General features: G+C 32.9%; 3 protein-coding genes across 13 annotated transcripts; all 3 read right to left on the bottom strand.

Moving 5' to 3' along the window:
- Positions 1 to 20,453: 20,453 nt before the first annotated feature.
- Positions 20,454 to 24,298, bottom strand: LOC107939627 (sugar transporter ERD6-like 5). 4 transcript variants are annotated; one of them, XM_016872979.2, is made up of 18 exons: positions 23,999 to 24,294; positions 23,714 to 23,776; positions 23,400 to 23,489; positions 23,241 to 23,300; positions 23,078 to 23,143; positions 22,931 to 22,996; positions 22,781 to 22,856; positions 22,640 to 22,704; positions 22,373 to 22,465; positions 22,151 to 22,231; positions 21,984 to 22,068; positions 21,845 to 21,888; positions 21,697 to 21,759; positions 21,553 to 21,612; positions 21,424 to 21,477; positions 21,281 to 21,340; positions 21,080 to 21,194; positions 20,454 to 20,915 (listed from the first exon to the last, which is right to left on the bottom strand). In XM_016872979.2, exons 1-18 carry the CDS (start codon positions 24,185 to 24,187, stop codon positions 20,836 to 20,838), a joined length of 1,410 nt encoding a protein of 469 aa, XP_016728468.2. In that variant the 5' UTR covers positions 24,188 to 24,294; the 3' UTR covers positions 20,454 to 20,835. The 4 variants fall into 4 exon arrangements, with proteins under 4 accessions (XP_016728468.2, XP_016728467.2, XP_040960579.1 ...); XM_016872978.2 differs by having other exon boundaries at positions 20,454 to 20,966; positions 23,999 to 24,290; XM_041104645.1 differs by lacking the exon at positions 21,424 to 21,477 and having other exon boundaries at positions 23,999 to 24,298.
- A 9,801-nt stretch (positions 24,299 to 34,099) lies between these two features.
- On the bottom strand, positions 34,100 to 37,869 carry LOC107939626 (sugar transporter ERD6-like 5). The gene is made up of 18 exons (XM_016872976.2): positions 37,530 to 37,869; positions 37,256 to 37,318; positions 36,943 to 37,032; positions 36,745 to 36,804; positions 36,583 to 36,648; positions 36,406 to 36,471; positions 36,249 to 36,324; positions 36,101 to 36,165; positions 35,914 to 36,006; positions 35,734 to 35,814; positions 35,560 to 35,644; positions 35,431 to 35,474; positions 35,267 to 35,329; positions 35,116 to 35,175; positions 34,949 to 35,002; positions 34,788 to 34,847; positions 34,559 to 34,673; positions 34,100 to 34,471 (listed from the first exon to the last, which is right to left on the bottom strand). The coding sequence occupies exons 1-18, from the start codon at positions 37,737 to 37,739 to the stop codon at positions 34,341 to 34,343; spliced, it is 1,482 nt and encodes a 493-aa protein (XP_016728465.1). The 5' UTR covers positions 37,740 to 37,869; the 3' UTR covers positions 34,100 to 34,340.
- Positions 37,870 to 49,682: 11,813 nt separating this feature from the next.
- LOC107939623 (sugar transporter ERD6-like 5) lies at positions 49,683 to 55,379 on the bottom strand. Of its 8 annotated transcripts, XR_001695200.2 has the most exons (21): positions 54,928 to 55,349; positions 54,670 to 54,732; positions 54,488 to 54,577; positions 54,345 to 54,404; positions 54,189 to 54,254; positions 54,036 to 54,101; positions 53,893 to 53,968; positions 53,734 to 53,798; positions 53,551 to 53,643; positions 53,379 to 53,459; positions 53,216 to 53,300; positions 53,065 to 53,108; positions 52,924 to 52,986; positions 52,786 to 52,845; positions 52,639 to 52,692; positions 52,444 to 52,503; positions 52,087 to 52,201; positions 51,872 to 52,005; positions 50,405 to 50,447; positions 50,160 to 50,324; positions 49,790 to 49,965 (listed from the first exon to the last, which is right to left on the bottom strand). XR_001695200.2 is itself a non-coding variant. In XM_016872968.2 (19 exons), the coding sequence occupies exons 1-18, from the start codon at positions 55,267 to 55,269 to the stop codon at positions 51,884 to 51,886; spliced, it is 1,605 nt and encodes a 534-aa protein (XP_016728457.2). In that variant the 5' UTR covers positions 55,270 to 55,349; the 3' UTR covers positions 50,043 to 50,324; positions 51,872 to 51,883. The 8 variants fall into 8 exon arrangements, 4 of the variants coding, with proteins under 4 accessions (XP_016728457.2, XP_016728458.2, XP_016728456.2 ...); XR_005920700.1 differs by lacking the exon at positions 50,405 to 50,447 and having other exon boundaries at positions 49,683 to 49,965; XR_001695199.2 differs by lacking the exon at positions 49,790 to 49,965 and having other exon boundaries at positions 50,043 to 50,324.
- Between the last annotated feature and the right edge of the window lie 16,710 nt (positions 55,380 to 72,089).

Here is a 72,089-nt window from a genome sequence, read left to right as displayed (position 1 = left end):
ACTACCACATGCCCTATCTTTAATCAAAATTTGAGTTGCCCTTTCCCGGGTTTTTAACTCAAAACCCTTTTGGTCTCAAGGCTCTCTTTTGTGAGTTTTTGCCTTAGCCTTCCCCCTTTTTTTGGGTGAAGTATTTCTTGACTGAATTCAAATTCATAGGATTAGGCAGGTTTTTTCCATCCATCTCGGTCAAAATCAGCGCTCCTCCAGAAAAGGCTTTCTTTACCACATAAGGTCTTTCTCAATTTGGCATCCATTTTCCTCTGAAGTCTTTTTGTATGGGCAGGATCTTTTTCAATACTAGGTCCCCCTCATGGAATTCCTTAGGGCGAACCTTTTTGTTGTTTGCTCACATCATTCGTTTTTGGTACATCTGACCATGACGGATAGCTTTTAGCCTCTTCTTTTCGATCAAGTTCAACTAATCATATTGAGATTCGATCCATTCTGCTTCATCTAACTTCAAATCTGACAAAACTCAAAGAGAAGGAATCTCGACTTCAATGGGCAAAACTGCCTCCATTCTAAAAACCAAAGAGAAAGGCGCTGCTTCGGTGGAGGTTCTGACAGACGTTCGATAAGCATAAAGGGGAAATGGTAACTTCTCATACAAATCTTTATAAGTCTCTATCATTTTCCCCACGACCTTCTTAATGTTCTTATTGGCTACTTTCACTGCACCATTCATTTTTGGGTGATATGGTGATGAGTTGTGATGTTTGATCTTGAATTGAATACAAACTTTCGTTATCGTGCTGTTGTTCAAATTCAATGCATTGCCAGATATAATATTTTTTGGCATTCCATACCGACATATGATCTCTTTCTTCAAGAATTTGCTAACTGCCAACTTTGTGACATTGGCATAAGAAGCGGCCTCTACCTACTTGGTGAAGTAATCGATGACCACAAAGATGAATTGATGCCCATTAGAAGCTTTTGGCAAGATCGGCCCAATGACATCCATGCCCCATATAGAGAAAGGCTATGGAGAAGTCATAACATGAAGAGGTGAATGAGGCACATGAATTTTGTCTTCGTAAATTTGGCATTTATGACATCTCTTGGCATAACTAATACAATCCCCTTCCATGGTGGAGTAATAATATCTAAATCTCATTATTTGTCTGGCCATTGTAAAACCATTAGCATGTGTTCCGCAAACACCTTTATAGACTTCTAACAAGATTTTCTTGGCTTCAACAGCGTCCACACTTCTTAGTAGCACTTGATCCTTTCCTTCTTTTATATAAGACCTCCCCGTTTAAGACATAGTCATTAGTTAGTCTCTTTAGCGTCCTTTTATCATTCTCGGTTGCTTGGTCTAGGTATTCACGATTCTTTACATATCGCAGTATATCGTGGTACCAAGGGTGATCATTCTTTTCTTCTTCCTTGATGTTGTAGCAATGTGCTGGAGCCTCATAAATACTCAGCTGGATAGGTTTACATCCTCTTGTTTATTCATTTTGGCCATGGAAGCTAAGGTGGCCAGGGTGTCAGCCATCTGATTTTCATCTCACGGGAGGTAATAGAAAGTGATGTCATCAAAATCTTTAATTAACTCTAGGACCAGCCTTCTATACTCAATTAACTTGGGATCTCTTGTCTCCAATTCACCTTTGAGTTGATAGATCACTAATGCAGAATCCCCATACACCTCCAGTACTTTGATTTTGAATTCTATGGCTGCACGGATACACATGATGCATGCTTTGTATTCTGCCATATTATTCATGCAATCAAAATCCAATTTTAGTAAAGGGATAATGATCTCTGTTTTGGGGATACCAGAACTGCCCAAATTTTGTTACCCATAGTGTTTGAGGCCCCATCAAAATTTAATTGCCAGAGATGTTCTTTTTTAGCACCTTCTTAAATAGTCGTAAGATACATAAGATCTTCATTTGGGAAATCAAAATTTAAAGGCTCGCAATTATCTAGAGCTCTGCTGGCTAGGAAGCCCGCTTTTGCACTCCCTTTTACTGTCTTTTGGTTTACATAGATTATATAAAATTCAAAGAGAAAAATTTGTCACTAGGTCATTCTTCATTTAAAACAGTTGACTCCATCATGTACTTTAGAAGGTCTATTTTTTAGATGAGCCAAGTTGTGTGGTACAACATGTACTGTCTCAGTCTTCTAGTTGTCTAGATTAAAACACAACACAACTTCTCAATTGGTGAGTATCTTGTCTCACATTTAGTAAACTTCTTACTGATGTAATATATCGTTCTTTCTTTCCTCCCCGATTCATCATTTTAGCCAAGCACGCATCTCATAAAATTCTCAAATACTGCCAAATACAGTATCAGTGGCTTATCTAGGCTAGGTGGCTTATCTAGGCTAGGTGGCGTTAGTACTTGGGCATTATACAGGTAGTGTTTGACCTTGTCAAAGGTCTTCTGGCATTCCTCATCTCACACACCTGGATTATGTTTCTTAAGGAGACAAAATATAGGGTCACATTTCTCGGTTAGTTGTGAAATGAACCGGGTGATGTAATTTAATCTTTCTAAGAAACCCTGGACCTCTTTTTGAGTGCGCGGCGGAGGAAATTCTTGTATAGCCTTGACTTTATTCGGGTCAATCTCAATCCCTTTCTTGCTGATTACAAATCTTAGCAACTTTCCCGACTTAGCCCCGAAGGTACATTTTATTGGATTGAGCTTTAGCTGGAATTTTCTCAACCTTAAAAATAGTTTCCTCGAGACTTGTACATACTTCTTTTCTGTTAAGGATTTTACGATCATATCATCGACATAAACCTTAATTTATTTGTGCATCATATCATGAAACAAAGTTACCATGGCTCTTTGATACGTCTCTCTCGCATTTTTTAATCTGAATGGCATCACTTTACAACAAAATGCTCCCCACATGGTTACGAATGTGTTCTTTTCCATATCTTCAGGATGCATCTTTATTTGGTTGTATCCAAAGAAGCCATCCATGAAGGAGAACAGTGAATAACCTGCCATGTTGTCTACTAAGGTGCCGATGTGAGGCAACGGGGAATTGTCTTTTGGGCTGGCTTTGTTTAAATCCCTGTAGTCTACTCAAAATTTCTACTAACTCTTTGTAGCGTAGGATTTGTTTCTCATCTTATTCTACCATCCTTAGCAAATCAGGAGATAGGTTACAATCTTGATCATCTTCATAATCGTAAGGTTCCTCTGGACACATATCCTGCTCAAAAGGAGACTTTGAGTCAGCAGCAACGTCACTTGTGTCATTGATATCTGGAGACCTGATATAGGAATAAAGGAATACCCAAAGAACAAATGAATCTAAAAATAATCATCTGTGTGGTATGAGTATGAATGAAATGAAAAAATAGAAAAATATTTTCCAAATAAGACACAAAGATGTATTTTATTGAAATAACAAATAGTGGACATATTCCTTTTTCACAAAATGATTCTTATTACTTTCAGGCTTAGAGCAATAAGTGTGTTTTGAACATTACTCTGAATTAGTTCTCAAAATTACAGGGATCTCTTCTGTAGTTCAATTGTTCAGAACATTTCTGGGGATATAAGGACAAATGTTTGATAGGTTCTCCCCAGTTCCTTCTTCAGATATAACATTAATGCTCAAGTTTCCCAACATTTCTTTTAGGATTTCTTTTTCTAACATCTTTTTTAGGATAAATGAGTTCTCTTGACACGAACATTTTAGATATATAGGGAAAGATCATCAGTTCCCATTTGACCTCTCCCCCACTTAGTCGAGCTCTTCTCCTTTCTTGCTTCTTCTCCAGCTCCTTCTTCTTTTGCCTCCCATCTGGCTTGTACCCTAAGCTAAAGCAGTCTTGTTTATCCATTAGCATTAGTGCCTCGACTCTTCCTTGAAGGTATTTTCCGAGCCCTCTTCTAGGTAAGGCTCCTTTTCCAATCGTCAACTGCAAGCCCATCCTTGTGGTTTTGGATATTTTTGGTACTGGGATCTTGTTTCCTTTAACAATGAAAGTTGCATTAACAAATTCCAGTGATTAAAAGGAACATTCTATTGCCTCCTCATCCGCTCTTATGTATGGTGCATCGCTATTTACGGATGCAATGATATCCTCTTCAATATTTATTGTTACCAGCTAACCTTTTGTTACCAATTTTAGTTTTTGGTGCAATGAAGATGGTATTGCCCCAGCTGAATGAATCCAAGGACTACCTAACAAGCAATTATAAGAGGGTTTGATATCCATTACCAAAAAATCTACTTCCTATGTGTTCGAACCAATTAATAGATGTATTTTAATCCTCACCATCACCCTCATTTCTGTACCATCGAATGCTCTCACTATATTTTGCCACATCTTCATGTGAAAGCTATCTATTGGTAATCTATTCAGTGTGGATAGAGGCAAGATGTTTAACGCAGATCCATTGTCAATTAACACTCCTGGCACTGTATATCTTTTGCAGCGAGTAGTGATGTGCAGAACCTTCATGGATCCCATTCCTCCTGAAGGTATTTCGTCATCATTGAAAGAGATAAAATTGCCGGCACTCAAATTGTTAACCAAACGGTCTAGCTTGTTTACACACAGTCATCAATACGCTACAATGTGTCTTTGAGTTTAAGAGCAAAGCTAGTACTTATATATGAGCTAGTTGTTTATGTAGTTGTTCTACAAAACTATACTCGCTATGCTTCAAGAACTTCAAAAATTCTTCAACCTCATTCTCAGTTACTAGCTCATTAATGGGTGATTCATGTCTAGCTGTTTTTTCTTTCTTATGCTCAATTGCCAAGGTTTTTCCTTAATGGACTCAGTTCTCACACTTGCAGGGTCATAGCGTCACCCACTGCGCATGAAGAAACCAATATGCTGGCCCTCTTTTGAAGTGCCAACCGAGTTCTCCTATCTTGGGATCATCACATTACAATCATAATTCCATGGAACCCTTTTGTTATCCTTGTAAAGAAAGCCACAGGTTTCTGAATTATGACTCTTGGCGCAGCTTGTGTTCCCGTTTCATTATTTCTTGGCCGTGAAATAATCACCACTAGGTGGTTGACCTTGTAGACCTTCTCCGTTGAACCTTCTTCCGAGGCATAAAAATTTCCTCCTTCCAAGCCTTTGACATATTTAAAGAATTCCAATTCTTTGTTATCCATCAGACTTTGCACTAGAGCTCTGAACTCAGCGCACTCTTGGATTTCATTACCTTCTTTAACGTGGAACTCACAGTAGCTCCTCATTCCTTTGGGCATCCTTTTTGAATCTTGAATGTTTAATCTCACGTCTATCATTTTTTCCAAACCCAGTTTAATTGGGTTTTCACTTCCGCAATATCGATTTTGGTCCTCTTTCCTCCACTCTCAATTATCGCGTTTACCCTTTAGTCAGAATGACTGGGTAATGGATGTCCTGCCACATTAGGTCCCGAAGGATCATCGAACCTTATAATCCCCATATTAATGAACCTCTTAATCAACTTCTTGAATGCAGTGCAGTTCTCAATTGAGTGTCTCGTTATTCCTATGTGGTACTCGTATTGAGCATTCATATCATACCATTTTGGGAATGGAGGTTGCATGGGTTTTAAGTAAAATGGGGATACCAAATACGCGTCAAACCAATTCTGATATAACTCTCTATATGTCATCAGAATGGGTGTGAATTGAAGTTTTTTCGTGTTTGGCCTGATTTAGATTTTTGCCTCGAAGGGTCTTGATGACTGGTTGTTACAGTTCTTGGTTGGCCTACAGTAACCGATTTTGAATAGATCTTATTATACACACTTGCGGTGTTTACTTCATTTTCTTTCTTTCTCGGAGCAAATCTTTTAGCGTATTCCCCAACGTCTATTTTCCCACTCCTTACTACATTTTCAATCATTTCTCTGGAATTATTATATCTGAGAAGCTCTTGGTAGCACTTCCAAATATATGGTTAATAAATGGGGCTTTCAAAGTGTTTATGAAAAGCATAATTGTATCCTCCAGAAGAGGTGGCTGAACTTGCATTGCCACCTTCCTCCACCTCTGAGCGTATTGCCTAAAGCATTCACTTTGCTTCTTCTCCATGTTTTGCAGCGTAATTCTATCGGGTATCATGTCGGTCACATGACTGTATTATTTCATGAAAGCCTGTGTCAAGTCTTTTCATGAGTTGATTTTGGCACAGCTTAGCTGATTGTACCATTTGGCAGCTGACTCAATCAAACTATCTTGGAAGCAATGGACTAACAATTGGTCATTATTGACGTATCCCATCATTCTTTGGCAAAACATTGTGATATAGGCTTTAGGACAACTAGTCCCATTATATTTTTTGAATTCTAGAGTTTTGAATTTTGGTGGGAGCATTAGATCTAGGACTAAACTCAATTCCTTAGCATCGCCCCCGCAAAAGTAGTCAACACTCTCCATAACTCTGAATTTCTCCTCCAACTAGTTACACCAATCTTCTAGTTGTTTTGGCAATTCTACTCTTGCTCTATCCATTTTTACCACGTCTTCTAGATCTAGAACAACGGGATTGATCAGATTATCTCCTGGATTGGAGCTTGAACCCATTGGGTAATTCACCGGCGCTGAAATGCTAGCCTAATATTGTTGAGGTCTTATGGCAACGGGTACCCTTCATGGATATGTATCTGGTTGGGCTTGGACATTCACCGGGGTAAAGCCTGGGGGGGTATGTAGGGTCTTCATTATTATCCCTAGAGTTAATCACAGTACTTTTCCCTTTTTCAATCCCTCCGGCTAGTAATTGGGTCAACTAGCTTATCATACTTCGTTGGGATTCTTGTATTTGATCGATCATGTTTTGCTGTACCTTAGCTAATTGCTCCTGCAGCTGTGCTTGCAACTGATCTTGCATGTTTTTTTGAATTTTTTCCAGTCTCTCTAACCTTTGATCCATGGCTTTGGTTTTATCGCGGGTACCGTAACGATATTCAGTTGGCAAATTCTTGTTGGTTTCTAGGGTAACTATCATAATTTGGATTAATTAGGGCCTTTTATGAAATTTAATGCATATGATGAAATGTAATGCTAATGAATGAAAAATGAATGCAAAAAGAGGCATTGGTTTTGATTCAATTCTATTAGAACAACTTTTCAAGAAAACAAATCTCTTTACATAAAACAGATACATTTTACTTATACGGCTTGCCCTAATACTCAAATCCTTGACTTTCCTAAGAAGCCAAGCTAATTCTCAGCCCCGATCTTATTCTAATTTGTATCTTAAGCTCAGCATGTCAGCTTAAATCGCTAGGGTTTGCAAATGGTCGGCTACTTCCCGTACTTGAGTCACAGCTTTGCCTATGATGTGATCTCTATCCCTAATCTGACCTTGACAGCATTGGAGTTGCTCTTTTCAATGTTCATTGTTCGATTCAAGAAGCTCAATTCGAAGTTCACAATTTTGTAGTGAGGCTTCAAGCTCTTCTATCTTTCCCTTCAACTCTTCAATCTTAATCAGGCTTGCCTTCAACTCAATCACAGAGTTGTGACTACGATATTGATGCAGTGACCTTTCTAATTCTGCTACCCAAGCTCTCAACCCAACATTTTCATTTTGTTTCTCTAGTAAATCCCTTTTTAGAGCATTTTCTAGGACTCGAGCATCTTGGAATTTCCTTTCCCATTGATCAGCTCTAATCTTTTCTTCTTGGATTTCTTAATGCCATTGTTCCGATGTTCTACCCAACCCGGCAGTCCTCATCGACAAACGCAACTTCTTATAATCTATTTTTAGACTGTTTAAGTTTTCCTCAGCCTTGTTCTTTCTTTTTCCCATTTTCTCAGCTTCTAACTTTTGGACATCAGCATCTAATCCTAGCTGAATTTTTCCTCTTCCAACTTTTCTATCTTTTTTCCCAACTCCGAACTCCACTTTTTAAAGTCTTGCTTTACGATCTCTAGCTCAGATGGGATCACTTGTAAGTGTTCTTGTATCGGTCGAGTGTTTTCTTGACTTAACATAGGGATATTGTCATTGATTCGTTTACCTCACCACTAATCATATCCGAGGGTCGTCATGGGATTTGCAACAAATCTTTTTATATTGTGAGTTTGGTTCCAAGCGTTTGATATTTCACGAACGTTCTTTTTGTAATTATCACCTTTGTACATAAACTTACATTGAGCCAACCCTTGTGTTGCCGGTATAAACTATCTTGACCTATACTGGCTCAATACAAGTAGACGGGCATATTCAATAGCTCTCCATATCCCGAACAGAAGGACCGAGTCGAAGTCTTCACATCGATACAAAATTTTATCTGAGATCATCCAAGGGGCCCTCCATTCAATGTCTTCGTCTTGGAGACTTTGGAGAATTGCCATCCACTTTTCCACTGAAATGTTGTCTTGCCTTAGGGTAGCCACGAATTCTTTCAATGGAGAATAGTTCTCGGAGAATACTGGACAATAAACCTTTTTCTACCTTCCAAAAGTGGCTATAGAACCAAGCTAACAAGAGTTGTGCACACTTGATAAATCTTCCTTCACTTGCTCTCCAGCATTCACTTAAAGATCTGAAAGTTTCAGCCAAAATTGCTGGGACAGGTGTGACCCTTTTGTCAAGCCGGTCAAATAGATCTGAAACTGCATCATCTATGTACCCTAATGCTTTAGGGAAGATGACTCAAGGTGAAGACGTCGACCCTTTTCTTTACATCCGGATGTGCCAAGATCAAATCCTACAAACTCTTCCAATGGATACATTTACTATCTCCCTTTTGTTTAATTCGAGCCACGACCCATTGCTCGCTCATCCCAGCTATGCTCATTAGTCTCTTCAAGAAAGTCGGGATGTTGGTAGCTCTAGAATAAGCTTTGTTGGCTTGGATTCTTAGGCAACAGAGTAGAGTTGTGTACTCTTCTACGGTGGGAACCAAATCTACCTTTCCAAAAGTGAAGCAGCTATAGGCGGGATTCCAATATTACGCAAGAGCTCGAAATAAATGTTTATCTACTTTGACATCGAGTAAATAAGGCAAATCATCATATTCACGGTAGAATAACTGCTTGATTTCGTCATCCCATTGGTTCCATATTTCTTTCAACTCTTGAAGATTATTTTGAGTTACACTGATGCGAGTGAAATCCCATAGTTCTGACATATATCCCTCCGTTAGGCTGTTGCCCTTCTCTTGTTGTGTTTTCCCGGACCATATTCATACAGTCGCATTGTCTTCCACTTTATCAAGAAATCCCTTTTCCATGACAAGCTCTCTATTTAGCAATTGAACGTGAATCAACACCCTTTTTCTTTGATGAAAATGCAATGCAATGCAATTACAGGCAAAATAAAACGAAACAAGTCAGTACATTTCATACAAAGCTAGAATACAAAGTAAGAAATAGAACATCTATTCGGGTGACCACTAAAAGTTTGGTATGGTTCTACCTAGGGTAAATTCTTAGGGCTCATTATATGCAGTTCGATTCTAAAGTAAGGGTACCTAAACCAGTAGATTCCTCAATCCTCACCCATCATAGGCTCATACGAACCGAGTTCAATTTAATGGAATACATTTCCCCATGGCTATACGGAGATGAAGACCTCACGAAGACATAGGTACGGATGTATCCCAAAAGCGATCCACTATCCTATACGGAAGTGACAACCTCACGAAGGAATAGCTTTTCACTCCCACTTAAGAAGGGCAAAATGAAACGATTATGCAATGCAATATACGTGAAAGCATACAAAGAGAAACTTTTGAACCAATAAAACAGATATACTAGATCAATATGTATCCTGAGGTAACAAAGTCAAAATATGAAGGACGAAATGCAATGAAGGGATCGTTAATTTAAACCAAATTATTAATTTTTGGCAAAAAGACCAAAAAGTAATCAACTTGCGGCTTGACTCTCTTGTTTTAATCCCCAGCGGAGTCGCTAAACTGTTGAAACCTTTTTGGAATCGACTTTATTTTGAAAAACAAAAATGGAGTCGCCACCAATCTTTTTTATTTAGGTGTGATTGGATCACCTCAAAATTTAATTATAAAAGGTTAGGTTTACTGAAACAATTATTTTTGACCTGCAAAATCTAAGAAAATAGGTTCGGGAGTCGATTACGTGTGAGGAAGGATTAACACCCTCATAGCGCCCAAAATTGGTACATAGTTGATTACTTGATGTTTTGATGTCGAAAATTGAAAATTCAAAGGGAATTTAAAATACGATCCCTTTTTGCATCGTGTTACTTGATGGTATTGAAAGAAATCCGATCTAAATTGAATTTTTAATGAGGATGCGTTCTCATTTTGAGTTGATCAAGACGAAAAATCATGTCCTGTAAGTTATGGCACAAAATCTTGAATTCTCAAAAAATAAGGATGCTCTCCATTTAATTATAGCCCAAATCTTACATTCTTACATTCTTATTTATTTATCTATTATTATTTTAAAAAAAGGAGAAATATTCAATTATTTTAGTTCAAGGAAAAATCGTACCCCATAAGTTAGGGGGACAATTTATCGAATCTTTAAAATAAAGAATATCACCTTGGTTTTAATTTCTTCTCATGAGTTGTGTAAAAACGAATGCATCACTTGATATGATATGATATGCGATTGAGGATAATGAGGAAATGAATAAATATATCTAAGCATAATGGTTAGAATAATAATAAGAACAAAATAATAAAAAAATAAAATAACTACATAAAAAATAAATAAAACAGAGATAAAGTTTGAAATGACTATCATAAAATAATAATATAAGAACAAAACAATAGTAGATACCATTATTAAATGGTGATGAAACAACTTTAATAATAAATTGATGATGATAATAATAATAATGTCGATAATGATTTAATTAATGAAACAACTTTTTTTTCTCTGAAGGCCTCCTTAGGCCGGCCATGGGGCCGTTGTGGCCACCGGTCATCGGCGACGGCGACCACCGCCTCCAGTTGCTAGAGTAAAAAAAATTGCCATTTTTTAGCCTTTTTTTACCCCTCTTGGCCCCTTTTCTCCCTTTTAGTCCCGATTTGAAATAAAACGTCGAAAATGGGACGATGATGTTTAGAAACCTTTCGGTTTCTTTCGTTCGACGAAGCCCCGATGATACTGTCTTTCATCAGAGACAACAGCCTCGGCCTCGCACGGAAAAAAAAGGTACGGCGCAGGTAATAAATAAATTTATTTCTATTTTGCACAAAAATAAAATAAAATAAAACTACCTTTTTTAAAACTCAATGCTGTTTTTTTTTTGTATTTGATTGCTTTGTAAAAAGATTACATGGTGTTTAAGGCTTTTATAACCGAATGTCTTACATTAGACTATTATTTTTCTTTTTCTTTTTTACAGTTTTTTTGTGTGTTGCACTTCTATTCTTGTGTTTTCTTTTTACAGGCAATAGTGGAGGGTCAACAATGATGGGACAAGCATGCCCTTGTCATTTTGGTGAATGACGGCAGAGAAGACAAAACTCGGGACGAGGGGCCTTGGGTGGTGTGCCTGCAAAGGAGTGGTGCTAGAGGCTAGGGTTTTTTTTTTAATTTTCTGAAAAGTTTAGGTTGTGGGCTTGGGTTGGTAGTTCGGGCCTAGGTTATTGGGTTTTAGGGTTTTGAGTTAAGTAATATATTTTGAGCCTTGGGGGTTTTTGGTATTTTGGTCATTATTTACTTATTTATTTTTTGTAATTTGGGCCGGGCAAAATTGAGCTGTTACAGTTACCATCACATATACAAACTCTTCTTGTGGAGTAGTCAATCTTTCCAGGCTCTTACACTACTTTTGCCAGTCCCACATGATAGCTCTTCTAATAAAGAAGTTGAAAATTATGGTGTTAAGTACCAACATTGTCACTCATTATATAAGTTCTTATAAGAGAAAAGTCAGTCTCTTGTGTTTCTTTCTTAATAAAACTCCATTTGAAGAGTTACACCAAAATCGTACTACTTGAAGGGAAGAAGAATTAGAACAACTTAGTTTTGGAGAAAAAAATGTTTCTTATTCATGATGCAAAATGGGTACATACAAAGACAATCACATCAAATTAGATAAATGTTTATTCTACATATAAGAATATATAATTCTTTTTTGTATTTTCAAGAACGTCTAGGAATAATAACTCAAAAGAGTTTATGCAATAGAATGTTTTCCCAATTTTGGGGAAAAACAATAGCATTCTCTTCTCACGTTTTTAGGCCTTGCTCATCTCGAATTTTAAGAGAAAAACAATGACTACTCTTCTCTTTCTTTTTTTCTTTAAAAGAAACACAATGACACACGAATTTTTTAAGGAAACACAACCAGCTATTCCTAAATTTTTAGAGAAAATCAATGGCTTGCTATTCTCAAATTTTTAGGAAAAAGCAATGCCGTTTTCTTTCAAACTTTTTTAAAGAAACACAATAACCTGCAATTCCCAAAATTTAAGAGATGAGTAATGACTTGTTATTCCCGACTTTTTAAGAACGAGCGTATAAACCAAAAATATTTATGTCCAATATTTACTTAGTACTTTAATTATATAAACTTTATATAGCAATCCGTCAACATTTACGATTTTATTTTTATTTTTTTAAAATTTTTAAAATTCTATTAATACATATTTTAAAGATAACTTTTTGAAAGAAAGTGTAACTTATATTTTCCTTATAATATGGTAAGATCAAGTTGTTTTAGAAAAGATTGTTCCATAAGCATTATTTTTAGAAGTACAATGTTAAGTTGTTCTTTTTTTTTAAAGAAAAATTATTTTAAAATTTTTTAAGGAAAGATTATGAAATGCTCCTCTCAAAATTTTAATTTATTTTTGAGAAAAAGGTAATGTCATATTATTCTCAAGTTTTCTGGAGGAGCACTTCAGAGAAAAGCAACACATGTTCTTCCTAATTACTATATTTATTCTTCCCAAATTTTTCAGGGACAAACTCTTGCTCTTCTTATTTTTTTTAATAGCTTGCCATTTTGAATTATTTTACAAAAAAAAAGAAGCAATGGCTTGTTATTCTAAACTTTTTATAGAAACATTTTAGCACGTTATTCTCAATTTTTTTAAAAGGAGAAAGCATTGTCATGCTACTCAAACCTATATTTAATTTTATGCATGTTTTTTTTTTCTCCCAACAAAAAAACATCATGCAAGGTGCAACAAAATGGGAAACACATTTTGTTTTCCTTCTTAGACAATATGATTGATTTTCCATTAAGAGTATATAGTTGTTTTATCATTTTTTTACTACATTATTCTTGCATAAGAACTAATAAGAATTTTCATGTAGGGGTAATTCGTAGATATTGTTAGTACAAAACTCTGGTAAGGAAAAAACTCGAACACACGATCGGAACTCGAAAAGAAAAAGAAGAAATAGGATAGGCTCCAAGGCGTGTATCAAGCCACTATCTTTAAGGTTATATTCGCCCCCACTTATCTTCAGTGTGCAAACGAGTTCCAAGCAAATTAACCTCGAGGATACAATGAAGCCAATGACTATTTGCGTTTTGCACTGACGAGAATAGTCCACTATGCACTGAGTAATGTATAACAAAAACTCAATTTCTACAAAGGATTTCTGCAGCAATACTTTATAGAATAATCTAATAATATTAGAAAATGAAGGAAGAGAAGAAATAATATTAGAATTTGTTGATATGATTTCCAAATGAAATCCCATTCCTATTTATAGGAATTTTCATGTCTCTTCATAGAGACATCTTTCAATAGGTGTCTTTATGAATAAATAAATAATAATAATTATTCATTTAATTTTGTAACTATTCAAATAATATTTTTTGAATAGTTATAATTCTTTTTTAAAAAATCAAATGATATAACTTTTGACCAATGACCAAAAGTTTTATCTTTTGATTAATGACACCTATTCATTTATAGTTATTGGGATACTATAAATATTTGAAAATATTCCAACAATCTCCCCCATTTTCAAAATATTTAGATTTTGATATTCTTGGAAATCAATTTGCATAAATAAATGTGTCTTACGATTGAACCTTCACTTAGTGAAAACATGTTAAAGTTAATCGAAATTGTATGGTAGACTAAGCTTTGAACCAACTATTCCATTTGATTAACTGAACACATCTCACACAATGATTTCAACATCAGTCAATGCATAGTATCTAGGGACACTATTATAGCCATGTGTCTATGTCCTCTTTTCATGAGTGCTGTCAGAGCCAAGCCCTTAAGCTCCTAGAAGCGGCCACACTTCCACTCACATAGGTAGATCCCATCAAAAGTGTTCCCGTAATTATAACACTCTAACATATTTATGTTATGGGTCCATTAAGAGTACATTACTCATCCTTCCCTTATCATTACGGGTACCTAGCACTTTAATCTTAGGATGGATTTATTTATAGTGCTAACAGTCACATACTAATGATGTACTTTGTCTCATTGAACTCAAGACTTGACGTTATACCAAGCGTTGAGTCGAGTTTCCATCATGGGTGACTCTAATTAATAGGCTTGAGTCCCATCCCTTTTGAGGTCCTTTTTACTGCATCTCTAGCAAGACTTTTTGTCAAAGGATCTGCCAAATTTTCACTTGACCTCACATAATTAATAGTGATCACTCCATCAGAGATTAATTGTCGGACATAACTATGTCTTAATCCAATGTGTCTAGACTTTCCATTATATACTTGGCTATATGCCTTTGCTAGAGTAGCCTCACTATCACAACGGATAGAAATAGGTGAAATTGGCTTAAGCCATAAAGGTACATCATAAAGCAAATTTCTTAACCATTCTGCTTCTTTAGATGCAGCGGCTAATGCAATAAATTCTGCTGCCACGGTGGAATCAGTAATACATGTTTGTTTCTTGGAACTCCAAGAAATGACTCCTCCACCAAGAATGAAGATCCACCCACTAGTAGATGCATGATCTTCCAAACTTGTAATCCAACTAGCATCCGAATACCCTTCTAAAACTGGAGGATATCCATTATAACACAATCCATAGTTAATAGTTTTCTTTAAGTACCTAAGTACTCTATTTAAAGCTTGCCAATGCAAACTACTTGGATTACTTGTGTATCTACTCAATTTTCCAATAGCATATGCAATATCTGGTCTTGTACAAGTCATTATGTACATAAGACAACCAATTAGACTTGCATATTTCAATTGATCAATTTTCCTACCAGCATTAGATACTAATTTTAATTGAGGATCCATGGGTGTAGATGCTGGTATATAGTTGAAAAGATCAAACTTTTTAAGCACATTTTCAATGTAATGTGATTGTGATAAAGCTATAGTGCTTTCATCTCGGGTTATTTTAATCCCAAGAATAACATCTGCTACACCCATATCCTTCATAGCAAAGTTGTTTGACAAGAATTTCTTTGTGTTTTCTATTTGTTCCAAATCCGTGCCAAAAATGAGCATGTCATCTACATATAAGCAAATTATAACACCCTTTCCATTATCAAATTTACTATATATACACTTATCGGATTCATTTATCTTATAGCCATTACCTAAAACAACCTTGTCAAACTTTTGGTGCCATTGTTTTGGTGCTTGTTTAAGCCCATATAAAGATTTAACAAGCTTACATACCTTATGCTCTTGTCCTGGAACAACAAATCCTTCCGGTTGCTCCATGTACACTTCCTCTTCCAATTCACCATTTAAAAATGCAGTTTTAACATCCATTTGGTGAACAACCAAATTATATATAGAGGTAAGTGATATTAATAGTCTAATTGTAGCAATTCTTGCTACTGGAGATAGGTATCAAAGTAATCAATACCTTGTCTTTGTGTAAAACCTTTTGCTACCAACCTTGCTTTAAATTTATCAATGGTTCCATCGACCTTCATTTTCTTTTTGAAGATCCATTTACAACCTATTGGTTTGGAACCTGGTGGAAGATCAACTAAGATCCAAGTTTGATTTCCCATTATTGAATCCATTTCATCATTTATTGCTTCTTTCCAAAAAGCAGAGTCTTGAGATTTCATTGCTTCTTCAAATGTAATAGGATCAGATTCGGTATTATAACAATAAGGTATCTTATTGCATATACTTTCACCTTTTCCTTCTACAAGAAACATAATGAAATCTGGTCCAAAATCTTTGACCTTTTTAATCCTCTTACTTCTTCTTAATTCTTGACAAGATTCATCATTATTATCAATTTGTTTCAATGGAATCTCATTCTCATTTGAAGAATGAATCAATTGTTGTGGTTGTAATTGTCTTGATATAGAATTAAATCTATTTTCATCAAAAATAGCATCTCTTGATTCAATAACCGTATTAATTGAAATTGAATCATTTGGTTCAATTACTATGAACCTATATGCCTTGCTATTATGTGCATAACCTATAAATATGCATTCAATTCCTCTTTCACCTAACTTTTTACGTTTAGGTGTTGAAACTTTTACAATAGCTCTACAACCTCAAACCTTTAAATAATTAAGGTTTGGTTTCCTTTTCTTCCATTGTTCATAGGGGGTTATTTTAGTTTCCTTATTAGGAACTCTATTCAATATATGACAAGCTGTTAGAACAGCTTCTCCCTAAAAACCCTGTCCAAGACCTGAATATGATAACATTGAATTTACCATTTCAATCAAGACTCTATTTTTCCTTTCAGCTACACCATTTTGTTGTGGTGTGTAAGGGGCTGAAACTTGATGGACAATTCCAGTGAGTTCAAAATAACTTGGATTATAGTATTCTCCACCTCTATCCGATCTTAAGCACTTGATAAATGATTCACACTGAAGTTCAACTTCAGATTTATAAACTTTAAATTTATCAAGCGCTTCATCTTTTGAATGCAATAAATATACATAACAATATCTAGAACAATCATCAATAAAAGTAACAAAATATTTCTTTCCACCTAATGTAGGAGTATTATGCAAGTCACATAAATCACTATGTATCAAATCAAGCAATTTTGTTTTCCTTTTAACCTTAGGGAAAGGATTTCTTGTAATTTTAGTCAACATACAGGTATTGCATTTTTCAATATTATTATTAAAAACAGGAATTAAATCTAATTTATACATGTCATTCAATTTTCTATAATTCAAATGACCTAATCTATAATGCCACAAACAAAATGATTCAACCATATAAGCAGAAATAGTATTTTTATTCTTATTAATAATATTAAGTTTGAACATGCTTTCATACATATACCCTTTTCCCACAAAAATTCCTCCCTTAGACAAAATAAACTTATCTGCCTCAAAAACAAGTTTGAAACCAAACTTATTCAACAGACTTCCAGAAACTAAATTTTTCCTAACTTCTGGTACATAATATACATCATTTAAGGTTAAAACCTTTCCAGAAGTGAATTGTAGTTCAACAGACCCTTTGCCTTTAATTGTTGCGGTGAAAGAATTTCCCATGTACAAGACATTGTCATTTTCACATTGTGTGAACTTTGTGAACTTTGTGAACATGCTTTTGTCTTTGCACACATGTTTGGTTGCTCCGGTATCAATCCACCATGTATTATCATCTTGTGCCACATTAATTTCAGATATCATTGCAACGAACTTTTCGTTATTATCAGCCTTAGAAGATGATTTCTTCTTTAAAAATCGACATTCATTCTTGAAATGTCCCGGCTTTCCACAATGATAGCATGAGCCCTTTTGTTTCTTTTTGAACTTAGGTGCTCTATCAGTCTGATTGAACTTTCTCTTGAATGGTTTAGTAGTCTGTACTTCCTCCGTAACATGTACTTTGGCATTTTCAGAATTTAGGTTCTGATCTTGTTTTCGATACTCTTCTTCAATACGAAGATGATTTGCCAAAGCCTCAAGAGATATTTCCTCTTTCTTATGTTTTAGACTTCTTTTAAAGTCTTTCCAAGATGGAGGAAGTTTGTCTATTATGGAGGATACCACAATGATTTCATCCATTTTCATATCATATTGCTTAAATTGATTCAGCATCTTTTCAATATCACGAAATTGTTCCATAACAGAACGACCATCAACCATTTGATAATTATTGAAACGACTGACAAGAAATTTCTTACTTGTAACATCTTCGGTCATGTATCTTGCCTCTAATTTGTCCCATAATTCTTTAGCGGTGACGTCGTTTTGGTAGGTGTCGAACAAACCATCAGATAAACCATTCAATATGTGGCCCATGCACATGTAATCAGCATTGTCCCATTTTTGTCTTTCTCGGGTTGCAGCAACAGATTCATTTTCATTCTCTTCAGGTCTTGGAGTATCCAAAACATAAGCAATCTTCAAAGTTGATAACAAAAAGTGCATCTTTTTCTGCCATCGTCGAAAATTGCCACCATCAAAACGATCAAGTTTAACAAAGTTGGAAGCCAACTCCCTTAGTGTTCCACTTTCATGTGTTGTGGTAGTCATCATGAAATATAACCTTAAAATTGTTAGTACAAAACTCCGGTAAGGAAAAAACTCGAACACACGATCGGAACTCGAAAAGAAAAAGAAGAAATAGGATAGGCTCCAAGGCGTGTATCAAGCCACTATCTTTAAGGTTATATTCGCCCCCACTTATCTTCAGTGTGCAAACGAGTTCCAAGCAAATTAACCTCGAGGATACAATGAAGCCAATGACTATTTGCGTTTTGCACTGACGAGAATAGTCCACTATGCACTGAGTAATGTATAACAAAAACTCAATTTCTACAAAGGATTTCTGCAGCAATACTTTATAGAATAATCTAATAATATTAGAAAATGAAGGAAGAGAAGAAATAATATTAGAATTTGTTGATATGATTTCCAAATGAAATCCCATTCCTATTTATAGGAATTTACATGTCTCTTCATAGAGACATCTTTCAATAGGTGTATTTATGAATAAATAAATAATAATAATTATTCATTTAATTTTGTAACTATTCAAATAATATTTTTTGAATAGTTATAATTCTTTTTTAAAAAATCAAATGATATAACTTTTGACCAATGACCAAAAGTTTTATCTTTTGATTAATTACACCCATTCATTTATAGTTATTGGGATACTATAAATATTTGAAAATATTCCAACAGATATCTGGTTTTGGCTATTGTTTCAAGAAATTGAGTTACCAAGCCTGGAAGAAGTTGCAACGTTGTTCACTTATTATTTCTTTCAGAAGAATAATAATTATTTAAAATAGTTGTTCATAACGACCGTTGTTTGAGAATAACTATGTCTTGAATAACTATGTTTAGAACAGTGTATCAATTTAGAACAATTGTCATCTAGTGTACCTGACCAAAAGTTTTATCTTTTGACCAATGACCAAAAGTTTTATCTTTTGATTAATTACACCCATTCATTTATAGTTATTGGGATACTATAAATATTTGAAAATATTCCAACAGATATCTGGTTTTGGCTATTGTTTCAAGAAATTGAGTTACCAAGCCTGGAAGAAGTTGCAACGTTGTTCACTTATTATTTCTTTCAGAAGAATAATAATTATTTAAAATAGTTGTTCATAACGACCGTTGTTTGAGAATAACTATGTCTTGAATAACTATGTTTAGAACAGTGTATCAATTTAGAACAATTGTCATCTAGTGTACCTTTCATTTGAGAATAGCTTTTGTTGAGAATAACTAAAATTTGGAACAACTCTTGTTTAGAATAATGACATTTCAAGAATAGTTTTATTTAGAACAACAGTTGTCTAAAACAACTTCTATTTAGAACAATTGTGTTTTATCGAAAGAACCATTATTTAGAACAAGCTCTTCCAAGAAAAATATCACCACAAAACAACTCTTGTATGGAAACATCTTCTACATTGGGGACAACCATATTGAGAAGTCACATTTGGAACAAGTCAAAATGACACATGTGCAGGAACAACCCTTGTCTTGCGAAAGATGTTTCAAATGATACTACTACGCCACAATAGAAGAAGTAGAAATAATCCTGAAATATGACAAAGTTCTTAAGTTATCTTCACTTTTGAGATGTTTCGGACAGTTTGGCTTGATGGATCAGATATGGTGAATGTTTCCTTCTTCTTTCAGAAACATAATAAACTCTTCTTCCCAATTCATCATCACAACCACCAACAAAACCTTCACCATCCCCTTTTAACCATTAATGTCATTGTAACTGAAAATTAATTTCATTACTTCTATTAATTGTCACCTTTGTAACTCTCATTCTTGAGACATTACAAATAGGAACCATTCACTAGTGGGAGAGGGACTTTTGTTATTTTAGCATTTTGGACTCTCAAAGTTCTATTTAAAATCCTCTCAACATGTTTATTTGTTGAACCTGATCATCAGTCACATTTCTCTTTCTCAAGGTTATCAACCACCACTATCGCTGTGCTCACTATTACCGAATCTACTCCAGTATTCCTCTCTACCTTTTTTTAGTACATCTCATTCACTTGTTTACAACATTTCTTCTCTCCACAAAACAACCCTGTACAAACTGTATTATCATTTCTATTTTCAGTCAACAGAAAAGTAATCATCTAATAGGCTACTTGAAGATTCATGCTAGATGATGGTAAGTTTAATTCCCCGACTGTTACATGGTCATAGTGTATATGGTTATAAAAAAGGTGCTTCAATGACTGTTCAACCATTGCCAACCTAGTTATTGACTCTCACTTATCTTCAACGATTGTGGTTGTTTCAAATATTTAACTTCCCCCATTTCGTTGAACTATAAGGAATAGAACTCTGTTCTGGTCGAGCAATAACTCAGTGGATTGAGACTACTACAGGAGAAGAACTGGATCCAATAATCAGGTGAAACATATGTACCAAAGTATAGCCTTGGTAACTTTGAATTCATGAATTCTAACATGGCACTGAAGTTAGGACTTCGAATATTGTACATGAATTGCTCAATGACAGATTTATTGATTGTTAAGGAGCACATGGTACTCATCGTTCCAAGGAAACTGGATTCATCGATGCTTGTATTTCTTCTAGCGTCCGTCCCTTGGTCTCCGGTACCAGCTTAGCTACAAATAGAACAGTTAAGCCACATATGGTAGCAAATATGAAGAATGTTCCTGGATGAAGAAAGACAGTGTAACGTAGGGAAAAAAAAAGAAGGGTTAAAGTTTGATAAATTTGTAGTGAAAATTATATGGTGGACATGACAAAGTCAAATGCAACAGTGTACCTGTTGAGCTCCATTTCATGAGGAAGTTAAATGCAAAGGAAATAATCCAAGAGCCTAACCAGCTAACCAATGTCACAAGGCTTCCAGCTGAACCTTTCATATTTATGGGAAATATCTGAAATTGGAACTCTTTCTCAGTAAAGCTTAAAGTTAAAAATAACACTGAAGGCTGCAGAATTTGGATAATCAGGGTAAACTTACCTCAGACATTATAACCCAAGGTATTCCTCCCATGCCTAACGAAAACGAGCCCGTGTATACCTACAGTGAGTCGAACATATCAACATGATGATGATTTAATTCATGAAAAGTACTGCCTAAAAAAACTGACTCATTGGATTTACCAGTACACCAACAAGTGATAAAATAGGAGTGACTTCCTTCCATTGTTGAAGGTCCTGTGTGTGATATAGCTTAATATTTTCTGGAAAAGAATATAGATTGAAATTTTAGATCAATAAATCTGGCTGAACCTGCAAGAGAAATGGCAATCCAACAAGGAAGCAACCCAAGCATGTTCCAGCTGCAGACACCTGTAGATATTTCAGCAGGAACAATTCCTTAACGTTACATATAGATGAAATTCATATAGAAGATACATTTCTAGGCTTCTGTACCAATAGAAGTGGTCTTCGTCCGGATTTATCGAGCAATAGTACTCCCAATGTCGTCATTGGAACCTATAGAAGATTATTCTGATCATTAAGAAAAGCATTAATCCAAATGATTTGAAATCTGTTTATGGTGCAAGCCATGAGAGCTGACCTGAACCACAACCATTGCTATCATTCCAACACTACCAGAAAATCCTGTCACAAAGAATTAAAGATAAAGATTTTATCAAGTATGAACTTCCTATATAGTTCTTCTATTGTTTCAGAACATGAAAATATTCTTAACATACCAGCTGATATGAAAATAGAACTAGCATAAAATGCAATGCCATTGACTCCACCGAATTGTTGCAGTACCATTAGGCCAACTCCGACCTTAATCAGTTTAGTTATAAGTTAAAAGGAAAAACTCATAGCAAGAAACAATGACGCACCTAGGATTGGCTTTAATTCTTACAATGAGGGACCAAGCATAGTCCTTCTGGAACAAATCGAACACGCTAGATTCCGAAAGCCGTTGAAGTTGTTCTGTGTAATCCTGCAAAAGAAAAAATTAGAAAAGCTTAAACCGTTTCTTTCCCGTTTTGTATAGTCAAAACATGCAGTTATAGGGGCACATGTGGTACAAATCCAAAGGAATGAAACCAAAACTTGCATGCACTGAAAGCTAATAACTTACTTTTATCTCACTTGCTTCATTAGAAATATCAGCATTGTTTCCCCTTAGGCACTGCAGGGAAGCTTCACACTCTTTCCATTTACCTATCTTTGCCTGCAAATAGTTGTATTCACCATATCAATGTGTTTGTAAATGCTTGGATTTACTCTGAGGCATAATTTCAGAAGAAATGTTATCATTTAGTAGCATGCACCACATTTTTGAGTTTTTGTATTATTTTCCTAATTTAAATAACTTACAGAATCTAGACTACTACCTTAAAATTACCTGCCATCTTGGTGACTCAGGGATAAAGAATAGACCCAGAAGCTGCATAAGACATGGAATAGTTCCTGAAATCATGTCACATGGAAGAAACCATTAGAGAATCCTTTAAATTGCAATGTAGCACTAAAATCTGATAGTTACCTATTAGAGCCAAAGTGCGCCAGGTGGCAAACGCGCCTATGAGGTAAGTTATCGACACGCCACAACAAATCATCAGCTGCAGAATTGATTGTCATCAGGTACATAAGCACAAGAACATATTGAATTACTTTAATGGTGCATAGCAGTTACCTGATGGACTGATGTAAATCCTCCTCGAATATCCTTGGGTGTAACTTCAGCAATATATACAGGAACCTACGGTGAACAAGATCAGGTATTTTTCTTCAAACATATGAATGGCTAGTCAAGTACAATTGTTATATGTTCATAGCTTACCACATAGGAAAGGAGGCCCATCCCATATCCTACCAGCATTCGTCCAAAGTCAAGCCACAAAGCAGCCTTTTCACAAGCAGTTAGCATTTAGCACTATGATTTGAGACCATACAAGGTACAGATGAAAAAAGGCAGAGTATAATAAAATTAGGAATGAAAACACCTTGGAGAATAGTATCAGAAGCCATCCTATTATGCAGAATATCTCCGAGAAACCCATCGTCTGCATCACACATTAACCAACATTGAAGAAAGCCAAAGACATGAAGAACTGTTTGGAATTAGGATTAAGGATATGATCATATGTCCTAGAAAATCTTACACGTTTTCGACCAATGTAATCTGCTAGTCTCCCACTCATTACTGCACCTATCATAGCTCCAATCGTCAATATTGAACCGAAAAAGGAATACTGCAATGACCAAAGCAGGAAAAAGGGAAGTTTCAGAAAGAGGCAATAATAGGAAAGTCATGATGATCCTGCTGCTCAGTTGCTTAAGCTGGCATAAGGTATTTGAAACAAAATTATAAGGCCATAAATACTGTACAAATTATACCCTTTTTGTGTGTAAACAAAATCAAGCAATTAAATATGGAAGAATATGTTAGTAATTGACACAAAGGAAACAGTTTTACCTCAGCCACAGAGAGACCTAGGTCATCTGTGATTCCTGTCTGAGCAGGAGATGAATATCCAATCTGGAAAATCAATCATAGTATATTAGTTCATCTTTTGTTAAACAAATGACAGAATTATTACCAGAGGTGTATCTGCATAAAACCCAACTTTCTTAAGTCTCATTGCTTTTCAACAGATGAATAAACAACAATCTAGGCACTGTGTAATCAAAATTCATGGCCAAGCAGGAAGAGGGAAACCTTTTACTTAGCAGGTTTCATTGGTGAAAAGAATATACTTACAGCAGTCCCAAAAACATAAGATCCACAAACTGCAACAGAGGTGCTGAGAACAACCATGGTTGTTGCAGAAGTAGTTTTAATTCCATCTTGTTCTTCACCCGAAAAACCATGTACAACTCCATCCCGAGGCTTCTCTTTATGTATCAAAGAACTTGAAAGTTCTCCTACTTCTAATTTTGCTCTATTCATCTCCAATGAAATTCAAACAAGAAACCGTATTGAAGATTAAGCTACAGAGTATAGTAGTAAGATTGAAAGTGGTATAAAGAACAAAAGGACAAGAAACTAATTTCAGTTTGAAAAATATGGTAGAGTAATCAATTGGATCTAAGGGGTCCCCACGTGAAATGAGATATTTGTTCAATTGTGTCTATTTTTCATGCACGTTGACATATGCAGTTGTTTGTCTTTATCTTTATAAATAAAATCCTCCTGGATTCCTATCAGTTTCCTTTTTTTATTTGTTTTCAAGCTGACTGAGTCATACTCTCTCTTTCCTTAATTCATTAGTTCTTATGAATTTGCGGCTAATCTGTAATACAATGTTCAAAAAGCTAAAATCTATAATATTTGGATATTTGTAAGTTCAAGATTAAGTACAATCATTCAATGAACAGCTGCCTGCTAAAGAAATAGGTTAAATTCTGCTATTAGTACTTATTTTAATTTCGCTAGTTGGCTTGTACAAGAACTCTAAGGGTCATTCGGCCAAGACTCTTAATTAGCCTATCTAATCGGTCGAATTTCTTCTTAGAGGAAGAACTCTTAACCAAAAGGTTATCTTGCGTTCTCTGAATCAAAATTAGTTCTTGAGAATTCTGGAAATTTGATCCCTCAAACTCAGCTCCTTACTTGTGCAAAGCAGAAAATTTGAAGCTTCTTCGTTGAAAAGAACTGTCCCTTCCTTGTGTTTCTAGCAACGTTGCTCAAATCCTACTTCTACAAGAATTCTTCACTTCTTTTCTAACCTAATTTATTTCTTGTTTTAATAATTTTATTTCTTAATTATTTTACTACTTATTATCGTTGATTTTTTTTTTTCAAATTTAATTCAAGGGTTTGCTATAAATATCTTCCCATTCTTTCATCTTAGAATTCAGTTCTCTCCTTTGAACTTGAATTCGAGTCTAGGGTTTCATATGAATTAAGATTTGATTTCCCTTTCTTTCATTATGCATAAGAGATGAACTTTTTTCAATAAAGGTGTTATACACCATTTTATTATGGTGTGTATGGAGTTGAAACTTGATAAATAAATTTGGTGGATTCAAAATAACTTAGGTTATAGTATTTTTATCCTCATCTTATTTAAAACACTTTATAATGATTTACATTGAAGCTCAACTTCATATTCGTAACCTTTAAATCTATCAAACTCTTTATCCTTTGAACTAACAAATATGCATAGTTAATAATCATCATAAATAAGACCAAATATTTCTTTCCTCCCAATAGAGGAGTGCTTTGAATGTCACATAGATAGCTATATATCAAATCAAGTATTTTTGTTTTACTTTTAACCATAAGGAAAGGATTTTAGATAATTTTAGTCTCATGCATGTATTGTATTTATCCATATAATTATTAAAAATAGAAATTAAATCTAGCTTATGCATTTCATTTAATTTTCTATATTTCAAATGACCTAAGTTATAGTATCATTTATAAGAAAATTCAACCAAATAAGCAGAAACAATATGTTAGAAAATTTTGGTTTAGAAATTGATTTTGTTGCACAACGAAAAATTAAAATTTTCTATAACAAGTCATCGTACTTACTTAAGTAACGACACTAAAACATGGGTGGTGATCTTACTAGTGGGAAAGTCCACCTAATAAGGTCCTCGCCCTAACTATAATCTTGCTATCACTCGGTCTAATACTCCGCAGTATTGGCAAAGTTCTTTGTAGCACTCCGCCACAAAGCTACTGAATTTATACAGTCTAAGTCTCGCAACTTAGGCGGTATTTGCCTACGTAGTCACCTGAACTGATCTCATTCACCAAACCAGGGTATGACAACTCCCTCACCCTAAAAATAAATTTTGTCCATGGAATTTCGTACCTATGAAGAGATGCGGATATTAACCATACCCCTCAGTACTTGCACTCAACCACAGCACTATGCCTCGTCAGCCAATCCATTCCCAATATGGCGTCGAACTCATGAAAACCAAAAGCATCAAATTCGCCAGAAATACATGTCTGCCATAGCTTAGCGAACAGTCTTTTTCCACTTTATTTACTACAGAAGTCTGACCTAGAAGGTTGGTGACTAACATACTAACCTCTGTAGGGACTACTCTAAGACTCCGCCCGCTCATAAACTTATCACAAATATAAGAATGGGTAGACCTAGGGTCTATCAATATATGTATGTAGATGTCAAATAAAAAAAAGTCATCTGTAATAATGTCGGGAGCTTTGGCATCCTCTTTTTCCTACATGACATACACACTGGTTGAAGCTTTCCGATTAGGTCTGGTTGTATTTCTTCTTGGAGTTCCCTGGACCGACCCTGATTTAACCACCGTCCCCGATTTCACTTCTGGTTGGGGCTCTCTAACCACCTACACAGATTGCTCTGCATTTCCTTCTACTCTTACAAGGAAATCCCTCTTAAAATGGTCATAGGCTCCAAAACTAAAACATCCCCCGATGACCCTCCAACATACGCTAGTATGGTTCTTTCCGCAACTGTTACAGATGGAAATTTTCTTTCTGGGATCTTCCCGTACTGGCCATAGATGTCACTTGGTGTACACTCTTTTCTCTTTGGAAAACCACAATTTATGATTCTCTAACTGGGGCAACATAATACCCTTTAACATCTCTGGGTCTTTTGAACCTAACATTAGACACCACGCCGGAGCTACGCGCTTGCTCCTTTCCCTATCATTGGCCTTATTTCTTTCTTGAATGGATAATTCTATTCTTTGGGCCTTAATAGGAAAGAGTACAAAGTTTATGATCTCGAGAGCAGACATCAGTACCCTCAATCCCTCATTCAATCCTCCTTCAAACCTAATGCGCAGGCCTTCCTCATCTGGCGCCAAATCCTTAACGTACTTGCTTAGCCTAATAAACTCATTCTCATACTCAAACATTGTCATTTCCCATGTTTGAGTTCCAAAAAGTCATTTTTCATTTGTTCAACAAAGAGTTAATGAACTTTTTCTGAAACTTATTTAGGAAAAGTCTCAATTCACCTGATCTCTTGGGACCATGCTAGATACTGTGGTCCATCACCAATATGCCTCATCTTCCAACAGAGCGGTGGCGCATCTTAAACTCTCTGCTAGGGAACACTGCATCTTTTTAACTACCCGACAAATTCGAGAAAGCCAGTTTTCTACTGCAACTGAATCATCCTCTTTATTTCTTCGAAACTCTTCGGCACCCAGTTTACGGATGGTCTCCACTAGGTCCTCTTTAGACACATGTACTGTTAGAGCTAGAGCTACAGGGTATGTTAGTTGTGCAACCTCTATTGTCCTTACCATATTCTATTGTCTCACCAACTCATCACAGTGTATATGAGATGAGGTTAAAGCAACTCCTATGTAATGGTCAAACCATTGCGCTTTCATTTCAATTAAAGCATATTGAGCCTCAGTTCCTAATATTCCATTGCTCAAAGATGGTGTAGGGCTGCTCACCTATGGATGAGTATTACTTTGTATTTCCTCCTCACCCTCATCATCCCTAGCTCACAGATGTTCTTCTTTCTTTGCTACATTATGCACAAATTTTGTTAGTAATATTATGAGAAATCTAACCAAATTTAGGTAATTTGTATTATGGGGTTTCTAACCGATATTGGTTTTCGAGAATTAGCTAAATCAAAGCTCTAATATCAACTAAACTTGTAACACCCCACACCCGACCCGGTCGTCGAATTTTAGTATGGAGCGTCACCCGGTTGACCCGATTAGAAAACACACCTTATAATGCCCCGATTTTGGCGAATATAAGGTTTAGCGTATAGTCCTAAAATACTATGGCTGGCAGAGTGATATTAGCCCGAGTGCATCTTTTGGCGTTTAGAGTGGACGGATACAGTTATGTGTTTCAGTTAATGAAAACACTATGTCCATTGGAATAAGATAGCAACCAAGTAGAAAGGTATTGAAAGTATGGGTTCACATCAAAAGTATAGTGCACATTTAATCGTGGTATTGTGCAAGTTAAGTCGCAAGGTAAGTTGGTTAATAACCAACTGAATATGAACCAGAATAGTTAAAAGGTAAAGGGATACTCAAGTAAGTTTCTCGAAAGTTGTAGACTTTTGGATAAGGCAATTCAGTAAAGATGTGACATTTTTCAAGTTCTAATAGGGACTTAGATTATATTAATAGATATTCAAGTTTGGATAAGGAAAGAGTTCTCTTTTTCTTTCTTCTAGAATATTGTTATCTAAGACTTGAGGAGCAAAAGGTATTTCTTTAAGCTGAAGATAAAGTCCTGGATTTCATCAGTGAATCTCTATGTTAAGGCAAGTTTTATCACTCTATGTGTTATGAAAGATTAGGCTTGTAAGAGTGCATGACCGTAAGATAAAGAAGTAAGGATTTGTATGTGGGTTATCTGGGTTAGAGATGATTATAAAGTTTATTTGAATGAGTTTTGATGGTGTTCTTCTATTTTATAAGGCAGTGGCTGGTACAATCCCTAACTGAAACTAGGTTATAAAGTTTATTTCAAGTTGCCATCCGTGGTTGTCAGTTGAGTCTTTAAGTCAACTCTTTTATATATACTGTGCATTCGAGATGTTTTTGTAAATAGTGTTTGAATTACCAAAACTGAAACTTGGAACATATAGTATGATGATTATTCTATTGTATGAATGTTTGATGAGTTTTGCATGTATAGTTCGTATGGAATCTGACAAGTTAAGTATGTAATAAACATTCTGATGTTGAAGTATGACTGTTTAGGTACTTCTAGAATGTGTGAGATGAAATGTATGTTAAGTCTTGAACAGTGTCAATATATATAAAGGGTTTGTCAAGTAAGTTTGTGTCTGTTTACTGTCGTGGAATCAAAAGGGGTTCATCGGGATTTTAAACACGATCTCTGAAAAGAAAAAAGCTCATGGTTATGACATCCTCTGAAAAAGAAACTAAAGGAAGGTGACTACCTAATAGGGTTTTCTATGTGTCCCAAGACGATGATAGGCAAACCTCACATAACGCGAGTTTAGGCAAATCCATATCGTAAACACATTAGGATAAGAAATTTCATTGTGGCATATTTCGTTAAGGATGCCTTCATGGCACACTCTTAAATACTGCCCTCGTGGCGAACTTTGAAGGAATAACCTTTTTGGCGATAATAAAAAAATTATCCTTTATGGAAATCTCTAAAATGATAGCCTTTGTGGCGACAATCTGAATGAAATGCCTCTGTGGCGCATTCTGAAGGAACAGTATTCATGGCGGACTCTGAAGAAGATGCTATAGTAGGGCACTCGGAATGAATGGTATTCATGACTAACTCTGAAAGGAAACACTTTTGGTATGTAAGGGTAAGTCTTGCAGTAGCAAATTTTGTATTAAATGGTTTTAATGCGTTCAGTATGGTTCGTAAAAGTAATCAATAAGTTCAATAAGGCACAGTGTTTCTATGGGCCACAGTAAAGTATCGTACAATATTATGATTCAATTGTGAATAATGAATTAAGAAGATAAAGAGAGGTAAATGGGTATTCTCAAAGAAGATTCAAACTGTATAATTGAATGAGGTATTTTGTCATCTATGTATGTGATCATTCATGAATTTCAATGAAATGATGACTTAAAGTTATGTATACAAGAATAACAATGTTTTGTCTGTATAGACCTCTAGAAATGAAATGGATAAGGAATCATGAAATTTTAGAACGAAGAACGTAAGTGATGTATCGAAGATGTTGATGGGTAAGACATGATCTCAAGGTAAGGTATGACATCTATAGTGTATGAAGAATGGAATTCTAGAAAAGTATTCGCCTGAGACAAGTTGAAGGATAAGAACAATAAAATGGTTATTTGAATTACCAGATGCGGTGTGCAAATACGATTTAGGTAATTAGTGTTTTTCTTACTAAATTCTTTTGAACTTATATGGGTTATACTTTATGTTAGGTTGAAAATGAGACTATTCTTGAAGGAATGATGTCTAGGCTACACCAAAGAAGCGGCGTATCAGATTATTATACATACAGAGTAAGCTTTGTTGGCACGATCGAGCCTGGTCTGATACATAGAAATCCTTAACCTAGGATAACTATATTAAACCAAGACATCAATTTAGTTATAGTTGTAATTAAGTTGTCTATGTATTATAATTGTAATTCATAATTGTTTACACTTATGTATTTTATGATGAATTTTTATAGTAGTGTAATCAACCGTAATTTGTATAAGTAGAATTAAGTTACATCTGTATTAAACTGGTAACACACCAGATTCGAATCTAGTTCCTCAGATCGGGTTTAAGGTGTTACACACCTATTTATTTTTCTTTAGAGAAAAGATCATTATCCATTTTGGCAGATGCCCCCCTTTCCTAGAGCGGTATTCCTTTATTTTAAAACTATGTTTATTTGGAAGCACTATTTTAGAATAAAAACTCATCACACTTTAAGGGTTAAGATGTGCAAATTTGACCCTTGGTGACTAACATCAATTAATCATAATAACATTATGCCGTCAAGGCTTTCATTCAACATTCGATGTGTTCAAAATAACGTTCAATACAGATTGAGAATTTCAAATGGCGGTTTCTAACATTTGACCTAACACCCCCATCAAATATATGAAACCCCGAAAATAAGAAGGCTAAAAAATAGACACAGATTTGGATGTATCCCTTCGATCATCACGCTTAACTTGAGAACCTGAAAGGAAGAAGAAATTGGGTAAGTGTAATACCCATTTTTGCCCGGGTTCCCTTAGCAAATAAACCCAATGTTATAATGAAAATATAAACCAAACAAAAATTAATAACAATCCAAAAATAGTCCATTTACATTGGCCCAGAATATTAAACCCAAATAGCCCAAATACCCCTAGCCCACTACGTTTCAGGAAACAGAAAACCCTAAGGTTTCCAACTCCCCTTCAGCCGCCGATGCCAACACACATGTACGCTCCTCCCACGCGCGCCTGCCTCTTCACGCACAGCCTCCGTACATGCACGCCCGCGCACCTCCGTACCCGTACCTGCACAACAAACCAGCAGCAAACAGAAAGAGAAAAAGAAAAATAACAAAATAGCAACAGAAAAGAAAAAATAGAAAAAATAGAAGGGAAATGTATGTATTTTCGGGGCTATAAAACCCCATTTCTGTATTGTTTCGAGGGGGGACACGCATACTGTATCAAAAAAACGAAATCAATACACAAGAGAAGGTTTTCTTTTTCCTTTATCGATTGGGTTCTTTTTTTTTCTTCTTTTCCGATTGCTCTTCCTTCTTTCCTTTGTTTTGCTATTTACACACATATAAGCATATACATAAATATTCTTTCCTCTGTCTTCCTTCTTCCTTCTTCGATTTAATTATTGTTTCTTTTAATTTTATTTTTATTACTTATCAATCGTAATGTTTTGTTTAATTTTATAAATATTAATGTTTTGTAATTTATAATAAATTTTAAATATTAGGATTAACATTGTTTTCAAACTTTTTATATATTATTATAATTTTAAGATACAACATATTGTTATTTAAAATTATTATTAACATATTTTGAGTTTATTAACATTGTTTTAAAACTTATTTTTATTTTTTTTAAATTCCATATCACTATATGTTTCATCATCTTTTAATATATATAGATATCTTATAATGATTTGATATACTTTGTACATATGTTAATGACTTATTTTGTGTTATAATTTAAATTCTTTAATATAATATTTTTAAAATGCCATTAAATATATTATTAAATTGTTCTTTCTAAAAAATATATATTATTGTTTTGATGTTTGATATTATTATGATTATAAATTTCAAGTATTTTTATATCTATATATGTATTTTAAGTTAATTTTATTTATATATAATCTATTTCTTTCAAAACCTATTTAAGTGATTACTTTTTTTAAAAAAAAATCATACATGAATTAGGACTTTTACATGGTCATTTTATATGTGTTATTTAAGGCAAATTAATAAATGTGTTACTTGTTTCCAATTTATTTTACATATTATTATTCCATATTGTTATTATTTTGTATCAAGTCCATTTTAAGTTTATGTGTAAATATTTTAGCTTAAAAATGTGATTATTAATAAATGTTGTTGTATTTAATTCATTTGATATTGGACAATTAGGATTGATATTTGCATAATATGATAAAAAAAATTGTTGTAGCCATTTGTGTTTGAATTCATCCTTTGTTTATTATTCCTCAATATGTATTTAGATTGCGAATTGTGTCTTTTACATTATGCATCACTATTTAATCATGTAAAAATTGTGTTTTATCAAAGCACTACAATCATTCTATTTCATAATTTTCAAAAAAGCCTGGTTGTCATAGTTCTCGAGATAATTGTGCCCTAACTTACTGGGCTTCAATTCTTCTCGATGAATTTAAATAACTAAATGCTTATTTTGTTAAAACCGTATAATTTCAAAATAAAACTTTGTAGATTTCAAGATGTCGGATCCTAACTTACTGGATATGACATTTAGTTATCTCGATTTTAAAATAAAGGCAATATTTGAGGTTTAAGAATTTCGAGAAATTGAACCCTAACTTACTGGATTCTGATTTCTCGATTAACTTAAATAATCAAGTAACCTTCTTTTAACTTATGATTCTCATAAAAAAGGTACACATTTAATTTCGAAGATAGAATTGTAACACTCTAACTCACTGGGTGTGATAATTTATTTCTTCGAAATAAGTGCGTCTTATCATTCAATCTAGTTTGTTCAAGTTTTCTCATCAAGGATCGTATTTTAAAATCTTTTCAAAGTTTTGACATTAAGACATCAAACAATTAATTCGGTACCAATTTTGGGCGTACGAGGGTGCTAACCCTTCCTCGTACGTAATCGACTCCCGAATCTATTTTCTCGAAATTTCGTGGACCAAATTCATTTTTTTAATGGTGAACCAGTCACACCTTAATAAAAGATCGGTGGCGACTTCCATTTCTATTTTAAAAAGTCGATCCCTATTTTTCAAATATAAAAATGGTTTCGACAGTAAGTTCGTGAGAACTTAGTAAGTTCCTAGGAATAACAATCCCACCATGGTTACTATCAAACAATAAGGAAAAGAAATCCGACTAGTTCATGATAGTTGGCAGATACTTTACTCTGTTCTGTGGATCAATTGGCGGATGATACCAAAATCATACTCAGACTATTGGCGAACGACTCTGGTTTCTAAACTCATTTATGATAGTTACAGGCACATTCGCTCCTTGAATACGCCACTTATGTGGACTACCATTTATGACAGATAGGCTTACTGCTCATGTTATCATGCAACATGCAAAATCACATGGATTATTTTTCCACGTACACCCTTCATTGTATTAGCTTCTAATCCCGATTCCCCAAGAATCAAATTTTCTTGTATCTTCATATCCGCTCATCTGAGCTATATAACAACATCACCTCCATATCCTTCTAACTCCCCTCCTTGTATGAACACATATGTGTTTCCCTACAAGGCCAAATTTTCACCAATCACGGTTTGCATCTAAGTGTCATACCGGAGGCAAAACGTATTATTTTGTGTCTTTTTTATCATTATATACAACATCCCTTCTATACCTCTTTGCACCCATATGGATACAGAGCTTATGCACCAAATAATAAATAATTTTGACAAGCGTATACAACAAATAATAATTTCATAATGTTAAATGGTTGAGATTTTTCCAACACCACAAAAAAAAAGGGATTTAGGGCTTTGCTGGCATTGAGGAAATGATGTTCAATAGTTCATATGAATTTATGGCTACAGTTCAGAAAGCCTAAAAAGCTATACATTTGGATATTCATAAAAGTCTATCCAAATGAGTACAATTACTCTTATGATCTGAGCTGCCTGCAAAAGAAAATGCCAAATTCAGTTGGCATTGCCCAAATGAACTAAAACTAAATTCCAACAGTAAATATATAAAGAAAATTGAATGTCACAATACTATACAAGTTCACAGTATACAAATACAAATGTAGGGTCTTTTAAGCCCAATATGCTGAAATGGAAAAGGGTTCAGCAGCATTGCTCCTCCTTGGAAATGATCACTTGTAAAATAAGAATGAAAGTAAGCCATATGCATACTGTTTATACCTATTGGTGCATGCAGTCATGGCCATGCCAAGATTAAATCTTATATTACAGAAAATGAGTGAGTGATGGATGCTTGTATTTCCTCCAGTGTTCTCTCCTTCGTCTCTGGGACTAACTTGGCCACGAATAGGACAGTTAAGCCTGAGATTCCCGAGAAAAAGAAAAATGTTCCTGCAGTGATATTTGCTCATACATTTTAGTTCTGAAAATTTATATGTTAATTTACTCACTTAGAGAAGGAGAGATATGGAGGGTGACCTGCTAAGCTCCAATCCATCATAAAATTGAAACTGTAAGTCATTATCCAAGCAGTGGACCAATTGACTAAAGTCACCAGGCTTCCAGCTTGAGCTTTAACATTTATAGGAAATATCTGACAAAGAATATGGACCATGTTTTAGTCAAATGAATCTCTTGTCTCCAGCTATTGAAGAAAACTTGATATGTAAGCAATGATGAAGCTTTTTATCTCAGAATTGGCACATACCTCTGACATTATAATCCATGGTATTCCTCCCAACCCTATTGTGAAAGCTGTAGCACCAATCTGTTTGTGCAGTATTGATCAGTTTATACATGTAGTTTGGTTCAATATGTACAATAGTTCAATAAGTGTAAAGCAGAAGATTGTAGGACAAACTGAAGTACCAAAGTACAGCTAAGTACTAGAGGTGGAGTAAGAGCCTTCAAATTGGGGAGTTCCTGATTGTAAAATAACATCAAAGTTTTCAGGGGAAAAACATAAGAATTTGAAAGCATTAAACAAGAAATTCCATTGTCAATCTCTTGAAGAAAATAGCTAAATTCTGTTATACCTTAAAGCAGAATGCCAGTCCCTGGAGAAAGTAGGAGAAACACAATCCACTTGCAGAAACCTGCCAAAAAATTGGATTAAAATACTATTCTTTTTAACTTGGTTTGTTCAGCATTTTTACAATCTTAAAATGAATTGTTTAAAATACTAACCAAAAGAAGTGGTCGTCTACCGGATCTATCCATTAAAAGCAAACCTAGAGTTGCTACTGGAATCTGCAAAAAGAAACAATATAATCAACATGTCTCGGAATTCGGAAATGCTTGGAACACAATTTGACATTCATTACAAGTTGGAAACGCAGCCATGAAGGTACCTGTATAACAGCTAAAACTTGAAGGCCAAGGCTACCTGATATACCTGTTGCAAACAAGACTGTTTTCATCTTTCTTTTCTCCCACCACTACCAGGTATTAAACTTGTATTGACAACAAAAATAATTTACCAGATTCTTTGAATATGCTGCTAGTATAATATGCCACAGCACTATTTCCTCCTAGTTGTTGCAATAGCATTAGCCCAACTCCAACCTGCAAATTCCAAGAAGCCGTATGTAAGTGATCAGGCAAGTCATAAATGGTGAGTACAGATTATTAAGCTAATGTTATTTTCGGCTCACAATGAGTGCATCGGCATATCTCCTTTGGAACAATTCAAGGAAGCTTGCTTCTGTTTGTTGCTCAAGAGTAGCTATATAATCCTACAAGAGAAACGTAAGCACATAGCGTTTCTTGTTATCATGAGGAAACAAGTGTTCACAATCTTTAGAAGATAACAAGATATGAAGCTAAAATGATACTCTGATCTCAGCAGCTTCTTCAGAAATATCTGAGTTCTCTCCCCTAAGACGCTTCAAGGATGCTTCAAACTCTTTTTCTCGACCACATTTTGCCTGCAAAAGCCGGTCATATGTTGCATTTTCTCGACCACATGTTATGGACTTAAAAAGCATCCTATGATTGGCCATACTACTGAGTTAGACATACCAGCCATCTAGGGGACTCTGGAATGAAAAACAAGCCTATTATCTGTACTACACAGGGAATAGTACCTGAAGGAAATAGAATGGATAATACATAAATAACATAACACTACCTTTAGCTTTAAGTTAATAAAAAAAATCAAAGTATATACCGATCATAGTCAGGGTGCGCCACGAAATGAAGGATCCAACGAAAAACATAATTGCAAATCCAGAAGAAGTCATCAACTGCACCATTGGGAAAACTCGTATCTAACTAATGATGAGTTGAAAAATCACAATGTCAGTTATGGGTTTAGTATATTTTACCTGGTTTGATGATGCAAAGGAACCCCGGTAACTTTTAGGTGCTATTTCAGCTACATAAACAGGTACCTATTTGATATGGAAAGTTCAGCTACTATATATACATGTATCTCAATAGTAAGTTACATAAAAGCTGATTTAAGTTGATGAAATGTGAAGTGTAAACCTTAGTATATTTACCACATAACAGAAAATAGAGACTCCGAGTCCGATCAACAGCCTTCCAATATCCAGCCACAAAGCATTCTTACAACAAGAGTTGAACAATAACCATTTAAAATCTTACAGATTGGTGTATATGGAGTTACAATAGCCAGTAAATGATTCAAGCTAGAAGTTAACCTTTGCAAATGCTATTGCTAGCCACCCAACAGTGCAGAAGACATCAGAGAACCACATTGTCTGTTTCTCACGGTACATGAACACATTAGTTAAGAGGGATGAGCCATTATTCAACAGGAATTTAACTTTAACTCTTATATGATTATTAGATCTTTGGAAGGTGTAAAGGCTTAACCAAAAGAAGAAAAAAGAACTTACACGTTTCCTACCGATAAGATCTGTTATCTTCCCACTTAGAATTGCTCCTACCATTCCTCCAATTGTCATTATTGAACCGAAAACAGAGTACTGCAATTGGGTGACAAAGATAGGCTAAACTTAGAAGGAAAAAAAAAAAGTATACCCGTATTTGTCACTCACGTTGATTCGAGTAAGATAGGTACATAAACCCAACTAGAGCTTTCTTGTGCTTTAAGTAAGTGGAAGCTTATTGAATATATGATTTTTTCTGTTGTAAATAATAATAATAATAATAAAGGAAATGAATGGAAAAAGATTGGGGTGTACTAACTTCTGCCAAGGAGAGGTCCAAGTCTTCCATGATCCCTGTCTCCGCTGGTGATGAATAACCAAGCTGGGTTCATGCAAAGTTAGATCATTATCAGTAATTACCAAATAATATAAATATTTGCACATATTATTAAATTTAAACGTGTAATTATTAAAATATTGATCATGGATGAAACCACTTTACTTTCCGATTAAAAAACCTGGAACAAGAAGAAGAAGAAGAAGCAGAATAAGAGAAAAGGGTTCGGAAGAGAAGGAAGTACTGAAGAACTTACAGAACATCCATAGCTGAAAGAGCCACAGACAGCAACAAACGTACTAAAGACAAGAACAGGTGTTAACGACGAAGCTGCCGGCTGAGATGGCATGTTAAGGTTGTCGGCAAGACTGTCACCGTCGGCGCCATTGCTTGTTGGTTTTGTTTCATTTGGTGGTAGTTGATACCTGCTTGTTAACAACCCTTCTTCCATACTTTCCCTCACCATTTTTCCAATTTTGTTAACTGTTTAAATAACCAAGTTAGATGAAGCATCTATCCATCTGCCTTTCTGATTTTCATATACAAGAACTTTTATGTACATATTTTAGATGCATGTTTCCATGTTTGATTTATTTTTGGAATAATTTTACATTAGTTACTTATATTTTGAAAATGTTCAATGTAATACATGAATTATCCATACATATTTTATTAAGATATTTATACTACATAAATATTTGATGATATGATATTTTTTTTTATTTTTTGTATATATAGTTATTGATTTGATTATAGGAAATTATTTAAGATCTATTTTCATTTACTTTGAATTGAAAATACTTATATTTGTATTTGTCCAATAAGTATGGCTTACAATAAAATATAAAAATTAGAAGAAAAAAGATGGTGGTGGGACATGTAGCTCTATTCTTAATTACTTATTGACCTTAAAAGTTTGATTTGATAATACTAAAATATAGGCATAGGGTTAGAGGGTAATTATGTAATATGGTACCCAATTTGTAAGCTTTAATTTCTTAACATTGGGTTGAATACATTTTTGTGGATAAATCATTCACAAAATCTTTTCTAGATTCGATTACATTTTGCAACTACTCTACGCTAACGCTAATTAATAAATATAAAAACAGATCTTAATTTTTTAATAAGATTCGTGGTAATTGAATTTTCCTTGTTTCTCTCCTCTCACAATAATAACCCCACCATGGTTTGTTGTTCCGGCAGTTCTTTCCAATGGATCCGATGCTGATAACGGATACCAGTGGATCTATCGATTTGGAATGCCTTGAGCAACTTCATGTTATGCCTCCTTTCTCTCTCGTTTGGATGGGTTTTTGTTCAGCAATGTTTAGTGTCACGGGACTAAATTTTTTGTCTAGCAATCCGTGTGAGGTTAGACGATTTATTAAGCTTAAATTCATTTAAATTAACTTAACTAATTCTCGATAAAAATTCGCTAAGACACTAAAAATAGAGTGAAAGCAACTCAAAAACAAAAAAGTAATGAAAGAATAGAAAATACACAAGAATACAATATCCACAAGGTGTTTGATTAAATACTCTCAAAAGTATTTTATAACACATAAAAATTAAATCTATAGTAATATTTTACTACTATAATATAAATATTAAAAAAATATTAATACCACTATATAAAATTTTCATAAATAAAAATATATTAATTATTAAATATTAAATATTGAATTAAAAATAATATCAGTATATATTTTTATTTTTTTTAAACAATATGGATGGGATTAAAATGAGCTTAAGTTAGCTATTTACAAATATGGACAAGATTGGACAAAAATTTAGGTTGATGTTTCAGGTCGGGCCATGCTGGGACAAACATGAAGTGTGTTAATATCATGTTTAAGCTTGGTTAGGCTCATGAACACCTCTACTTACAATTATGTTGAATATTTCATTATGCCTTGTTTTATTTTAAGGTAAATTACATTTAAGATCACTAAACTATTATTGAGTTTACGTTTTAGTTACTAAACTTCAAAAAGTTAAAAAGTGGTCACTAAATTATTCGAAAGTTTTCATTCAAGTCACTAAATTATCCCAAAAAAATTTATTTAATCACTAGACTATTAATTTAAAAAAAAGTCTAGCTAATGAGCTCCAAATGATGATTCAACAATCGGTATAGTGGGCCAATACCCAATAACGAATAGAAGAACATACTTAGAACCAAGTCGATTTAGTGATCAGTGTTGGAAACTAGAGAAAAAAGTTGTTTGGATTTTAATTTACAAATTCGTGACGTTCAAGGATATTTCATGAAGAAAAAACTGAACTATAAAAAAAAGTGGAAGAAAAGCTTTTGATTGGTGCAAATGGAGTGAACAAAGAAAATTGCTATGCAACAATTTTAATGGTTGAGTGAGTTAAAAGTAAAAGTTTTTGAATAATTTAATAACTATTTTGTAATTTTTTTTTAAATTTAATGATTAAAACGGAAATTAATTAATTATTTGACCTTTTATTTTATTGACAAGTGAGCCGTGAAAGGACTTTTTAATTGGAATGCCAAAAGCTAATCCGCAAGCAAATGATGTAATAGACAGGTTTGAAATCAAAAGGTGGTTACAATAATTGGAATTTGTCAATTTCTACTTAATTTAATGGGAATTTCTTTTCGAAAATCAAATCTAGATTAGTCAAGTTTTTATTAAAATTTTCAAGACAACATTGTTTATATATATAAAATCTCCTCTTCTAATCTTATAACTACTGTTTCATATATTTTAGAGAGTTGTTTTAAATAGAGTGTATAATTAATTAGTTAATAATTTTTTTTTGTATTTTAAATATGAAGCTTAGATTTCAAGATAGTTAGATCTCATCATATCAAAGGCAATTGTGCAATTGTTGAATGTAAGCCAATTTATCCAATCACTTGCCATCTCAACTTTTTTTTATATCAAAACAAGCATACAAATTCTACATTACGTGATGGTGGTTGAAGCATGCTTTAGAATATTATTTGAATCTTATCTCAATTAATATGAGTATTGTTGTTAATATAAATAATTTTAAACTAAAAGCAGTAGATTCAATTTCCAACTTCATTAGTTTTTAAATAACCAAATTGGATGGAGCATCGATGCATGTGCCTTTCTGTTTTTCCATGTACAGAAACTTTAATGTATAATAATTATTGATTTGATTATAGGACCTCATTTAAGAACTTTTTTCAATTGAAAATCATTTCATTCAATAATTGAAAATATAAAAATTAGAAAGTTAAATTGATGGGACAAGTAATGTGCCTTAATTTTTAATTTACTTGAATTAAATATCAAATGTTTTGTCCCACTCAAAAAGGTGAGCCGAATAATCTGTTTTATGTAATTTTATTTATTGCTCGAGGAATCAATTTTGACACTAAAATATAGGCATAGAGTTAGTGTATAATTACGTGTGATGTACCTGAGGTGTTTATAGGTAAAGTTCGAGTTGGGTCTAAATATAATATTAACATATTTTATAATTTTTTAATTTGGTCTAGAAATATAGATTTAAAATTTTTTTCTAAATCTACCTATATTTATAAAAGATTAATTCAAGTCCATTTTAAGCCTTCCTATATGATTTTTAAATTTTTTTCTAAAAGTTTTTTATTTTATTTTATTTTAATATTTAATAATTTTATTTTTTATTTTTTATTTTTTATTTATTGAAAGTTTTATATAATTATTACCATTATTTTAATGTTTATATTAGAGTAGTACTATAAATTTAGTACAAGTTTATTTTTTTAATATGTTCTAAACTACATAATATATAAAAATAACATAATATTAAATATTATAAACTTAAAAATGAATCGGGCCGATTTCGATCGTTGAATGTTCAAACTCGAGCCCGACTCATATTTTAAATAGATCTAATCTTTTTGTCCAAGCCCATTTTTTCGGACTTAATAACTTTTCTCAAATCCTCCTAAATTTCGAACAGACTTTCGAATCTGAGCGAATAGCCTGACCCATGAGTATAGGTGGCACCAATTTCATGAATTTTTAAGCTTTAATTTCTTAATATTAAGTTGGATACATTTTTAGATAAAAATTTCACGGATGTTTTGTAGATTCCATACATCATTCAAATAATCTGCCCCAATGCTAATTATAAAAAATAATAATATATATTTTGCTCTCTAAATTTGTTTATTTGTGGTATTTTTTCCTAATTGATATTTAAATTTGAATTTCATTATATTTGATTCATAAATTCACACTAACATCATTAATTTTTGTTGAGGCATTAATAGCCCATGCGATAAGTTCATAAATGTCAGTTTATTTGCAATAATTTTCCATTTAAATTGTGTTATTTAAGTCTTTACTCATTTTATTTTTTAAGGTTTAGGTGAATAACTAGAGAAAGTCAACTTGAAGTTTATTTTTGATATTTTTTTTGAGATTGAACCTTCAATTGGCACTACTTCAATATTTTGGTCATGACTTGAGCTAAAGAAAATGATTCTAGATCCATAATTTATCGTTTTGAAGGAAATTAAAAATTCTAGTCAGTTATTTTGTCTGGAGTTCAAAAAATATTGAAAAGACGTCTAAAAATAGCTTGGAAGTTTGATGCGAAAACTTTCTAAGAAATCTAGAAAAATTCTGCTTTGTTTAATTAATGACACTTTTGTATTTTATATATTACGTGATTTTTTCCTATAAATAAAAATTATTAAATTAATATTTAGAGATATTCAATTTAGTATTATTTTATTCTTGTGTTTGCCTTTCTCCATAAGTTTCTAAAGTCTTCTTTAAGGGATTTCGATATTTTGATTCTAAAAATTTGTGAAATTTAATTGCTCTTTATTTGTTTTTTGATCTTTAGCATTTGCATGCCTTCTGTTTTAATTACAAATATTCATATTTTTTTAATATTGGTACTGTATTTAATTGCTTAGAATATTTGTCTTGTCAATTGTTAAATCCGTAATTATTTAATTGATTCTAATATTTGCGACGAATAGCATGATTGAGTATAACGTACATGTGGACAAGCAATCTAATCTAAATTAATTCTGCTTGTGTGTGTTTGTTGATTAAAATTAGGTTTCTCACGTTCTTAATGCTATCGATAAGTTAAATCATAAGCGGAAAGTTATAAGATTATTTATTAATAAGAGGAATAACTTCAACAAGATTCCTCTGGGTTATCAACAAGGTAAGGAGAGACTTGTTAGCTATGACGTCAATAACTATAACTAATTTTTCAAAGAACATTGAAATTATCTTTGTATTAATGATCAAACTAGTAAATCAAACAAAACCCTATGTGATGGCCTGATGGTCAAGGGTGTTCACCACCCCAAGTGTGGTTTGGATTTGAGTCGCGTTGGTTGTTCGGGTTTTACTCTATTATTGTAATTCACAGACACAAAAAAAAAACTAGTAAATCAAACAAAGATTTTACCTTTAGCTAGACTTTTATCACATTGCTCTTTTTTAACTTTATTTTGCAATCTCATTTTGATTTTTTTTAATTTAAAAGGCCCCCTTATTTTTATTTTACTTGTTTTATTAAAGAATAAGAATATCATTAGCCTCTTTGGATTCGAACCTATTCACTACTGTTTACAATTTTATATTTTAGTAAGGATTTATTTTTCTAGGTACTATACAAAATCCAACAATAACACGTGGCAACCTTTAAGCATGACACATGGTAAACATAAATGAAATTTAAAAAAAAAACTCAAAATATATAATTTAATAAAAAATGTACTTTTTTCACATAAAAATGAACTTGGACAAATGGTTGTCTAGATACATTTGCATTGTCTAGGTTCATTCTAGATGTGCTTTTTAGTAAGTTTGTATATTGTTTTTTTTAATAAAATATCATGCTATTTATATTATTATTTTGAAAAAATATATAAAATAATAAAAATATAAAAGAATTCACATCGAACCTGGACAGATGGTTGTCTAGACTCATTCTAGACATACTTTTTAGTAATTTTACATATTTATATATTTTTATAAATTTATAGTTTATATATTTTTTTTTATTTTTTATTTTTTATAAAGTTATATGTTTATTTTTTTATATATTTTCAAGATATTATAAGTGTTTTACATATTTTTAGTTGTATATAATTTTATATTTTATATATATTTCAAAATAATAATAACCTAAAATGATATTTTATTAAAAATAAAAAATATAAAAACATATATGGAATGGAACTAGATAAACGGTTGTTTAGATTTGCATTTACACAACCATTTGTCTAAATTCATTTTTGAAGTGAAAAAGACTTATATATTTTTTATCCATTCATATGTTTTTAAAAGATTTGTTCTTTATGTTTGATAGATGACACTGTAAGAAATGTTAGGTTGGCATAAATTAATAGTGTTAGTGTGAACATAGTAACTTGTGTGACGAAATACTAACTAGGTCAAAAAGAATTAGATGTTAATTATGTAGAAATGAACAAGTTAGAGGGAAGAATAAGAAAAATGTTGTTGATTGAACAACCCTTAGGAGGAGATGCAAAACTCATTTCTTGTTGTTTTCTTCTTTTTTCAATCTAACAGATAATACAGTCAATGAACAATTATGTTGAATATTTCATTATGCCTTACTTTATATTTTATTGAGAAATGAGATGAGAAAGCAGTTTTTATTCTAAGAACTGCTATGATGAAGACAAAACCTAAGCAGCAAGCAAACGATATACCATTTAGGTTTGAAATCTCAAGGTTAGTGAAATACAGAAATTATTTTATCTACCCTCCTCATTCTATCTGTTTATGGGTTTGATCGAGTCACGTAGTCTTGTTAAAATTTTAAGTTTGTTTGTTCAGTCTAGACTCGGTCTAAAAATTGAGTCTAAAATTTTGTCCAAGTCCGATTCGGATAAAAATTGTTAAAACTCGAGTTTGATCTAACCCGCCTAAATTAATTTTTTAATATTATTTTTTTATAAAATTTTTTTATAAATATACTACATCCAAAATACTAAAAACATTAAAATAATTATTTTTCAACAAATTGAAAATAAATTAAAAATATTTATACTTATATTAAAATATTTCCTAATATCGAGGTTCGGGATTTGAGGTTTTGGGTTTAGGGTTCGAGTTTGGGGTTTGAGGTTCGCGGTTCAAGGTAAAAAAAATTACCAATATTATGTGTAAACGACATGAAAAAAATTGTTAAAATGTCATTAAATAGTTAGAAACGTATCATGAATGATGTGGTGAAAAGAATCCATAAAATAATTTATCGGTAAAATAATTCAAATCTCTCAATCGATTTCTTTTCAAAAATAGAATCTAAATGTAACACCCCTATACCTGACCCGATCGCCAAGTCAAGATATCGGGATGCTACATTTGTTGCTGAAGCAATGACAGTCAAATTCATTTCATTATGAGTACTTTTTTAATCACTTTGATCAATTTAAACTTTTTATATGTCTTAGTATCATTTTCAAGTATTATACGGGTTTATTACAACCTTTAAAATAGTCTAAAGAGGAACAGAGACTAGAGTGAAAGGTTTTCAAATTTTAGGAGTGATGTCGCGACGTCGAGGGATTCCTCGTTACGACGTCACAAACTGACTCATGTCGTTGCAATGTGGTTCCTCTGTCATCAATGTCGAGAATTCTATTTCCCATGTTTTACCATATTTCAAGTTTTTAACATCCAAGTCTCTTTTCAATAGCTCAAAATTCAATCAATTCAACTCATTTCACATAGCAAATCATTCTCATTTAAGCATTTATAGTTTCAAGTCCACATAATATAACATGATATTCAATCAGAAATACAAGACTTATAAAATTGACAAAATATTTATAAAAGTTTTCAAATAAGTCCATTAGAGGACTCACACTTACAAATACAATTTACTTTTTCTACATGACTAATGCCGATATATATATACCTATTAATTTATCAATTAGGACTTCATCAATTTATTTTATGAGAATCACTTTCTTAGTACCTCAACAAAGCATTCGAACTTATTTTATGTATATTCAAGTCCATTATTTGCAACAATTCCTTAGTATTACCCCTCTTTTATTATTTTGCCTCCCCCTCCTCTCCATTTCACATCCTTAATATTTTTATATATACATAAATCTTTTTCTCTTAACATACCATGCCTACATGTGACATTAATTAAGGTTTTTTCTAATTACACACTACTCTTATCAAGGTTGTCCATTTGAGTGATAGTCACTAAATTATTTATATCTTGGCCTACAAGATTCAAAATTAGGATCTGCTTTTTATTCTTGAAACTAGACTCGTTGAAATTGTTGCACACACGATAGTGAAATAAACAGTAATGTAAAATATTTATTTAAATCACAAGATCGAACCAGAACAATATAGATATACACATATATATAATTTGAAAAAAAAAGAAATAAAGACTAAATCGAAATATTATACTCGTAGGTAGGCAGGAAAAATGCACTGGTAGTTGAGGTCTGTTTTGACAGTTTCTTTAAGACAGATTTGGTCGCTCCTTTGGTGCTAGAGAAACGTTGGTCGACTATCTCCCAAGATGCAACAACGAGATGAGCACGATAGTAGCATGGTTGCAGTGATCAACAAATTGTAGCCTTGCCTTCGTCTATCACTGAAAATAGTTCAAAAAATATGTAGGGAAAATATCTCTCAAAATTTTGGAAAATTCTGTGTGTACCTTTTCCTGCAGATTATTTGGTTTTAAATAAAATTCAAATGAAGAACTTTTGGAAATTTTGACTAAATGAGCCAATAACGTTCGTGAATTAAAAAGCCATTAAACCCAAATTAATGTTTGAATTAAATGAGCCATTAACTCCTTTTAATACTCTTTTAATTCTAAATAGATAAACTCTGCTAAGAAAAATAAAATTACGTATTAGGCTAAAATATCCATAAGCCTAGGTGTGGGTGCGCCCCCAACCCCGACAGGTTTGGATTTACACCCCCTATGCGCGAGGGAGAGCATTAGTTTAATCATTCAATAACTACCAAATTGGTTCATATATATAAACATATTCCATACTTGATAACTAACCAATGTGGGACTAAGCTTTCCATTTTCCTCAACATAATTCACAAGTGGCTTATTTTGAGCATCAATTCCTCATTCATCACTCAACCATTTTGAGCATATGATATATCGTTGTAAAGGTCTCATGGGTTAGAATATAAAATCATAATTTTATGATTCAAATCTCCACTTTTACTAATCTTGAATATGCCTCAAAGTTTTCAAAAAATATATTTTTTCCAACAATCCCCCACATAAATGAAAATTAATAGTTTTAATGAAAAACATTGACTCGATGTGGTGATAGAATCTACGATCAATAGTTGCATAAGATAGGTAGGCATCAACCCTTGAACCTTCCCTTGTGAATGTATATTTACTTTACTAGCCAACCAGTAGACTCAATGTCCTTAAACTATTCTGCCGTTTGTATAAACGATGTTATACCTCACACAACTACCTCCCTGCCAAGATGCGCCAATTGGAGAAAAGACCAACTATATACATTATTGAAAGGCCTACGGCACCCATCATCTGCAACATCAGTTGTTAAGAACATGTCGCACCAAGTAACTGTGACCCAAATCTTATTAAGTTTAGAATTTACCTGTACTCCAACAGTAAATCTTCCCCTAAGGTTCTTCGGTGTTAACTTAGCAAGATATACTGGCAATTGTTTGGGGTTGAAATATTTATACCATTAGCCATCATCATATGATTATATGTATCAAATGGGAAATGGAATAATTATAACATATACCAAATAAGCAGAAATTCCATTTATGAATCCCATCAATAATCTTCCTAAATCAAGCAACCAAGGAACCTTTCCAGCACACGAAAATACAACATTAAAGACATAAGATCCTATCCATAAAGGAAAAGTTAGTAAAGTGAGTGAAAAAATAGAAGACCCTTTTGCGAATGCTATTGCAAGTAATCTTACAATGTAGAATATGTTCAAAACCCACATAGTCTAGTTCAAGACATTGATGAATTACACATGATTTTCTGACCACCATTCAATAAATGGCTAAAAACAGTTTGGTCAATTCAGTATTCATATAGAAGCTTACACCTTTGTTGGGGATTGACCTGATTAAGCAACAAACAAGTAAAAAATAGAGAAAGAAATTGAAAAATTAAGCACACAAATTTAACATGTAAAAACCCCTCCAAATATAATAAAAAAACTACGGGTAAAAATAATTTTACTATAATGAAAAAGAACGAAGAGTACAAAAGATGGAGATAAAAACTAAACCCCAAAACCTAAAAATAAAGAACTCTCAAAATGTAAACACAAAATCCTCCAAAAAGTGTTATGAGTTCTAATCTTTTAATGGTTATATTTTCTAAGATTGTAAAAGAGCTTAAATAGGCTAAATTCGTAGGTCAAATAAATTATGCTAATAAATGCTAAATATATTATACTAATAAATATTAAATCTTATAAAAAGAAAATATATTTTTTAACTTGACTTGCAAGCAATCTTATTTTATTTAACCAGAATTTGGGTCACATAACTCTAACAATCTCCACATTGACACGAATTCTCACAACGCCATCTTTGCCAAAGCCCGCCACGAACCTATCTTAAACTATGCAGGGAATCAACTGAGTCAAATATGTTCTTAGAAGTTGGAAGACTTCTAACCTTTGACTTGTGCACTGCTAAATCAAAACTAACTCGGGTCTGATTTTCACGAACACAGTGCCCTAACTTTTCAAAACATACATCCAAAAGAGAACCCCTCTTCTACGAAACGATTATACATTTTTCCCTCATATGACCAAATTGTCTCCGCTCCAAACGAGTTGAATTTGACTCCGTAATGGACAAAGGACGTCCGATTTCACCGGTCAATATAGAACCTTTCAAAATATAAAAACTACCGGTCCTTTTACCTTTTAACAAAACGAGAGCCCCATGAGACACCTTAATGTCGCTCGACTCGATGTTGATTATGTAACCTTTCGAGTCTAAAATACTAAAAGAGATGAGATTCTTTCGTAAATCAGGTACATACCTAACATCTGAGAGTGTCCTAATCGTCCCATCGTGCATCCTAATTTTAATAGTACCAATACCGATTACCTTACTGGATTAATCATTTCCTATGCGCACAACTCCACCTTCAATCGAACTGTATGTGGAGAGCCATTCTCTATTGAGACACATATGGAAAAAACATCCTGAATCTAGGATCCACTCAGACGTAAGCTCGGAGCTATTGCTCGTGACACTAACAAGAAATCATCACCGCTTTCGTCGAACAAATTAACACCAGCTACATCTTCCTCATTACTCTTAGTAGCCCTTTTATTTCGCAGTTTATAACAATTTGCTTTGACGTGACCTAACTTCTTACAATAGCGACACCTTTTGTCTCGCTTCTTTGATGCTACCATAATGAAAACTTGCCTATCTGTCTTGCTATCTGAACCAAACTCATTATCGAGTTTTCTTTACTCAATAAATGACCCTTCACATCCTTGAATGGGAGTTTGTCTCTGTCATAATCAGGGTCTCCTTAAAAGACTTGTATAAAGAGGGTAAAGAGCATAATAATAGCATAACCTGATCTTCATTGTCAATCTTAACCTCAACATTTTTTAAATTATTCAAAAGAGTAATAAATTAACTAATGTGATCTCTAAGAAGCTCACGTTCGTTCATACGAAATATAAATAGACGTTGTTTCAACACTAAATGGTTAGCTAGATATTTAATCATATAAAGAATTTCTAACCTTTCCCATAAGGCGGATGATGTTTTTTCATCAATATCTCCTGCAATATCCTATTCGCGATTCACAACTGGATTGTAGATATGACATTTTCATCAAGCTCTTCTCATTCAGTCTGATCTAGATTCTCAAACTTTTTCTCGATAACGATATTTTTCAGGCCAGTCTGAACTAGAATTGCCATCATTCGAACTTGTCACAAACAATTTGTGACACCATCGAACTTCTCAATGTCAAACCTTGTACTGCCATCTCTGAACGGGCCGATCTTCGACAAATTGAACCTGACTTTGATATCATTTGTTGGGGATTAACCCGATTAAGCAATGAACAAGTAAACAATAGTGAAAGAAATTGAGCAATTGAACACACAAATTTAACGTGGAAAAACCCCTTCAAAGAGGATAAAAAACCATTAGTAATGATAATTTTACTAGAATGACAAAAAAAACGAAGAGTACAAAAGATGGAGAAAAAACTAAACCTCAAAACTCAAAAACAAAGAACCCTCAAAACGTAAACATAAAATTCTCCAAAAGTGTTATGAATTCTAATCTTTTAATGCATGTGTTTTCTAATGTTGTAAAAGATGCTATTTATAGACTAAATTCGTAGGTCAAATAAATTAAGTTACTAAATGTTAAATATATTATACTAATAAATACTAAATCTTCTAGAAAGTAAATATATTTTGTTTAACTTGACTTGCAAATAATCTCTTGTTTTATTTAAGAGGAATTTGAGTCACACAACTCTAATAGCTTATACGACCAAGGAATGGTGATTTAAGAGTGAACCAAAAGGTGAAAACTGCACAGCACATAGAGTTGTTTGAAATTTCAAGTTGGCTTCTCTTTATACCCACACAAGTAAGAAAAATGATCATCCCGGAGTCTTTTAGTAAGCATTGCGCGTTACCCCTGCAAGAGAAAGACCCAGGTCCTCCATGATTACAGATTGAGTAGGTGATGAGTATCCCATTTTTGAAAAAAAGCCATGAAAATGAAAGAGGAATAAAAGCCTCAACCAGTAATCATCATTTCCACGGTACTAGCAGATAATCAAAGTAAGCTATGGTTTGACATATGCAAAATGTGGTGGTGAGTCTACTTACAATACATCCAAAACCAAAGGAAATGCAAGCTACCATAAAGGTGCTAAGAACAAGAGTAGTTGTTATTTTTGAACTATTCTGCTGCTCACCACCATGTCCTTCTCTAACAAGCAAAAACTCGGACTGCAACTCTGTAGCTCTTTCTTCCCCCATTCTATTTTGGTCCTGGAAACGCAAAAACACTAATAATTAATGAACGATGATCAGAATGTTAGTGGCCCATAAAAAGTGCTTGGGAATCTTACACTAAATTTCGCTTTCCTTTTACATCTTTGATATTTCTGCTACCTACCCTCGAGAGAAATGACATCCACGTGTAAAAATATCACATAACAAAAAGTAAAAGGCTGAATGTACATTTTAGTCCCTTAAGTATACCGCTTCCACCTTGTTCTCTAAAGTTTTTTTTTCTAGCTTCGTCCCTAATTCTCAATTTAATCCCTAATATTATCAGACATTTTTTATTCAATCTTTTTGGTTTTAAAAACAGGCTAGTCAATTATACGCTACTACATGTAATACAATTACGTCACTATGACATTATCATCATCTGAAAAAAATAAATATTTAAAAAATATTTAAATAATTAGAAATTTTATTAAATTTATTAAAAATAGAAAAAATGATAAAAAATTATTTAAAAATTAATAAAATTAATAAAATAGAATTTTTTTATAAAATTACAAAAAAATTTAAAATATAAAAAGTACTAAATATTAGTAAATATTTTTCAAAAAATATATTAGAAATTTTAATATTATTAAAATATTATAAATCATATTTACTACAGCTTGAACATGAGATCTTTGTCTCCTGGAAGGATACCACCTACAATAATTGTTGCCAGTGCAGGAGGACGTGGGTTCAAATGCCTTGATGTGCATTATTATCCTCTTATTTAAGAGTTGGGGATGAGCTATGGATAGTTCTAGGCATTGTATAAAAAAACCATCAATTATAAATTTCGATTGATTGAATTATAAAACAATTATCATAAGAGATATCCTTTCAAGAGGTGAAGATGTCATGTTTAAGTTTTAGTAAATGTGATTTATAAAATTTTAAAAATATTAAAATTTCTATTTTTTAATTTTTTTTTGTAAATTTAAGTTTTTTTTATATATTTATAATGTTCTTTTTGTAATTATATAATTTTCTGTTTTTAATTTTTACATCAATTTGTAATTTTTTACAATTTTTTGGTAATTTTTAAAGATTTTCTAAGGTTTTTTTTGGATGATATGTCACAATGATGTCATTGTATGACACAATGCAACATAAGATTGGCTGGCGGATTATTTAATGTCCAAAGAATTGAATTGAGAATTTTTGATAATATTAGGGACTAAATTGAGAATGCTTGATAATATTAGGGAGTGAAGTGAGCAAAAAACTTTAAAAATCAAGAAAAGTGGTATATTTTAGGGACTAAAGAGTGCATTACGTGCAAAATAAAATAGAAATATACATTTCGGTCATGAGAGCTGAGATCCACATTGTATTATACCCAAATTGCTACATTATAGAAAGTAACAACGTAGTCATCTGTTATTTTCTGTCCGCTTTTGCCATTCGTTAACTACTAATGATATAGAATTTTAAAGGGTAAATTGCATCCTAGGTACTAAACTATTAGTAAGCTTAAATTTTGTTATTTAACTTAAAAAATTATAAAATAATTACTAAATTATTAGAGGAAAATAACTCATTACACTTTGTTCTCACTACGGAGAAGTAGTAAGTGATGCTTGTATTTCTTCGAGTGTACGACCCTTTGTCTCCGGTACCATCTTTGCAATAAATATGACACAAACACCACAAATTGCTGAATATATGAAGAATGTCCCTATAATAGTTCCACAACACAAGTCATTTTTCTTTGATCCAAAGCTAAAACAATGTTAAAACGCCTACAGACACTACTTACCTGCTGAGCTCCATTGGAATAAGAAGTTAAAGTTGTATGAAACAGTCCAAGAACAAATATTCCCAGTCAAACCGGCTAAGCTCCCAGCTGCACCTTTTACGTTTATGGGAAAAATCTGAAACATATTCCCTTCACTGTTAAATATGTGCAGTAAAACATATTTGTGATTGACTTCCTGAATGGTGTTTGTTTTGGTTTCGTGCATGAATAAGTTTTTAACAAGTATTTGGAAGATCTTTGGATGAGCATATCAACGTACCCTTGTCCAGAGACAGGAATGTTCTTAGAAAATTAAGTCGGAACAACATAGGATGGACATGTAAATGGAGAGGATGTTAGAAAATGAAGTAAATTAACCTCTGCCACTATAACCCATGGAATTCCTTCCATCCCTGCTTGGTATGAGCCCATATACACCTGACATACAAGCCAAATAATTCTCTCTCTTACTCTCTTACATCTGTAGCTTACATATAAATATACACTAAAATAAGTAAAAAGAATAAAGAAATTACATTCTCGTATGCAATGCCAGAAGAGAATGCAACTTACCCAAATGCTAATCAGTGCCAAAATTCGAGCTTCTTCACTCCACAAGTGATGACCCTGCTTGTGGTAATTTAAGTTTGAAGTACATTGTTACGTGCACAAAGAACAGTCAAAAGTAAAAGAATGTAGTTTTGTTTTTTCAAAAGAAACCTGTAAAAGGAATGATATCCCAGTAAGGAAGCTGCCAAAGCATAATCCAGCTGAAGATACCTGAAAAATATTGCAATATCAGCCAACTATTTAGCCAGAAAACACCTTTCAATTCAAAAAGTTTCTCAGTTTTCTGACCAGGAGAAGTGCTCGTCTTCCGAACTTATCGATTAAACTTGCACCAACAATGGCCGTTATCATCTATAAACATGAATATAGGAATATTCAGTTTCTGATATATGCAGTTCATAACTTTAAAACAGCATAGGAGCATAGGACCTGGATAACAGCCAACGTACTAAGCCCAACATATTTCGATAAGCCTATAGAAAATAAAAAGAATCTCATTTTGTTAAATGGTTGAGATTTTTTTTTGTTCATTTAAATAATGTGATGTAGATATTATTAGGGTTTAGGACACATCATTTACCTGCAGAGGTAAAAATAACTCCCGAGTAATATGTATATGCATTGCTCCCACCTGAGTGTTGAAGTACCTTCAGCCCAATTCCAATCTGTGAGCAATGTGAGAAGTTTATAGATAAAAGACACAGAGAAACTAGAAAGTTGAGAAATCATGATTCGGTTCTTACAATTAGGGAATGATAATATTTTGGCTGAAACAAATCCAACATTCCTCCCCCTGACAATCGTTTGAGCGAATCCGTATAGTCCTGAAAAGGATCTGACCTTATTTCTTTTCTTCAAGCAACATTGTACCTGTTTTCATTTACTGAAGTTATGCATATGAAGTTGAAATGTTACTTTTATAGAAGCTGCTTCCTCAAAAACATTGGCTTTCTTTCCCCTGAGGGACCGCAGCACAGTTTCAAACTCCTCTTCTCGACCAACATTGACCTACAGAGAAATCAAAAGTTAGAGCAAAAGTACATTATTTCAGGCAATGTTGTGCAACACAAAGCAATCAAATCTTAAAATCTGACTCACCAGCCATCTAGGAGACTCTGGAATGTAGATTAGAAGAGGGAGTTGTACAAGACTCGGAATTATACCTATGCATAAAATCCCCCCCCCCCAGAAAAAAAAAAGTTAAGTTTAGATTGCAGTTCTAATACAGTTCACATGGCAAGAAAGTTTCGAAGTTACCGATTAGAGCCAAGATGCGCCAATTGATGAAAGGACCAACTATATACATCGTTGAAAGGCCTAAGATAGCCATCATCTGCAGAATCAGCTGTTAAGAACATGATGCACCTACTAACCCGAATTTGATTAAGTTCAGAATTTGCCTGTACTCCAGCAGTAAATCTTCCCCTAAGGTTTTTCGGTGTTATCTCAGCAAGATATACTGGCAACTGTTTGGGGTTGAAATGTTTATACCATTAGCCATCGTTATATGAATAAATGTATCAAATGGGAAATGGAATCTTTACAACATATACCAAATAACCAGCAATTCCATTGCTGAATCCCAGCAATAATCTTCCTACATCAAGCAACCAAGGAACCTTTCCAACACACGAAAATACAGCATTAAAGACGTAAGAGCATATCCATAAAAGAAAAGTCAGTAGAGTGAATGAAAAAATAGAAGAAACCTTTGCAAATGCTATTGCAAGCCATCCCACTATGTAGAATATGTACAAAACCCACATGGTCTGGTTCAAGACATTGAGGAATTAGACATTCAATAAATGGCTAGAGATAGTCTGGTCAGTTCAGTAGTCATATCGAAACTTACGCCTTTACGACCGAGGAGATCTACAGTCTTCCCACTTACTAATGCCCCTAGAATTGATCCAAGATTTAACAGTGAACCAAAAAGTGAAAACTGCAGAGAACAGAGAGTTATTTAAAAGTTCAAACTTGCTTCTTTTTACACCCACATAAGAAAAATGAGGAATATCCAGCATTTTGTATTACCTCTGCAATAGAAAGACCCAGGTCCTCCATGATTACAGACTGAGTAGGTGACGTATATCCAGCCTGTCGAAAACAAAAATCATGAAAAAGGCTCTAGCAGTCAATCGAACTTCAACGACAAGTCAACAACAATACGAAAAATACAAGCTAACTAAAATTGGGTCAGAAGTAGAAGAGGTTGTCAAGTAGATGGAACATGGTGAATGAGAAGTAACTTATGCTTTGGCATATGCAAAATGTGGTTATTGATCTACTTACAATATAACCAACACCAAAGGAAATGCTAGCTGCCACAAAGGTGCTAAGAACGAGTGTAGTGGTGACACTTGAACTATTCTCACCGGCTCCTTCTCTAACAAGCAAAGACTCCGACTGTAACACTGTAGCCCTTTCTTCCCCCATCTTTTCTTTTTTTTGTCCTGGAAACTCGAAACTTTTTTTTGAAAATGGTGAATAACTAGGAATTATGAGAATGTTAAAAAGGAAAATAAAAATGCTTGGCGATCTTGCATACAATCTGGGTTTCCTTTTAACATGTTTTTGGCTTCCTACGTAGTATGTGCGCCATGCGGTTCTGAAAAAAGAAAAGGACAGATGCATTATAACCACTCAACTAGTCAATTTTAGCTCGTGGGGTTAAGTCACACAGCATCTTTCAGCTTTGATCTAACAAGTGATGTGTCAGTGGGCGGGGGCGTCCTTTTGCAATAATTTAGTGGGCGGGGGGGTCCTTTTGCAATAATTTAGCCCCGACAAAAGTTCTAATTATTATGTAATTATTTTTTATTTGAAATTTGAACGAGTAACACTAAAAATAGTATCGAAACCATTTTTTTATTTTTGAAAAAAAAGGATTGACTTTGAAAATAAAATGGGAGTTGCTACCGATCCTTTAATGAGGTGAGATCGGATCACTTTGAAAACAATTTTAGATCTGCGAATTTTAAGAAAATAAGTTCGGGAGTCGGTTATGCACGAGAAAGGGTTAGCACCCTCGTGACGCCCAAAATTGGTACCAAATTGACGTTTTAACGTTTTAGTGTCGAGAAATTTGAAAAGATTTTAAAATACGATCTTTTGAAAAGAAAATTTGAATAAACTGAATTGAATAGCAAGATGTACTCGTTTTGAATAAATTGCCACACTCAGTGAGTTAGAGTGCGACAATTCATTCGTCAAAATTAAGTATGTCTTCTTGCTTTCAAATTCATGCATTTTAAAAAGGTTGTTCAATCATTTAAGTCGAACAAGAAAGTCAGAATCCAGTAAGTTAGGTTTTGATTTCTCGAAGTTCTTAAACATCAAACAATGCCCTTTAAAAAAAACCGGATAGCAGAATATCACATCTAGTAAGTTAGGATCCGACATTTTGAAATCCTAAATGCTTAATTTTAAAATTGAATGGTTTTAATAAATTGAACACTTGACTATCTAAATTTATCGAGAAGAATCGTAACCTAGTAAGTTAATGCACGATTCTTTCGAGAACTTATGAACATCAACCTTTTAGGAATTAAATAATGAAACAACTATAGTGCAAGCAAGTAGCAGGCAAATGCAAACATCGACTTTGATCATTATACAAACATCCACATTAAAAATTAAGCAGCCCATAAATTCATAATCAATAAAAATGAGACAATGAAAAAAAGTGATAACAACAAATAATACAAATATTTAATACAATTTGGTAAGGATATATTAAAAAATAAAAGGTTTGAATAAATTGTAATGAAGGATTTTAAAAACCCAAAGAAATAAAACGAAGTAAAATAAAAGCAAAACAACTTGAAATTAATATATACATTCTAATTTATGTGCATAAAACTTAGTAGAATTAAGAGTATATACCCAATAATAATATATAAAAGTTAAATAAATAAAATGAAATAACAAACTTAAAAGAACAAAGCTTTTGCGTAAAAAAAAATTATCATTTGAAATTAATAACAATATATTATTATATATATGTAAGTATACTATTAAAATACTATATATGTATATGAATAAAAATATAAAGCATTATTGTTAGAAATTTTGAAGTTTATTATATATATATATACACGTACATGAACGAAAACAACAAAAAAAAGGATGTATAAATTATATTAAGATAAGATCATGAAAATATTTATAACATTAAGGAATGAATTCCTGGAAGAATATTTATAAAATATTAAGATGAACTAATAGGGATTAGATTAGAAATTAAACAGAATCTAAGGAAAGATATCAAAAATAGAGCAAAATGGCGGGTCAAAACGCGACGTGCAGATGACATGGGGACCAAAAGGGAAATATTTCCCATCCCCAAAACGCAGCGTCTTTGCGCGGATGAAAACGGAATGAAAACAAAATGCACGGCCAAGATTAGACAAAATATAACGGCTTATTTGAATGCATCATGAAAAATAGGGACTAAATGCGCAAAAATCCCCTCAGGCCCAAAACGCGCGGATCCTTCCCCTGGGTCGGGTCACCGCGTAGGTCGGGAGCAATCAGACGACGCCGTTTTGAAGCTATCACATCAGCAACAAACGGCGAAGTTTCGGATCCTGCGATTAAAACTAAAACAAACATAACAAAACCCTAACACTCTTATCCTTCTTTTTTAAAAAAACTAAAGCTCTCTCTCTCTCGGCACAGCTTTTTTAAAAAAATCCCTTCCCCGCTTTCTTATTTCTCTCCCTTCTCTGTTTTGTGTCTATTTTTGCTGCTTTTTGTGTGCGTCTCTTACAGGTACAGAGCGCAGGGTCTGGACGCGGCACGTACGGAGGCGAAGGCGCGTGTAAGAGGTAGACGTGGCACTGCGCACATGGGGGAGGCGTGGGTAGCAGCGGCGCAGGAGACCTCTGCTGTTGCTAGGGTTTTCGATTATCGGGCTAGGGATTGGGCTTCTGTAATCGGGCTAGGGATTAGGTTTTAGGGCTTTGGTTTTGGGTAGTGGGTTGTGTTTAGTTCGGGCCTTATTGGGCCCAGTGTAAAAGGACTATTTGGACATTTAATTTTTTGTTTTATTTATTGTTTATTTTTTGATTTGGGCCGAGCGAATTTGGGCTATTACAAATAGTATTGTAAAAAAAAGTTAATTTCCTTTAAAATGGAGGTCAAGACTAATTTTCCATTAAATGGCCAAAAAATAAAATATTGACGGGATTAGGCCGATTCACGAGAGTGGACCCATTTTTGAAAAACGCTTTTAGTTAGAAGATTTTTCAAGTGATACGAAAAAAGATAATTGCAACTGGAAATTCTTTCTACCATTTTCAGCAAAAGCACTTCTAACAGGAAGCTATTTTCCCTTGATTTTTCCAGCACCGTTTTTAATAGGGTTAGGGTTTTGTTTATTAAAATTAGGGTTTAAGGTTAGAGTTTTGTTTATTTAAAGTAGGGTTTAGGGGTTTTTTATATTTTTAATTAATTATTTTGTAATAATTTTTTGAGATGTTAAATAATAATAATTTAATTCAAAATTTAAAAAATCATATTTTTACACCAATCGTATATCAGAATCCCAGAAAATTGAATTGGATTCATAATCGATTGAAAAAGAATATAAAAATTAGACAACATTAAAATATAATAAGAAATATTCTTACCATTTGCAATATATTGATGGAAATGTGGTTCTTATCATGACGGATTACAGAACTTGTCATTGATAATTTTGAAAAAAAAAATGAATACTTTGTATTAGAAAAAATATTTTAAGAAAGTGTTAAGATAATTTAAATAAATAAAATTGAGAGAGAGAAAAATTAAAGAATTTAAGTGAGTTTTGAGAAGAATTTGAGAGAGAATTGATAATATGATAGAGAGTTGAGATTGAATTGGAAAAAAAGTTAAATGGGGGATTTATAGGATAGTTTTTTTACCGTTAGGGGGGTGGGGGGCAACGGCTAATTAAATAGCCGATGAAAGTAGGTGACCATTGGGGGAATGCTGACTTGGCGGAAAGTGCTTCCTGCTGGAAGTGTTTTTGCTGACTTGACGGAAAGAGCTTCTTGCTGGAAGCACTTTTGCTGAAAAATGGAGGAAAGAACTCCCAGCTGTAAGCACTTTTTTGCGTATCACATGAAAAAGTTTCTAGCTGGAAGCGTTTTTTAAAAATTGACTCATTCCTGTTGATTTTTCTTTCAATCGACCTAGTCCTGTCAATGTTTTATATTTTTTTAGCATTTAATGGAAAATTGGTCCAGCATTAAAGGTTGTAGTCTAATCTTACTTACTATTTAATTATAATATTTTATTTTATTTTATATATTATTTAATTTATAATTTATAAAAATTAAATTTATAATAATATATAGTACTATGATCTAAGCATTTAAAATATTAAATTACCTATATAAAACATTTTAATAAATGGAAAATTCATATAAAACTAATAAATATTAAATTAGAAGTAGCATAAATACCTTTTAAAAATTTAAATAAATAATATAAACGAGCTTAAAATAAGATTAAGTTAACACATTACAAATATGGATAAATTTAAGTAAAATTTTAGATCAATAATTTTGGTCGGACTAAGCCGAACTTGGATAAACCAAAAATATGAAAGTATAATACTTATGTCCAACCCAGTCCTCAAAGACTTCTACTTTAAATTTCAATTTTTTTTTAATTCGTACAAGGTTGGGTGAACCAAATTTAATTTTTTTCAACCATAACGTGGGAATCAACTTCTACTTTAAATTTCAATTTTTTCTTTTAAAGTTCGTACAAGGTTGGGTGAACCAATTTTGTTATTTTCAACCATAACGTGGGAATCAAAACATTATGAATGAATTAAAATTTGAACAGTTTTTTCTCTAATCTCTAATACTAAGCGTTAGATTAACTTAGATCTATGGTATGTTCTACTTGTCGATGGATACTAATTTACAGTACCGATCGTCAAATCGTTGCTTGAGACTCGTTACCAAACTTCTTAAAGAAAAAAAATTAACAGCGTAGTGATTTGAATAAAAACTTTTGAATAGTTTAATAAATTAAATAAAAACTTTTGAATATTTAACCGTCATTTTATAACTTTTTAAAATTGAATGATCAAAATGTAAAATTACTTATACTTCTGTGAGATTGAGTTGAATTTACCTAATTTTAAAATATTAAGATTATTATATATATATTTACCTACTAAACCTAGTTAACATATTTACCTATCTATCTTCCTCTTTTAACATTTCCACTAAATTCCTAAAATTTTCTCAAGCTGAATAACACCCAACACTTGATTTTTTTTTATTGTTATTTTGATTCCAGAATTTTTATTTCTTGCAACCTAAAAAATCACATTAATTCTTGAATATTACCCATTTTGCTCATGGATAAGATCTTTTTTTTTGGGGGGGGGGGGTTAAAGATTACTAGTAGTTGATGATTGAAGGAAGAAAGAGTTACTGTTATTATTTTCAGTATAGATACTCATGTTTGCTAATTAATGGTTTTCGTTTTGTTTTGATAGATAGAATAAGAAGGAATTTCAACTTGCTTTCTCACACAATCTTGTTCTTATCTTAATTATTAATTTTGTCATTGCATGCGTCTTTATACTCAATTTCTCTTCATCTATTTAAAATTTCCGAAATCTTCTTGTGGAAAGTGTAAATGTAAGTAATTTCCAGGGTTTTTTTTTTCAAAGTTGGGTTTCAGATTAAGGGGGTAAGACGTGGGATTTTCAAAGTTTTGATTCAAAATTTTATATTTTCAAAGGTGGGATTGGGCGAAGGTGGACGAAGGCAAACGCTGGTAATAGTTTCAGGTGGATGTTGGATGAAGGGCGATACTGGGGTTTGCTTCGACTGCAGCAATTTGGTTTGAAGTGTCGAGTATAGGTTCTCCCTTCAGAGGACCTTCATCCACAACAAGTTTACGATTTGCATTTGGTGAAATTTGAATTGATTTATAGAACCTTGGGGGTGGATGGGCAACTATGGATAGAGTTTATGAGACGACGAAGCTTAACCTATAGACAAATATCTAATGGTTAAATTTTTCTATCAGTCCTTGTACTTTTCCAAAGTTATGAATTTAGTCTTGATATTTTAATTTAATTAATTTTAGGCTTTGTACATTTTAGTTTGAATAAATCTCAAAATCATACATGAACGGATCTAGTGTCTTAAGTGTTGTATTTTTGTTTACATATACTTGTCTTTTTCGAACAAATTAGTTTAATAATAATATTCATTAATTACATTAATATTATTGTATATTATCCTCAAAGATTTTTGCCCGAAAAATAAAATGAAAGTAAATATTGGCTCACTGTCTATCTAACATTTAATTAAAATTAAGTAATATTACGTGGTTGATTTGTAATATGGAAAGACAACTTATATCAATAGATGAACTTAAACATTCCATTAGTTTAATTGGAAATGAGCAAACCGATTGAAAGACTAATATGACGTCTATCAAGTCCAATTAGGAAGATGTTTTGTCTTAAGCATTGGAGTGAATGACTCCCAAAAGATAGAGACGGAGATGTTACTAACTAGACTAATAGTACATTGGATAGGACCTAAGTAGAATAAATTTTAGATTCGTTTATGGTTTTATTCACTTGTGATGTTCACTGTGGCATACCTTAATCATAAGTGGATGATGAACTATGCATGTGTGACTCGTTTATTTTGATGCAAGTAAAAGCCTGAGTTCAAATAGATAATGAACCGAAAGTTGGTGCGTCAGGTGATTTCTGCAGTATGTAGTATCATTCACACTAGTGGAATTCATAGCCCAATTAATAGGTAAATGATATCCTCTCATCGACATTACATAATAGATGAAAAGTAAACAAGGTCATAGATTCTTTGTCTTTGTGATCAATAACTTAATTACTATTTGATATTAATTCATTTTTCATGAAATATGTAATGGTTATCATAAGAAAAAATAGGATCACATAAGGAGAATGAATTTATCCCAAAAAGATTAAAAATAGCATGTAAAATTAAATGAATAAAAATGGATAGAAATGATAAAGTTAGAAAAATAGGTCACATTCGCAAATGAATACGTTTTCTCATTTAGTATAGAAATGACTTGAGAACTAATTTAAGTTTTTTGAATTATTATTTTATTAAATAATTGAAGTTCAATAATAGAATTAAATTAATTAGTAATTGTAAATCCGTTGAATACGGAAATTAAATATATTTTCTCATAGATTCTTTTACAATAAAGTTATCATAACTTTAACGGAATTAGAATTAAGTTGAAAAAATTATTTAATTGGAAAAATTAAATTATCTAATTAAATTAATTAATAAATAATATTTATTTTGAGAAATAGAAAAACATGTATTAAGTTTATTTAAATTATAAAGTGTTAGTTTAAAAGTTCAGATAACACAATTAATTGGACCCAATACAGGAAAAACTCAAATTCCCATCATATTACATATGAGGGGTAGCAACCCTAGTGCATTTAACTAGGGTGTGTCACCCCACCTTCTAGTTTAACTAGAATGCTAGTTTTTCTATTGAGTAAATATTATTTGTGTTTTATTGATTCAACCAGAATTCTCCTCTCTCCTTATAAATATATGACACTAGTAGAGTTATTTATTAACACAAATTCAATACAAAGTTAAGATATTGTTATTTTGTCAGAAGGTAGGGAGAATTTATTTTCTAAGTATAAATTCTATTTTCTGAGAATAATAATTCTCTCGGTTTCAATTGAGAGAGAGAATTACTTTCTTATTAAAAGTAATAAATCATTTTTGGTTCTGTGTTTAGTTCACAATTGTTCGAGCCCACACTCGAAGCAATTCGTGGTATGAGAATAGCGGAGAAAGTCATTCGGTTGAAAGCTGAGAATGTCTATGATCTGTCTCGCTCAAAGCATAGGTACTTTTTGAGAAAAGTTTACTATTATAAATATCACAAACCGACTTGATTTTTAAAATTTTAATTTTTCGCTGTGACAAAAAAATATTTTTTAAACCGGATTTTTCCAACACTTAGATCCAATGGGCAATTATATACATGAACTTTGGTTTTGTGCAATTTTATACATGAATTTTTTATTTGATCCATTTCTCACAAATTATTAAGACAATTATTGATATAGCTTCATTTTATATTATATATTGCATAAAAATAATTATATTTATCTAATATAAAAATAATTGGATGCATTTATTTCTTTAAATGTGTATAACTGAATCAAAATGAAAGTTTCATGAATATATTTGAACCACAATCAAAGTTTCATGTGTATAATTGCACCAAATAAAAGTTTATGTATCAGATTGCATATTAAATCAAAGTTAATGTATAATTTTGAGGTTTGTCCCATTTTAGTTCCTATACTTTTTCAAATTTTAAAATTTTAGTCCTGATTCAAAAAGTAGCAATTAATTTTATTTGATTAAATTCAATTATTAATATTGTACTATGCGTATAATTGTAGATTTTGTCCATATTTTTCAATTGTATCATTTTAAGTTTTTATACTTTTCAAAATTTGAAATTTCGATCTTAAAGAAATTACCCTCATTAATTCATTAACTAGAATAATAAGTTGACATGACATTATAATAAGTTTACTGCACCAAATTTAGAAAGTAGCAAAATAAATTTAATAGTTATCATTGGTGATGATTAAAATTTTAAATTTTAAAAAATATAAAAACTAAAAATGATAAAATTAAATTACATGGATTAAATCCATAATATCCATATGTTTTTAATTATATAGTTATTCATATAGTTACTTATATAAAATTATTTTATTTTATTGTAAATTTAAAAACAAAAAGACAAACAAACGGTAATCCAGTTGTATAAAAAAAGGAAAGAGCATTGATTAAAAGAAAAGGAAAGGGCGAGAATGAAAATTGAATTGTTAAAAGCCCTTAAAGCGGTAGATGGGAAAAATGAATTGTGGTGTGGTGAGATTTTCCCACCATTGCTATTTATTTATGGTTAGGGTTAAATAAAAAATTTAAGCCTATTTTTTAGGTTTGGGTTTGACCCGACTCAAAAAATGGACCTAAAATTTTATTCAAGTTTAATTTGAATAAAAATGCTAAAATCTGAGTTTGATTCAACCAGCATTAAATATTTTTATATAAAAATAAATTTTAAAAATATAATATATTAAATACAGTTAAATTATTAAAATAAAAATTTCTCAACAAATAAAAAAAATTATATAATAGTGAAAGAATAATAATAAAATAGTAACAATATATAATAACAAAATAATAGAAAAACAATAAAAAAAACAATTGGTTTTTTTAATTCGAATCCTCAAACCTTTCACTTTCGAATAAGCCTTTAGGTGGAGTGGGATGTACAAACCTATTGTTATCCAAACGATGGACAGAGCTGCGATTGCATGATTAACCATGCAAATCTCACCGAAACGCAGGTTCAAAGGCTGAATTATAAGTTGATTTGTAAAAGTGGGTAAATTTTGGATTATTTTTGAATCAATATCTCTTTTATTTAAAAGATTATTATTTCTCTCTTTATATAATATATCTAATATATATTATTTATAACTAAATTTTGAATAAACAGAAATTTCTGTATATTTTCACTAAATATTTATAAATACTTTATTGCTTAAAATTTTATTTTTGTAAACCCCCATTTAAATTCCAATAAATTATACTTTATACAAAATAAAAAATAATTAATCTAAACAACTTCTAATGTAAAAATTGAAAAAAAAATATTTCTAAAATTTTAATACATTCTAGCAATTTTTAGATAATATCTCAAATGGATGCTACAATGACCCCAAATACACGAGATGTGTATACAAGGGAATATTGCAGGAACGTATATCAAATAGTTAATACACTTGGTTCTCACTATGGAGAAGTAGTAAGGGATGCTTGTATTTCTTCAAGTGTATCTTTGTAATAAATATGACACAAACACCACAACTTGCTGAAAATATGAAGAATGTCCCTACAATAATTCCACAAAACAAGTCATTTTTTCTTAGATCAAAAGCTAAAACAAGGTTTAAACACCAACAGACACTACTCACCTGTTGAGCTCCACTGGAATAAGAAGTTAAAGTTGTATGAAACAGTCCAAGAACAAATATTCCCAGTCAGACCAGCTAAGCTCCCAGCTGCACCTTTTATGTTTATGGGGAAAATCTGAAACATAATCCTTTCACTGTTAAATATGTGCAGCAAAACATATATTTGGAAGATCTTTGGATGAACATATCAACGTACCCTTGTCCAGAGACAGGGATGTTCCTAGAAAATTTAAGAGTTGGAGCAACATAGGATGGATTTGTAAATGGAGACACTACACCAAAACAGGTTTTTAGCAGCGTTTTTTTAGGCCTTTAGCGGCGCTTTTTAACGCCACTAAAGGTTTTTGCGGCGCTTCCTCAAGCGCCGCAAAAAAAGCCGCTAACGAAAACGTCACAAACGTTTGCAGCGTTTACAAACAAAAACGCCGCTAAAGCTAAAGAACATGTTCTTTAGCGGCATTTTTTTTTACAAATGCCGCTAAAGAACATGTTCTGTAGCGGCGTTTTTTTACAAATGCCGCTAAAGAACATGTTCTTTAGTGGCGTTTTTATATAAAAAAACGCCACTATTTTTGGGATTTTTTTATATTAAATTTTTCATTTTTCGGTCCTCCTGTAGCAACAATTCAAAAGCAACCAATAGCAATAAATTTATATAATATTTCAACATAAGGGAATAAAATAATATTAATATCAATAAATAAAAGTGAATTCATATTATTTTTGCAAAAAAATGTTAAATGTTAAAACCAAATTAAAATATTTATGTCATACACTATGAAGGCGGAAGTTGCGACTTAAACATCTTCATCATAATCTGAAGCTGCTGCTGAAGTTCGTCGTACTTTTGCTCTGCTTTGCTTCTCTCGCTGCAGCCTCCGCTTCCCTCGCTGCCACCGTCGCTTCCCTCGCTTCCGCCTCTGCTTTAAGTTGTAGCTAGAATTCTTCATATTTCCTTTGAACCTCAATTGTAGTCGCTTGCATCTGAGCCATCTGGTCTTTTAACCTCTGAACTTCATCTTGAGCCTGACTCCTCGAAGCCATGTATTGGTGGGAGCTGGATCCAAAATACTGGGTTAGGCTAACAAAAGATCCTTGAAATCGAACCCGACCATACCTTTCAGGACCCAAAACTTCAGTAATAATCCGGTTATCAATATCTTCAAGATGAACCGAACTATCACTAGAAGCAATCGCTTCGTACTCCGCCTTTTTATCCTTTAGTTTTTCCTAATAAATAAATCACATAGTTAGGAACGCAATATTATATATTGAAAAACATATGCAACATAACAATAGTCGCATTACAAGCAATGGATTAAACCATTAGAAAATAAACACTATAAATAACTAAAATAAGTCAAATCGTATTAAGTAAACGTACCATTATTTCACCAGCTTCAGGAGTCATGGGAGATCCATATTTCTTCCTATATGTAATTTCAAAAAGTTGAAGGCGTCCAACTTTTTGACCGGACGACCGTTCCTACAATATAGTAGTATAAATATTAATTAAAGGGCAAAGTTATACATATTCGACAAAATTAATAAATTAAAAAATACCTCCGCCTCAGCTACACATGTAAAACTTCTCGACCCGGCTGTGTGGGTGAATTTTTGTTTCTGCCTGCTGCTTATTCCAACTTGTTCACGATCCTACGTTATGAAATTTTTTAGTACGTAAATAGAAAATACTATAAACCAAAATAATTACAATAGTTTAGAAGTACGTTATACATCGCCTTTATTCGAATGCCAAAATCTAACCGCATCTTCCCATTGGTACCTCAACATACCCGGCGGGACATTTTGCAATTTCTCATCGAGGGTTGTTTTTGTCTTATAATAATTTTTCTTCAAAGTACTTTTGTTGTCTCTCCATCTTTTTCCCAATGCCTTCTTTACATAAGCATCCGAGACCTCTAAAGCAAACCTCGCCTACGAAAAACAAAAAAACACAAGTTAATCAAGTAAATATAAATGAAACTATTTCCCAAACATTATAGATGACATTAACATTTTGTTACCTTAATGTTATCGAGGGCTTGGTTTTTGTTGCTATCGGGCATTTGATGCCATGACTCGTAGTTTATAGGCAACATATTCGGATTTCGTGCTAAAATGCCCATGTATCCAGCTAAAAGTCAAGCTTCTGATCCAACAGGCTGACCAAAACTGTTTCGTCCAACTTTGACACGCTCAACTGGATCTAACTCGTACAACTCTCTAAGTAGCGTACGTCCTCGACCTCTGCGCGTCCCACCATTTTCAGCTACAAATGGTATATTATAATGTAAGAATTTGAAAAATAAATCAACTATAACAGAAACACGCATGTAAATTAAATGTAAAATTACTTTGAACTTTTGTAGGATCCTCAGCTGTAATCGGAACATTTGAAGATCCAACTGCTGTCTGTTATTCAGTACTATGTGTTTCTGTCGAGTTTGGATCATTTTGAACAATGCTTCCCCTTAGAATTTTCTTCTAGGCATTTTATCTACAATACACATAAAATAGTTAATTACTTAATAACTAATTACAACAATAACAGCACATATAAAACAGTTGAAATATATAATAAGACGAAGATTTAAATTATGATATTACATATAATTAAATAATCGTAAAATCTTACTACTTCATTATTCATAAATATCTTCATCGGTATCCTGACGAACCCATCCAAATTGTGCACTAGTACTAGGGATATTATCGTTTAAGTTTTGTTCTGGAAAGGGCAAAGTTACTGATCTATCGTCGATGTTATCTCTACTTCCACTGCCCATGTCAAACAAGTCTCTAGGGATGTTACGGAGTACAACGTACCAACCCTCATCAGTTGAATCTTTTGAGTAAAAAACTTGTTTGACTTGAGATGAGAATACATACGGCTCATCTATCAGTTGTTGTCTTGTGTGAATCAATCGGTCAAAGTTCACCATTGTAAAACCAAATTGATCTTGCTTAATTCCACGAGCTGTATTAACATTGGCCCAATCACCACGAAATAAGACAACTTTCCATTTGCCATAGTAATCCAACTCAATTATGTCAGTAAGTTGTCCGAAATATTCCACATTTCCCTCGACAGGATTATTGTCCCTAGCACTAGCATAACTTGTAATTGCAGAATTGACAACTATTCCACAATTTTGCGTTCTCCTCAACCTCTCGTGATATTTTGTATGAAATCTAAATCCGTTGATGAGGAACGCACTATATCTTTTAACCACTCGATTTGGACCTTGGGAGAGCCATTTAACATCGTCGTTTACGTTATTCCCACTCCAAACCTATTGAATGAAAAGTAAACTGAGTAATTCATTTGTTATGAGAAAACATTATTATTTGTAAGCGGAAGCTCGAACTACATACCGTTTGGCTTAACCATTCATAAAAAGATTCTGTAAACAACTTATTGATATCTCGATGTTGTGTTCTTCGGGAGCGCAAACGAGATCTCAATATTTGTTTGTACTCACTGTGTTAAAAAATATGATCTTTGTTAGAAGATAAACAGTTATTAGTTTGATAAATATTTATCAAATTTGTAGAACTTACTTCCGTAAAGGTTCCAATAATTCGTGGTGAAACAGAACATATCGATGTGCTTGTACCCACGATAAATGATCTAATTCTGCAATTTCAACTTTTCCGATTGGTTCTCCAAAACTTTGGAACAAATAAGTATCGGATAAGTTATGGTCCGTGAGTCCAGCATTCCTATTTGGTATGTTTAACCTTGTTTCAACATCTTCCAAATATCTTGAGCAAAAGGTCATACATTCTTCTGCCAAGTAGCCTTCAGCAATCGATCCTTCTGGATATCGCTTGTTGCGGCAATAGGACTTTAATTTGGATAGAAACCTAAACACAATATACAACATTTCTTAATTATTGAAACTAAAGGCATAGAGGTGAATGAAGGAAAACTTTAAAAAACTCATAGTTCACACCTTTCTATGGGATACATCCATCGATAGAAAACGGGTCCGCCAAGAATTGCTTCGTGCGGGAGATGGATTATCAAGTGAACCATAATGGTGAAGAAGGAAGGTGGGAAAATTTTCTCCATGTTGCATAAAGTCAAAGCGGCTCGATCCTGTACCTTCTGAAGTTCTTGAACGTCCAAAACTTTGCCACAAATGGCTTTCATTATGTTGGATAGTTCAATTATACAAGACGTCACCTTCTTGGACATACAACATCGTAGAGCCATTGGCAGTAAATCTTGCATCAAGATGTGATAGTCATGTGATTTTAGCGAATATAATCTTCGATCTTTAACACTAACACATCGAGATATATTTGATGCATACGCATCTGGAAACTTTATATCCTTCAACACCGTGCAGAACAATTCTTTTTCCGTCTTCGACATTGAAAAAATAGAAGGCGGCAATCGATATTTCCCGTTCGGTAGTGGATTGGGATGAAGATCAGGTCAGATTCCCATTTGGACTAAATCAAGTTGACTCTGAAGATTGTCTTTTGATTTTCTGTCGATATTCAAAACTGTACCCACAATGTTCTCGCAGACATTTTTCTCAATGTGCATAACATCAAGATTGTGTCGTAGAAGGTGATGCTCCCAATAAGGTAACTCAAAAAAAATACTTTTTTTTTTCCACAACTCCGCCTCATTAGGATCGTCCTCTTCATCAGAGTCATCATCAGCTTCATCATTGGATCTTCTATTTCTTTGCGTGTTTGGCGGTTAATTCATCTTCCCATAAATGAAATTCATATCTTCCAACATGAACAAGATTTCAGAGCCACTGGTCTGCGAAGGAGCTTCTCTGAACTCTTCAGTACCGTCAAATACAGAACTCTGAAATCTAAATCTATGATTTTTCGGTAACCACCGACGATGCCCCATGTAAGAGAACTTCTTCCCATTATACAACCATTGCGAACATGTTTGTGCAGCACAACAAGGACACACATAACGACCCTTGGTACTCCAACCGGATAAATTGGCATAGGCGGGAAAGTCATTAATGGTCCACATCAAAGCTGCACGTAAATTAAAGTTCTCCTTTCTCACCACATCGTATGTCTCGACACCAGCCCACAATTGTTTTAACTCTTCAATAAGTGGCTGTAAATAAATGTCGATATCATTCCCGGGCCCTTTCTCCCCAGGGATAATCATAGATAAGATAAAGAAAGATTGCTTCATGCAAATCCACGGATGCAGATTGTAAGGAACAAGCACTACTGGCCAAGTACTGTAGGCAGTGCTCATGATTTGAAAGGATTAAATCCATCAGATGCTACCCCAAGCCTCACACTCCTAGGATCGCTTGCGAAGCTTGTAAATTTATTGTCAAATGATTTCCAAGCTAAAGAATCTGTTGGATGCCTTAGTAATCCATCATCGGTTCGTCCATCATGGTGCCATGTCATTGACTCCGCTGTCTTCGACGACATGTAAAGCCTTTGAAGCCTTGGTATCAACGGAAAATACCGCAAAATCTTGGCTGGCTTCTTTCATGACTGTGCATCATTTTCATCGTCGTTCACATCTTCTGTATTTCTACTTGTCCAACGAGAGTGGCCGCATACATGACAGCGCTGTTGGTTTCTCTGATCGCACCAATACAACATGCAGTCATTTGGGCAACTATGGATTTTGTTATACCCAAGGCCTAAATCTTTTATCATTTTCTTCATATCTTTGCATGACCGAAAGATTTTTGCAAACGGGAACATCTCTCTCAAAAACTCTAACAGCATTGTCAACGAGTTTCCGGTCCACCCTCTCAAACACTTTAATTGAAAAAGACGAACATATAAGGACATCTTTGAAAATTTTGATCCCTCATACAGTTCTTTGTTCATGTCATTAAGTAGCACGTAGAACTTCGCCGCTTCTCCATTCGGCTCTTCATGACGAACACTACTTCCCGGTTCGGTAAAAGCATTTCCACTAATATTACAATCATCAGAGGCCATAAAGTCCGCTGGGAATGATTCGACACCATGATTGTGCATATTAAATGCATCCCACAACATACCTTCCATGTCATCCCCTCTATCAGACTGATGGTAAGCAGTATCAGGATAAGTTACATCCATCCTTGAAGATGAGGTACTAGGCGGGCATTCTCCATGAAATAACCATTGTTTATAACCCCGAACAAACCCATCAACAATTAGATGCTCGTATACAACTTCACGATAATGCCAGTTTATGTTGACACACTTCTTACACGGGCAAAGAATCATGTTCTCTTGGCTTGCATATTGAAATGCAAAATTTAGAAAAGTTTGTACTCCATTTCGATAACCGTCGCTTACCCTTGACAAATTCATCCAAGACCGGTCCATTTCTTAGATCTTGAAGTCTGATTTTCACCAGAAATTACAATGGTAAGTTGTTCAGTGGTAAGTATAAATGCGTTATGTGAGTATATCATATGATATATATTTATGTATTAAGTAAGTTATGTAAGTTATGTACGTGTATAAGTTATGTATTAAGTCTGAAATCTAAATCTATGAAAGTAATGTATGTAATGTAAGTTGTAAGTTATTATGTATTATGTAAGTTATGTAAGTTATGTAAGTTAAATTTATTATGTAAGTTGTAAGTTAAATGTATAATGTAAGTTGTAAGTTAAATGTATTATGTAAGTTGTAAGTTAAGTGTATAATGTAAGTTGTAAGTTATTATGTATTATGTAAGTTTGTAAGTTAAATGTATTATGTAAGTTGTAAGTTATTATGTATTATGTAAGTTGTAAGTTAAATGTATTATGTAAGTTGTTAGTTAAGTGTATAATGTAAGTTGTAAGTTATTATGTATTATGTAAGTTGTAAGTTAAATGTATTATGTAAGTTGTAAGTTATTATGTATTATGTAAGTTGTAAGTTAAATGTATTATGTAAGTTGTAAGTTAAGTGTATAATGTAAGTTGTAAGTTATTATGTATTATGTAAGTTTGTAAGTTAAATGTATTATGTAAGTTGTAAGTTATTATGTATTATGTAAGTTGTAAGTTAAATGTATAATGTCAGTTGTAAGTTATTATGTATTATGTAAGTTGTAAGTTAAATGTATTATGTAAGTTGTAAGTTAAGTGTTATTATGTTTTAACATAAATAATTTAATTATTAACAATATTTAATAATAATTTTAATAAAATAATATGTTTTAACATAAATAAATTAATTTAGTTATTATGTTTTAACATAAATAATTTAATTATTAACAATATTTATTAAAATAAATTATTTTATTATATTTTAACATAATTATTGTTAAAATAAAATTTAATAAAATAATATATAATTTAATAACATTACTAATATAATTATTAACAATATTTAATAATAATTTTAATATAATATTATTATTAAGAATATTTCATTGCCTAATATCATTTGCTTC

Source organism: Gossypium hirsutum, chromosome D11 (genome assembly GCF_007990345.1).
Source record: "Gossypium hirsutum isolate 1008001.06 chromosome D11, Gossypium_hirsutum_v2.1, whole genome shotgun sequence".
Lineage (NCBI taxonomy): Eukaryota > Viridiplantae > Streptophyta > Magnoliopsida > Malvales > Malvaceae > Gossypium > Gossypium hirsutum.
The sequence above is the reverse complement of the archived record's forward strand: the minus strand, read 5'-3'. Positions and strand labels throughout refer to the sequence as shown.

Bases quoted from the DNA above. Each gene is read 5' to 3' on its own strand.
- LOC107939627 (XM_016872978.2), bottom strand. From the start codon at position 24,187: ATGAATAGAGCAAAATTAGAAGTAGGAGAACTTTCAAGTTCTTTGATA. The intron at 23,301-23,399 runs GTAAGATTTTCT...TGTGTGATGCAG, and splicing joins ATTACATTGGTCGAAAACGT to ACGATGGGTTTCTCGGAGAT. The intron at 22,705-22,780 runs GTAACTATCAGA...ACATGATTTCAG, and splicing joins GCGCACTTTGGCTCTAATAG to GAACTATTCCATGTCTTATG.
- LOC107939626 (XM_016872976.2), bottom strand. From the start codon at position 37,739: ATGGTGAGGGAAAGTATGGAAGAAGGGTTGTTAACAAGCAGGTATCAA. The intron at 35,330-35,430 runs GTACCTTCATGG...TTCTTTTTGCAG, and splicing joins AAGTTTTAGCTGTTATACAG to ATTCCAGTAGCAACTCTAGG. The intron at 34,674-34,787 runs GTATGTGCCAAT...ATTCTTTGTCAG, and splicing joins CATGGATTATAATGTCAGAG to ATATTTCCTATAAATGTTAA.
- LOC107939623 (XM_016872968.2), bottom strand. From the start codon at position 55,269: ATGCATCTGTCCTTTTCTTTTTTCAGAACCGCATGGCGCACATACTAC. The intron at 53,644-53,733 runs GTGAGTCAGATT...ATTTCTCTGTAG, and splicing joins CAGAGTCTCCTAGATGGCTG to GTCAATGTTGGTCGAGAAGA. The intron at 52,987-53,064 runs GTCCTATGCTCC...TCATGTTTATAG, and splicing joins GTACGTTGGCTGTTATCCAG to ATGATAACGGCCATTGTTGG.